Source organism: Salvelinus alpinus, chromosome 7, assembly GCF_045679555.1.
Source record: "Salvelinus alpinus chromosome 7, SLU_Salpinus.1, whole genome shotgun sequence".
NCBI lineage: Eukaryota > Metazoa > Chordata > Actinopteri > Salmoniformes > Salmonidae > Salvelinus > Salvelinus alpinus.
In genome coordinates, this window is record NC_092092.1 from 22,752,906 (window position 1) to 22,824,994 (window position 72,089).

The 72,089-nt window shown below is 40.7% G+C and overlaps 1 protein-coding gene across 2 annotated transcripts; it reads right to left on the bottom strand.

Moving 5' to 3' along the window:
- Positions 1-1,468: 1,468 nt before the first annotated feature.
- rgs17 (regulator of G protein signaling 17) lies at positions 1,469-53,616 on the bottom strand. 2 transcript variants are annotated; one of them, XM_071409452.1, is made up of 6 exons: positions 53,434-53,616; positions 42,895-43,029; positions 27,590-27,720; positions 7,797-7,868; positions 5,049-5,280; positions 1,469-4,725 (listed from the first exon to the last, which is right to left on the bottom strand). In XM_071409452.1, the coding sequence occupies exons 2-6, from the start codon at positions 42,895-42,897 to the stop codon at positions 4,537-4,539; spliced, it is 627 nt and encodes a 208-aa protein (XP_071265553.1). In that variant the 5' UTR covers positions 42,898-43,029; positions 53,434-53,616; the 3' UTR covers positions 1,469-4,536. The 2 variants fall into 2 exon arrangements, with proteins under 2 accessions (XP_071265553.1, XP_071265552.1); XM_071409451.1 differs by having other exon boundaries at positions 42,757-43,029; positions 53,434-53,615.
- Positions 53,617-72,089: the final 18,473 nt, after the last annotated feature.

Genomic DNA, 72,089 nt, shown 5'->3' on the forward strand with positions numbered 1-72,089 from the left:
CTGTGGTAACATAATTGCAAAAGGGTTTTCTAATGATCAATTAGCCTTTTCAAATGATCAACTTGGATTAGCTAACACAACGTGCCATTGGAACACAGGAGTGATGTTGCTGCTAATGGGCCTCTGTACTCCTATCTAGATATTCCATAAAAATAAAAAAAATCTGCCGTTTCCAGCTACAATAGTCATTTACAACATTAACAATGTCTACACAATATTTCTGATCAATTTGATGTCATTTTAAATGGACAAAAAAAGGAGCTTTTCTTTCAAAATCAAGAACATTTCTAAGTGACCCTAAACTTTTGAACGGTAGTATATATATATATATATATATATATATATATATATATATATATATATATATATATTATTTTCTCTGTAATACTACTAGCCACCTTGCAATTTTATGAAGTTGTCTTTAGCTTGCCCAGATTGGAAACATATCTCCCAACCTCATAACTAGCTACCAAGAAGCCATTTCAGGCTATCAATAGTAGCTAGCTTGTCTATCTATCTTAGCTGGCATGCCTGCTGGCAAGGTTGGTAGACTTTAGAAAAGCAAGCAATAACTAAATGTACTGATTAAGATTCTCATTCCTTTCAATCTTTTACCCAGATTTTAGCAGAGAAGCATATTTATTTTATTTTAAAAAGAGCCACCAGTCAGGAAGACACAGACAGCTCAAGGGGTATGATTAGATATACAGAAAAATACTTATGGGTCTAGTGACCATTATACCCCGCTTGGACATAATAATGTAGTACCACATTAAATCTTAAAAGGGAACATTGACATCACATTTCAGTTGTCTTGTTATTAGCGAACGTACTTATTGAAAATGTTAATTCAGCCAGTCAGTAGTAGTATTAGTTATTAGCTCAATGTATTGTTATTAATGAGTTATTGTGTTATTCATGGATTTTAATGTGTTGTGTGCAGTCGAAGAAAAACTGCACCCTTATATCTACAGAATTTTACCACGACATCCTGGCTCTTGTACAGCTATTTCAGTCTTATTACATTCCGGTGGTCTGACAAAAAAGGCCAAGTACCGAAGTAGCCTACAGGTTTGGAGGATTGGGAAAGCAACCAAGAGGTAGATGTTTCTGTTCTTGTGGATTTAACATCTTTGTTTAAGTGACTAAAATAGCCCTTCAAACTTTGTGAATGTGACTACGAAGCACCCTTGGAAACAACAAGAAACGAGACTGTCCCTTGATTGTACAGTAGAAATGTTTTGAAATTCGAAATGGTAGGATTGCAAATGACAATATGGGTTACGTACAGCAATAATGACATTGAATAGCTCCTTGGATAAAGAGATGGTCATTGGCCTGAAAGAAAACACTGTGAATGGATAATAAAGCCTCTATGGATGAAGGAGTCTCGGACTAGTCGATCAGTCAACAGGTGTATTTTGCAGTGAACTGTCATCTCACCAAGATGTCATAACACAGCCACAGGTCAGACAACACACATATTTATTTGTATTTATCAAGTGTTGTTTTTTTTCATCACGAAGGCATATACTATTTTCTCTGTATATTACTTGTTATATATTTATATAGAAACAAACCTAAGGGTACATTTTTGCTGAATAAGATATGAATATCAGCAAAGGGCAATGTAAACCATGTTCCATCAAACTTAACCTATCCTTTCCCATATTTCAACAGTAACATATTTGCATAGGCAAAATGAGATTAGCCCTTTAAACAGTGTATTTCCTGAATTATTTATATATCTAAAAATCTTTTTCCAGTTGAACACAATTAAACAAACAAAAAAAGTTAACTAGGCTAATCGTCCTTTAACGCTTAATACATATATTTTCTGTGCACATTTTGTTTACAGTGTTAGGCTTCAAGTAGATCTAAAAACAAAGTGTACATTGACAACTAGATGTGAAATAAATTAACCAATATGAGAGGTAGTGAAATCCCTAATGAAAGTTAAAGGAGAAACACAGTAGATAAGGCCAATGCTTCTCTAATCACATCAATTCTGACACTTTAGATAAAAATCTTATTCTGCCAACAAACCTCTGCCACCTTTCAAAGCCATTCATTCTGAATTGAAAGTCAACATTTGAACATGACACTATGCCTATGATACCACCTCATGTCATTAATTGCTAAATCCTTGTTGAAATCTCAGTAAAATGAACAACCATTTCTTTCCATGGAGTGAAAATAATCAATTACTCCGAGATACCAGAGAACACGTCGTACAAACCTGCAATACACCTCTTCACCCAGTGTAAAATGCTAATTGTAAATCATTCAGAACCATTTTCCTACCTACATTTTTTTTGCAATTGGCTTCTCTTGCGTTTCCAGGATGATTGCTCACCGCATGAATGTAAACTTGGTTTGATTGAACCATAATTTCACTGTCTGGTTGGTCAAACATTCAGAAGTTACAGCTGAAATAATATCTAAAATGAGCAAGTCATTAATTCAATGCGAGTTGACATTAATAGAGCTACATAAAAAGGTATCCTCTACCTAACCACTGTGGTGCATGCATACTGTATCGCTTTTACTGTATCACGCTTCATTTAAAAAAGAGTATGCAAACACTATTGCGACTGAAACTATCTATAAAAGTGGCTGAATGTGAACGAAATATAAGGAACGTTAGAATATTGTTGGATGTTCAAAATGGCTGATGTCATTAGGCTATGCTATATGTTCATTTTTTGTGAATGAATACAAACGGAAAGACTACATCTGATCCAATTGCACTTCAATAACCTACAGTATATGGGCTTTATTAAAACCCTTAATTGAATTAAATAATCACTGGCCTTGGCACATGAACTTCAGGTAGTATGTTCAAACAGAAGAGTGGCACTGCTTCAATGACACTTGAATATCATTACCCACCAGTGGTGATAATACACACAACTCTCCCTCTCACAATATACTTTACTCATGCACTGACCTCTACACATCAACAGGTGACGAAGGCCTGCAATAATTTCTCCATGTTTAAATGTCACACTTGCAACAACAACAAAAAATCATTGAACATATATTTTAGGCCTATATGTTCATGGGACGTTAACTCTTTAAAATGTTTTGATGAGTATGTATCTGGACGGCAGGTACACACAATAATGCGTGCTGGCAATTTTAGGGAAAAAAACAACGACCCGTCTCCAAAATATCTATTCACCTCCCCTGCCCAACTCTGTAAAGCAGAGAGACTGTTAAAGGCATGGGGCTCACCGGAGATCCAAGAACCTTACTGGAGCCTCACTAACCAGTCTTAAAGACAGACGCACATCTGGTGAACAGGACTGCAAACCTCCAAACAACCAATATATAAATACGTCTGATTCCACCTGGCCTCTTCTGCCCCCGACTGGGCTGTTACTGACCCCCTTCAGTCACGGACTAGCTACAGCTTTAAAACCAGAAGCCATAAAGGACTACTTCATAATTCCATGTGTCAGCAATGCATACCACTCTTAGACCTCATGGTGATGCATTAGACATACCACTATCTTATAATTGACCTTCCAAACCAAGGCATCGTGATTACTACTATTTATATTATAGGCAGTAGAAAAACTAAAAAGTAAATGGTTCTCTTTCATTCTCGAGAGCTGTAAAGTGTTCATGATTTATTTTATGAAACGACTGAATTGAATGTTTGACTTCTTATTTTCTCCAACAATGATTCCAACCTCTGACATAACCTGTGCTTCTCTCAGGGTGGGATGGTGTGGGAAGGATAGAAAGGACTCTGTGTTTACTAAACTGTGGTTGTTGCCATAACAAGCAGCTCTTGTGCTGCCTTTTTCACATAAAGGCATTGTGATTTCCCGTGGAAAGTAATGTTCATAAGACATTTAGCTGCCCAACCACAATTCTAGCCCTTCTCCCAGTTTTAGAGTTGTAAAGAAGGCAAGTGCTTGGATATTAACACTGCTGTAAAACTTTCAACCTTCTCAAAATCAACAACTGCAAGCTAATTGGCAAATATCAATATTCCCTTCACATAACACATCAAGAGCTTGACAGGGTATATCCCTAGAACAGAAGAAAATACATCTCATATTCAAGAACCTTTGCAGTCCACTGCTAAAATACCAAGCTACTGTAGAGCAAATTCCATTACCTTGTTACATGCCGAGTCTGATTTGCCTGCTCACCACGGTCAAGCTCTACAGCCATCGTAAAAAATACATTGTTTTTGGACTGTAAAAATGGCTGAGGCATGGGACAGAATTTGAGAGAGAAAAATACAGAGCAAGAGAGAAAGAGGGAGCGAAAGGAGGAGAACTCTCAAAAGTACAGAAACAATGGGTCTGTCCTTCCTTTTGTTTCGCTTTGTCACAGTAGCCCGAGGAGCTCTTATCTGCAGTTAAACCAGGAACTAAACCTCAGGGCTGCCTGCGAGCAGACACTTGAAATTGCTTAAACTATTCATTATTTTCTTGATTCTTTTTCAAAAAAGGAAAATATCAAACCCAGTTCTGGCACCTTATTGTCTTCTTGTTTTTTGGGGGGGTGGGGGTTACTTTAGGTGTCTAGGCAGGAGCTTCTCTTGCTGTCCAGAAGGTCTCTGTAAACGGAGGAGTTGAGGAAACGGGGGTAGGAGTCTCTGTGCATCAGGGTGTAGATCTGCAGCTGGGCCTCCTCGTACATCACGTTGCTGGGCTCCGTCAGGCTCAGGTTGATGCCTTCCCTCACCCGCGAATCCAGGCTCACCTGGAGGCAGAGGAGCGGGAGAGAACAGTGACATTGCTATCACACAGAGCCACAGCGGAAATGGAGGGAGGTCATGTTATCAATGGAGATAAGGTCACCTCCCACCTCCTCCTCTTCAACCACTTTGAGATTGGGGTTTCAATATGTCTTGGAATCAGACCTGGGTCAAATACATGTATTCCAAACATTGTCAAATACTTCAGCTGTACGTGCTTTAATTTTCCACAATGGAACCAATGGAATAGTCCTGAAAGCAAAGTAAATATCAGCCGAGTGATACTAGGTGCCAGTCAAACTCCTGCTTCCAACGTGATGCCTCCTACCTCTTTCGGCGATAGAATGGAGACATAGTCCTCGTAGATGATCCTGGCTTTCTCATCGATCGCAGTCGGGTCCGTCTCCTTCTTCAGCTCCTCACAGGCCAGCCAGAACAACAGGTTCTCTTCGCTGTACTCAGAGCGCAGAAATTCTCGGAAAATCTCCCTGCCTTCTGAGGAGCGCATCACCAGCTCGAAGCTACGGGCCCAGGCAACCACCTCGTCTAGAGTGGGTTGCCTAAACACAGGATACCAGGAACCCAGTGTTAGCAGTCTGGACTCTCACAATACACAAGACAAACAGATTCATTATTTTTTCTCTAGAGATGCAATAACATGGTTTCCACAGGCTGTTTCAATTAGCAATAGAAATAGTAGCGGTCATATGTCATACACACATCCTTGAAAAACATAGGTCCTGGGCTAATGATAAACATGAAAAGAACAAAGGCCTGCACACTGTATGCCAGCGTTCCCTAAGCCTCACGGTTCCATTTATGATTCATATTACCGGAGATATGTTTTTTTAAATCGTAGGACACATTTGATAGGCGCTGGGGCGCTAACTAGCCTAGTAATTACTAGGTGGTAACAACCTGGTAACTTGACAGGCACACATTTGGTTGAAGATGGCACAATAAGAAAGGGAAAAGGGTACGCAGGTAATTAATGTGCTTGTCAGAACACTACTATTATTCCCCATACTTATTTTATTATTTAACTTCTTCACAATTTTGTCAGTGTAATTACTTACTTGAAATCTGATTTACCTACTTGTGTCTTTGAAAATAAATTAAATGAGGCTATGCATTTTTGTAGGCATTCATATAGATACTATGTCAAGGACAGTGTTGATTATAAGTCATAAAAACGAGAATAGGTTATATTGAAATGCCCCTTACCTCAAATATCCTGTTTTGTCATTTTAGAGAGATGTCATTTCAGTATTGTGCAGAAGCTGCTATAGGCAGATATGGTAGGGGGACTCAACGACAAAGATCTTGCCTATATACTGTTATATGATGACACATTTGTGCAAGTAGTCAGCCTCAACCACCTGAAGATTTATAGCCAGGTAGTGATTTGGAGAAAGTAATTGTTATAGCATGAACATTTTCAAACAGCTAGCACTTGGGAAACATAGATCAGGGGTGTGGCCCTTATGGAAAACTATTTTATTCAAGCCTTATTTTTAAAGCGATAGTTGACCCACATTATAATGTAGACTGCTTACCCCGAAGCAGTCTAAGCAGACATGAAGAGACTGCAATCCATACCTTGGTTAGCCACTGTAACCAACCAACCATTCCATTTGGCTGACTTGTGCATATACTAGTGGAACACTTTGGTATGATCCTAATCACCACATTCAATGACAACATTTTGAACCAGAGCATCTCCCTAAGAGGCTTTTTGACCTAAAGGTTTGCACACATCGCACCGAATGTGGATCTAGCGTTCATCTGCCGATCATTCAGCGCGCTGTGTTTAGGAACCACCCACTGTAAACGTCTGACTGCCAACATTTTCCACTTGATTCGTTCACAGGTGCTAAGTAATCTCGGCCAGTAAACGCTATTGGTGTGTCTGAGGCCTAAGAGTCATGGCTACAGGGACTGATTGAAATGTTGTCATTAAAAGGTGATAATTAGGAGCATTCAGTGTGCGGGCCTTCCTGCTATTTTCATGTCTCAATCGACAAAACATGCTAAGCATGTCACATGCTAAAGTGTTACCATTATTACAATTAGGACTGGGTGATAAGGAGAAAAATCCATCTCACTTATTACAACAACAACATGAAGAATGAGTGTTCCAAGGTAGAGCCTCAGGTTGAACCCAGTGTCATGGCCACAGCCATGTGAGAACAGTATTGGGCTCACAATTGTTTGGGCAGCCAGACAGGCTACATCATGTAAATGCAGCTGAATGCTGAAATCTGACAATATTACATATCATGCAAATAATAAGCACACAATATACCGTAGAGCTGAGCCCTATACTCTATAATGGACCTGCTCCTTTGGGGTGGATGAAAATTATGTCCTTGTGTGTCCTCAGTTAAGATATGTTTCAGTCAAATAACTGAAATTGTGAGAGAGGTGGAGAGAAAATAAAACTCATGCTCTAATTGGCTAATACAGCAAATGAGTGAGCAACACACAGGAATAGATATTGACACAGCAGCAATGTAAGGAGAGAAAATGAATGGGACAAAGCAGTAAAACAAAACAGGCAAAACAATTAAGACTGCAAAGTTTCTGGCATGCATTCTGGCTAATTTCTTGCATGCAATAATTACATTTTCTGGCATATTTTCTGGCATCCTTTCTTGAGGTAGACAGTCCTAATGTATAATGTCTATGTACTGTATAATGTCTATGTACTGTATAATGTCTATGTACTGTATAATGTTTATGTACTGTATAATGCCTTCAAAAGACAGGGATGAACAGACATGACCAAAGGCCATCAGCTTATCTGACAACATGAAAACAAAAATAACACCTCACTGTTGTACTTCCCTTTCTTGCACTAACACTTGCACTTGTCTTTTCTTACTAAGACTGATTTCGCTAATAGCTGCTTTGTTGAGGAATGTTTTACTATGACTGTCATATGTGGTTATCTTATCTACTGTAAGTTGCTCTGGATAAGAGCATCTGCTAAATTACCAAAATGTGACATGATATCAAAACAGTTTGGTATTTTCTCAGAGAAAACCTATGGAAAAAGGCATAGCTGGCAACTTACTGCTCCTCTGTGGCTTCAATACTATCCATTTTAGTGCATGCCCGTTCGGAACGCTCCATGCGGTCCTCATTCCTGGAAAAGGAGAAGCAGAGGGAGATCAAACATTATTATTGTTTTCAAACATATTCCATATTCAAACATACTTATTCATATGGCAGTCTCAAGGTTGGATGTTCATGTAGTATCTTTGTTGAACTACTGCCTGAGAACAGGTATTCTTCTGAAAACCAGTGAAAACTAAAAGTGGAAACAACCTGTGAGTGGAGAGAGACTCCCTGCTATTTACAGTACACAAAACCTTTACAAAATCGCTATACCGGAAATGTACATGTTAAACACGTGTTGTATACACAATAATTACACAATAACAAATTATATTGTAACACAAATTGAATTGTAACACCTTAACAATACAACATTCCAACATTGTGTCCTTTCACAAACACCTGAAAAGCTAGTTTGAGGTGCATGTTTTGTTCCTAAATACATTACAAATGTATTGGAAAGAGGTTATCAAGAAATTTCAACTGCCATGCAAACGGAATGTGTTAATTCTGTGTGAAATTTCAAGTAGGGATGTATTGGAGAAACGGCACGTTTATATGCCACTGTGTAAATACTGCTATGCAGATTTGACTGAATTGCGCTTGGATGTAGCCTAGTTTAGGCCTATTGGTTCAGCCTGTGTCATACGATCATTACTTTCACACTAAACACCTACATATACAATCATGTCCAAATCACCCGAAAGTATCTCAAATTGATTGTGAAGCTCAACAAAGTCCAATATAGATGATTTGAACGCGATGTGCGAAAAATGCTAATATCGGTCCCATGACTTGAATGTGATTTGTGCCGCAAATGCTAAAACGTTAGCATGTGCAAACAGTGCCACGGAAACTAAACCAAAGCATGTCATACCTGTCCTAGAGCTGGGACGATAAACCAAAAACTAGACACCGACATTGCCTTCCTCTTATCGAAGCATTTTGCTTGTCAGTAATTCTAGGTGATTTTGCTACATAACGTACCTGTAGATTTTTCTAAAACAATTCTTTGGTCAACAGTAATATATGAATTATGTTTATTCCTGCTACGAAAGTATTTGCCTGTCCCTGTTTCACTGTCAGCTGCTGACTCTTACTCCCTCTCCCCACTGTTTGCACAGAGGAGGGAGAGATGCATTCTGAGAAGCACAAGCATATGACTATTGCTCAAAATGCTACTGGGGAAAAATACAGTTTTCAAAGCAACTACTGTTGTTCTAGATTCACAGCTTTCTGTGAGTATATAATATATTTCTTACCTCTTAATATTGAGTTCATGGCACCAATTTACAACCAGAGTAATCTGTGTAGTATGGTTTTGATGTGCCTGAGGATTTGAGCCGGAGCGCGCCATTTGCAGTGAATAGGTCTACATCAAGTAGTCTAGGCCTAGCACGGGATTTTCTTTTAGGACATTAGCCTAGATTTACTGATTGATTAATCAATTAGCCAACATAGCATTATAGCAACAATATCAGAGTTAGCAATCTAGCTAAGTGTTTTGAGTTCCCACTTCCTAATAACAATAATATAGCCTTTAGGCCAATATGCACAAAGCTGTGAGAAAATTCTCTGAGGATCAAAATATAAATCTGATCATTCTGGATCCTATTAAAATATCAATAATGCATTTCCTGGATATGTTAGATGAAACAGCTTACTTTTTGAATCATAGGCTACCATTTTAATTGTCTTACTTGGCACTGGGAAAATGTGTCTAGAGCCCTGCAGCTAATGTAAAGTAACTGTTCAAAAAAACAAAATATGTAGCGTTCTAATTGTTTTAACGAGAAAAAAAAAGTAAAATTTATTGCAATATTACTTTTTGTTCATAACGCCCAGCTCTAGCACCTCCCCCTAAAAATGTTTTTATCATCATTTGTTATCGTTATATGGATTTTTGTTTATATCGCCCAGCTCTACCTTGTCCATAGACTGCTTACAGGGTAATGAAACCAATATGTCATTTTGTAATTTGAGTGAACTATGGAGTGTCCGTTATATAGAAAAAATGAATAGGTTTAGGCTATAAGGCCCATGCATCCGAGAGAGAGAAACAATATTTTCTGACTGGACTGCTTTGGTGGAATTCTCCACTCTGTCTAGCCTACATTCCTCTCTTGCGTTCTGTATATATATATTGAAATAGGCTAAAGCAAAAAGGAATAGGCAAATCACTCTGAATGTCATTTGTGTGTTCTTTACTGCGCAGAGCCAGTTAAGTTCAAATAGGCTAAACCACCATTTGTCACATCACAATGTCATCACCATCGATAATGGTTGTCAATCATCATCGACAGTCAATACTAATGTAGCCTAAAAATCTAAACATTCAGTGTTTAGCCTCATTTAGCCATCACAACACTCAGTTGGTTTCATACCAACTAGGATTTAGCTTTCCCCCAACAAAGCTGTTGGGGGATGTACAATGCATTCGGAAAGTATTCAGACCCCTTCCCTTTGTCTATATAAGGTCCCACAGTTGACAGTGCATGTCAGAGAAAAAAACCAAGCCATGAGGTCGAAGGAATTGTCCGTAGAGCTCACAGACAGGATTGTGTCATGGCACAGATCTGGGGAAGGGTACCAAAAAATGTCTGCAGCATTGAAGGTCCCCGAGAACAGTGTCCTCCATCATTCTTAAATGGAAGAAGTTTGGAACCACAAAGACTCTTCCTAGAGCTGGCCACCCGGGCAAACTGAGCAATCGGTGGAGAAGTGCCTTGGTCAGGGAGTTGACTAAGAACACGATGGTCACTCTGACAGAGGTCCACAGTTTTTCTGTAGACATGGGAGAACCTTCCAGAAATACAACCATCTCTGCAGCACTCCAACAATCAGGCCTTTATGATAGAGTGGCCAGATGGAAGCCACTCCTCAGTAAAAGGTACATGACAGCCCGCTTGGGGTTTCCCCAAAAGGCACCTAAAGGACTCTCAAACCATGAGAAACAAGAATCTCTGGTCTGAAGAAACCAAGATTGAACTCTTTGGCATGAATGCCAAGCATCACGTCTGGAGGAAACCTGGCACCATCCCAACGGTGAAGCATGTGGTGGCAGCATCATGCTGTGGGGATGTTTTTCAGCAGCAGGGACTGGGAGACTAGTCAGGATCAAGGGAAAGATGAACGGCGCAAAGTACAGAGAGATAAGTACAGAGAGATCCTTGATGAAAACCTGCACTAGAGCACTCTAGAGCGTTCTGGACAACGATCCTAAGCATACAGCCAAGCCAAGCATACAGCCAAGAGAAGTCTTCAAATGTCCTTGAGCCAGAGCCCGAACTTGAACTCGATCGAACATCTCTGGAGAGGCCTGAAAATAGCTGTGCAGCGACGCTCCCCATCCAACCTGACAGAGCTTGAGAGGATCTGCAGAGAAGGATGGGAGAAACTCCCCAAATACAGGTGTGCCAAGCTTGTAACTTTCATTTGGATGATGATGGTCACATGATGATCGGTGCTTGATCGGTGCATGGCTGCCAATTAAAACATTTTATGCATATCTCATTTTATAATCTACACTGTCCAATTCATCAGCGAACTGTTGTCAATAGAGCATGAGGCAAAACCAAATTGGGCAAGTATGCTATTTATGGCAACAGTTTTTGTGACAAAACCATCCGTAGAGTTGAAATTGCAATGGAAACACAAACTTCTGTTTTATTATTCAGTACTTGAAAACTAAAACAAATGTGCTTTTATGTGCACTACGTCATCACGCACAGCATTCTATCTGCTAAAAAGAAAAGCTGGGAAAAAAACACTTCTAGTGGGAAAATTCACATAAGCAGACTTTAGAATATATGACCGACCGGCTCGATTCGGTCTTATGTAGCAAAATTTGAAATTGTAATTTTTGGGAAAAAGTAGAGACTCCGAGCTAGAAAATTGTATATCATACACTACAGTTGAGGAACAATGGGAAAGTAATTCTGCTTCGAAATATGATAAACTTGGAACCTCACTTTTGAGAAAATGGCCTTTGAATGTTTTGGTACACCTACTGCAGAGCTCTTCTTTGTCTACACCCATTCAGCATCGTTCACACCCTCATAAGCTTTAGCCCCACCCATCTCTTTAAGGTTGATCTGAGCATTCTGTCCTAACAGCAGCAGTCAAGCACCCAAGCTAACTGGCTAACGTTGGCTAGCTTGCTAGCTACATCCAAACACAAATGAGAGAACAGCTCACTGACAATTTTACACGCCCTAGCAGAGCTGGTCAGTCTGTTATCCAGAGCGTTGGCGACTGCAACTGTGATGCTGGCAACAATTTACGCTTTTTTGCCAACGTTTACTGACGGGTGTTGAGCGTTCGTAAATTCGTCAGTTATTCTGCGCTCTGGCAAACTCAGAAGAGAGTGCTCTGAAATCAGAGTAGATAGCCAGATCAAATTTACCAGCTACGTCTATCAACAGTTGTCACAGTGACACCATTAACATTCTATTGAAAAGCTTACTTGCATAGTGGAGTCTTTTGTTAAGACATGTAGCTAGCTAGCTAAACAATGAACCATAATCCCAACTCATGACGTTACTACCCTGCATGAATTTGCAGGTAGCTAACCAACCAGATTCAATGTTAGCTAGCTAACATTAGGCTATAACTAGTAAAGCAAATGGCTCTGAGATACAAAGAATATTACTACACAGAGCATAAACGTAACGTTAGCTAGCGAGCCTGCCATGAAATTAAAATGACTGACTAAATTAGAAATGTGTAATATCTGAAAATGTAGCTAGCTAGACTATTTTACCCGTATACATGCATTGACGCTTCTCCCTCTCTGTCACACAGATGCCATGGTTGCCCTTAGTTTGAAGATGTAATCCAGAGACAAGAGTTTTCTACATCTCGTTAGCTATCATATTCTAATTCCACTGATTTCAAATCTCAGTCCTCCAGAAAGAGGAGATCAGCACTTATGCAGTTCTACTACGCAATATATATTTTTTAAAGCAGCATTAAAACAGGATTACCTACACATACTGACCAGCTAAAATAGACAGAAGCCTGCTACATGGCAGACCAATCCGAACTCATCTCTCGGCATGTACAGTGCAATCATTATCTCAGCCAATCATGTCTAGCGGGAAGGTTGCAGGCTTTTTCTGTGGCTAAACCAACTAGACTCATAATTTAACAATTGTATTTGTATTTACTGATGGCATACAAGTTTGTTATTAAGGCACATGAAAGTTCACACGTTCCAGAAGGCATTTCTGCCAACAAAATAAAATTATTTTGATTTAAAAACGAGTCACATATGGAAATCTGTCGCCAATTGGAAGGAAAACCTAGCTACAGACACAGAGCACCGCCACAACCAGATTGGATTTACTTGTGCATCTCTGACAGCAGATTCCTAGTGTTGTGCTAGTAAGTGCTGCTATAATGTGCTTCTGCCTAGGGGCACAGCCTCTTGACACAGCAGCGTCTCTCGAAGAGCTTGAGATGATAAGGTCCTCTTTATCTCAAAGCTCTATTTGTCTTTGGGTTATAAAAGCACTTGAGGGAGTGTTCTTAAGCCATGGGGCTACCGTATCCAATCAAACCTAATAAAATTAGGCTATATGTAGTATCTTTGTTTACAAACTACCGCCTGTGTACCTTGTGGACCTATATTTTTCTGAAAGCAGGAAGCATCTACCTGTGACGGAGTTTACGACAGGAATCCCGCTCCCCTTTTATTTATTTTTGCTAACGCACAAAAAAGTACTCCAATTGAATTGAGCCCTTCATGCCGCTAGCTTCCAGAATGAGCGCTAAGGATTCAGAAAACCCCTCCTAATCTTCATCTGTACCCATACATGGCATGTCTCTTCCTACATATATTATATGTCATATACTGGGAGTCGCACAGTGGTGAATATTAGCTTCCTCTTAGTATCTTCATCAAAGTATCCTTTGTGCTGACATAATTGAGCTGGCTCGCCACAGGCTCTACACCTCCTGAGATGACTCTAAATATAAAACATGTTCTTCACAGCTATTTTGCATGTGATGTGAAGATGGAAATAGGCTGGCTGTTTATAGAGAAGATAAGGTCACTATATAATTGAGAAGGGTTGTGGAGGCCGTATTTTAGAAACGGGTCTTACAATTATGCTTTCTTCAATGTTTTCATTATTTCAAGCCATTGTTTTGTAGGCCTATATTGTGGGTTCACTGTCCAAGACAGACTTGGCTGTGGTGCTAAAACTATTTACTTACATGGTAGTTTTAGAGACCGATACCATGTACAGTGCCTTCAGAAAGAATTCATAGCCCTAGACTTTTACCTAATTTTGTTGTGTTACAAAGTGGGATTAAAATGGATTTTACAAATTGTCAACAATTTACACAAAATACTCTAATGTCAAAGTGGAAGAAAAATTCTAACATTGGTTAAAAAAAACCCACAAAAACCACAAATTTATCTTGATTAGATACGTATTTAACCCCCTGAATCAAAACATGTTAGACTCACCTTTGGCAGCGATTACGGCTGTGAGTCTTTCTGGGTAAGTCTCTAAGAGTTTTCCACACCTGGATTGTGCAACATTTGCCCATTATTCTTTTAGAAATTCTAAAAGCTATGTCAAATTGGTTGTTGATCATTGCCATAGATTTTCAAGTAGATTTAAGTCAAAACTGTAACTCGGCCACTCAGGAACATTCACTGTCTCCTTGGTAACCAACTCCAGTGTAAAATTGGCCTTGTGTTTTAGGTTATTGTCCTGCTGAAAGGTGAATTAATCTCCCAATGTCTGGTGGAAAGCAGACTGAACCAGGTTTTCCTTTAGGATTTTGCCTGTGCTTAGCTCCATACGTTTTTTTGTTTTGTTTGTTAATGATTACAAGCATACCCATAACATGATGCAGCCACCACTATTCTTGAAAAGATGGAGAGTGGTACTCAGCAATGTTTTCTATTGTATTTGCACCAAACATAACACTTTGTACTCAGTACAAAAGGTGAATTGCTTTGACACATTTTTTTGCAGTATTACTTTAGTGCCTTGTTGCAAAAAGGATATGTGTTTTGGAATATTTTTATTTATACAAGCTTCCTTTTTTTCACTCTGTCAATTAGGTTAGTATTGTGGAGTAATATGGTAGAAAACTTACAAGATGAAATTATAATACTGTTTATGCATCGAATAACATTTCTTAGTACTCTCACATCTGTGTCTGTGGGACTGAGTTGGGCCTCTGGGGCTTGGCGCTGGCAATTGAATTATGATGGCTTGGTGATAGAACCTCATTCCATAGAATGAGTTGGTGTTTGTGTATTATTAGGTACAAGGGAGGAGATGTCTCTAGTGTGGACGACTGATGGGAGGAACCTTGTCTTAGGTGCCAAACGCTGATTTCTATACAATTGGAACAGTCTTCACAGCAAATGCTATCTGACTGGGGGTTACTCCTTTCTCACATACACATCCTAACCTTTTCACCCATTCCAGGCATCTGTTGTTTGTCATGAACATTCAGGAGGATGTACTTTGCTATAAAGAGATGTAACCCAAATCTGCTCAATGGGCTCTCAACGATTTTTATTTTACCTTTATCTAACTAGGCAAGTCAGTTAAGAACAAATTCTTATTTTCAATGACGGACTAGGAACAGTGGGTTAACTGCCTGTTCAGGGGCAGAACGACAGATTTGTACCTTGTCAGCTCTGGGATTCCAGATGGGTGGTTGTTGACCAGCTTCATTATTGCAATTCTTACTCAATAATAAAGATTGATTGTTTGAAGAAATAACAAAGTCTCTCTCACTTGGTTAGAATTTCCACCACAATATTTGGCGGCAAGGAAGGGATGATAAATCATCATTTTGCTGATTGTTCCTGGGAAATCCAGGTTAACCGTGCACGGGAGTTGCATTAGACACAGCCGGGGAAGCCATACTCCACTAGACGGAGCAGATCGGATCCCCGCCTGGCTGGGAGCGTTAGTGGAATGGATGTCATTTCGAACAGAGACAGATAAATAGGATGAGACTGACATTTCTTGGAAACAATGTTTTTTTTGTTATGAAAATGGAGTTAACATCCAAACCTGAGTGGACCGGATGGAAACTAGAACCTATGTGGACTAGTTAAGAATTTAAAGCAAAAACCCTGTGTGGGCTAGAGACCTGTGTGGACTCAAAAGCGCTATTGAAGTTTAGAGAATGCATTACAATGATATGGGAGTTGTTTGAGTGTGGAAATAAGTGTTAATCTGAAATAAGAGATTGGAAGTCCTGATGGTACTGCATTTTAAGGTTATGAGATCCTGATGGTATTGTCATAATAAATAGGAAGTCGTGCTCAAACATGCACCAATATACAATTTTGGCCGATACCGATATTTTCCTTGCCAAAAAAAACGACTGAAAAACAATATTGAAATTCTTTACGGCCATTTAAGCATTCCAGTACAGTTAAATAGTTAACCTTTTGTCAATAGGGGGAGCTGTTAGCATTATTTATTTTTTTACATTTCCAAATTAAACTGCCTCGTACTCAATTCTTGCTCGTACAATATGCATATTATTATTACTATTGGATAGAAAACAATCTCTAGTTTCTAAAACCGTTTGAATTATGTCTGTGGGTGAACCAGAACTCTTTCTACAGCGAAACTCATGACAGGACATGCGAAGCTCTGAAAAATAGTCTGATCTCGGATCAGTTTAAAACTCTGTGTGTGCCCTATGGCTTGACATGAACTGCACCCGCCTTCCCCTGGATGTCAGTAACCAATGAGAAGTGGAATGGTGTCTCTAGGTGTTTCTCAGAGTTTATAAAAGGGAATGGAGTGAGATGTCCCTTCTTTTCGACGCTCGCCAGGACGCAAGGGAGGACATCAGAATCGCATGCTCAAAAGCTCTCGTTATTGATCAAAGATATATCCGTCTGTGATTTAATTCGATATAGGTGTTAGAAACATCATAACGAAGTTATTTGAAACCGATTTATATCAGTTTATGCGAGTATATTGCTATTTTTCTGAATTTCCTTAGTATTGCGTTTGAGGATTTGGGCATGTGTGTGCCGTGTAGCTATCGTTAGCTGCTAGTTCCGAAGTTGAGGAGGTCGTTTTACAACAAAGCAACGATTCTTTTGGACAAAGGACACATTGCCCAAGATACTGATGGAAGCTCGTCCAAAAGTAAGAGTTATTTATGATTTTATTCCGTATTTATGTGGAAAAATGTAAACGCAGTTGTCAGCCATTTTTTGCGGCACTAGTCTGGCTGTAACTCATAATGTATGTCTAGTAACGTAAATTGTAAAAATCTAAATCAGCGGTTGCATTAATAACCAATGCATCTTTCATTAGCTGTCCAACCTGTATTTTTTTTGTCAATCTAATCGATAAATAATCGTAAACTTAGGTGCCTTTCCAAGATGGCGCCGGCCAGAATGCATGCCATGTTTTGACAGATTACATTGCATAACCACGATTTGTGTTGCTAAATATGCACATTTTCGAACAAACTCTATATGCATTGTGTAATATGATGTTACAGGACTGTCATCTGAAGAATTCTGAGAAGGTTAGTGAAAAAATTAATATATTTTGGTGGTGATAACGTTATCTCCCCTTTTGCCTTGATTCAATGCTGGTGTGATGTTAGCTCATGTGGTATGCTAATATAACGATATATTGTGTTTTCGCTGTAAAACACTTAGAAAATCTGAAATATTGTCTGGATTCACAAGATCTGTGTCTTTCGATTGCTGTAGGCTGTGTATTTTTCAGAAATGTTTTAGGATGAGTATTTTGGTAATTGACGTCGGTCTCTGTAATTATTCCGGCTGCTTCCAACGCTATTTCAGATTGCAGCTGCAATGTAGAACTGTGATTTATACCTGAAATATGCACATTTTTCTAAAAAAACATATCCTATACCATAAATATGTTATCAGACTGTCATCTTATGAAGTTGTTTCTTGGTTAGTGGCTATATATATCTTTATTTAGTCGAATTAGTGATAGCTACTGATGCAGGAAAAAAATGGTGGAGAAAAAAAGTTGTGTCTTTTGCTATCGTGGTTAGCTAATAGATTTACATATTGTGTCTTCCCTGTAAAACACTTAGAAAATCTGAAATATTGTCTGGATTCACAAGATCTTTGTCTTTCAATTGCTGTAGGCTGTGTATTTTTCAGAAATGTTTTAGGATGAGTATTTTGGTAATTGACGTCGGTCTCTGTAATTATTCCGGCTGCTTCCAACGCTATTTCAGATTGCAGCTGCAATGTAGAACTGTGATTTATACCTGAAAAATGCACATTTTTCTAAAAAAACATATCCTATACCATAAATATGTTATCAGACTGTCATCTTATGAAGTTGTTTCTTGGTTAGTGGCTATATATATCTTTATTTAGTCGAATTAGTGATAGCTACTGATGGAGTAAAAAACGTGTGGAGTAAAAAAAGTGGTGTCTTTTGCTAACGTGGTTAGCTAATAGATTTACATATTGTGTCTTCCCTGTAAAACATTTTAAAAATCAGAAATGATGGCTGAATTCACAAGATCTGTATCTTTCATCTGGTGTCTTGGACTTGTGATTTAATGATATTTAGATGCTTGTATTTACTTGTGACGCTATGCTAGGCTATGCTAGTCAGCTTTTTTACTGTGGGGGGTGCTCACGGATCCGGGATGAGTACCAAGTAAAAGTTAACTGACTTGCCTAGTTAAAAAGGTTACACACACACACACACCAAACAAGTATTTTGTTGGCATCTACGTATGTCCCCACTACCAGTAAAACATAATCAAAACCTATTTCTTTCACTTACTTGCTGTGCTGTTTCGTTGTTCATTTCTTCAGTCGTTTCATTCTCAACCCGGATTTCTATGAATTCCACTATTGTGCCTAATCCTTATTGTGGCTAGCTTCACAACACATAACCCGGTCCGGTCGAGCCTCACTAGCCAGATGAAGCTAGCTGTCTGCTTATAACATTAGATATTAAATATTAAATATTAGAGTTAATATTTTTAGAAGTAGAAGCTCGAATTGTTTTGGTACAGACCTGGATAGTAAGATAGAACTCTGCAGGCTATCTCTGCAGTAGATTGCAACACCGCCCCCTTTAACAGTTCTATCTTGGCGGAAAATGTTATAGTTAGGGATGGAAATTTCAGGGTTTTTGGTGGTTTTCCTAAGCCAGGATTCAGACACGGCTAAGACATCCGGGATGGCAGAATGTGCTAAAGCAGTGAATAAAGCAAACTTAGGGAGTAGGCTTCTAATGTTAACATGCATGAAACCAAGGCTTTTACGGTTACAGAAGTCAACAAATGAGAGCACCTAGGGAGTAGGAGTGGAGCTAGGCACTGCAGGTCCTGGATTAACCTCTATATCACCAGAGGAACAGAGGAGAAGTAGAATAAGGGTATGGCTAAAGGCTATAAGAACTGGCCGTCTAGCATGTTCTGAACAGAGAGTAAAGGGAGCAGGTTTCTGGGCACGATAGCATAGATTCAAGGCATAATGTACAGACAAAGGTATGGTAGGAAGAGAGTACTTTGGAGGTAAACCTAGGCATTGAGTAATGATGAGACAGATATAGTCTCTAGAGACGTTTAAACCAGGTTATGTCATCGCATATGCGGGTGGTGGAACAACATGGTTGGTTAAGGCATATTGAGCAGGGCTAGAGGCTCTACAGTGAAATAAGACAGTAATCACTAACCAGGACAGTAATGGACAAGGCATATTGATATTAGGGAGAGGCATGCGTAGCCAAGTGATCGTATGGGTCCAGTGAGTGGTTGGGCTGACTGGGGACACGGCAATTCAGACAGTTAGCAGGCCAGGCTAGCAAGCTAGCAGTTAGCAGGCCGGGGCTAGCAAGCTAGCATAAGGGCCTTAGATGGACGTCGCGATGGGGGAAAGTTTGTTTTTGCCTCCTCGTGCGGTGAAGTCGATAGACCAGTCGTGGAATTAGTAGGGTTCCAAGTAGCAGAGGGGTCCAAGTCCAATTGGCAAAATTGAAACTGGCCAATGGATCAGCTAACAGTCCAATATGCTCTAGATAGCTAGCAGGCCGCGGTTAGCAGAATGGGTGTTCAGGGGAAGTCGCGCCTGAGGGGCCTGTTGGGATCCTTGGGCAGATTATGTCAGTATTCCAGTCGTGAAGGATCAGCGGGGTTCCGTGCCCCGTACCGGCAGTAGAAGGGGTCCGGATATTGTAGCCGAGGAGTGGTCTTCAGGAGTAGCCCAGGAGCCCTAGACAGGAGATGGGTCTAGCATGGGCTAGCTCCAGGCTAGTTGGTGCTAGATCCGGGACGGAAACGTTAGCCAGGAGTAGTCAACCTTGGTTGCGGTTAGCTAGCTGTGATGATCCAGATGAAAAGGTTCAGAGTTTGCGGTAGGAATCTGGGGTTATGGAGAGAAAAATAGGTCCGGTATGCTCTGGTTTGAAACTCGTTGTACGAACTGGCGAGAGCTTTCCGAGCTAAAGGTTAGCTGATGACCGCTAGCAGTGGTTAGCTGATTGATAGCTGATAACTGAAGCTAACTAGGTAACTAGCTGAGGTATTTCAGTTCGGAGGTAAATAGAAATACTTTAGGAAAAAAAACAGATCCACACCACATTGGGTGAGGCGGGTTGCAGGAGAGTATTTTGAAGTTGAGGTTTAGGAAAAATATTAAAAAGAATGCGAAGAAAAAGATATAAAAAGATATATACATGGGACGAGACAAGACAAAGACGTCTGACTACTACGCCATCTTGGATTTTATATAGTGTGAAGCAGAAAGAGAATATCCAATAGAGATTGGTATTAAAAATACCAACCTCTATTGTAATATTGTTTGGGTAGACTAAAATGAAAACAATGCCTTTAATAATGTGAATGGAAATATGTTATTAGTGGTTTTTGGATAGACTCTAATAATGCCGTGTTATTGTCTGCGGGTGAAACCGAGTCGTGCTCGCTGGGCTATATCAGGCTGTAAGGGATGTATGTGGGAAATTTGGAGTAGAAGTATGAATAGTTGACTGGGAGATGTTCTTTGACAATTTATAATTATTATTACTCAATTTTATAGTTTGGGTAACACCAGTGAATTTCAGCAAGAAGGTGATACCATTTAAAACGATAATCTGTTTCCATTCTGTGGAACAGTGACAGGTGTTTATAGTGGATTGCAGTGAATGCATTAGTAGTGAATATTAGGACCTCTAGGACCTTCAACTTTTTTGAAGGTCCTAGATTTGTTAAACAACAGGTTAAAATGATAAGATTACCGGAAAGGGGCTCTGGGATTGTTTACTTTAGAAGTTGTCCATTCCACTTAATGGGACACTGTATTATCTGATGTGTCTTAAGTAAGATTCTTTCTTCCAGGACTGATGGAAGTCCACTAAAGTATGTTAAGGGAGCTTCCAAATTAAATAAGGCCTGGCCAATTTTGTTTGTTTTTACCCTACATTATGAATGTTTGTTAGTGGTGTTAATACCGTATTTGATTTTTATGACATATTTACTCTACATCAAGGACATGAGAGTTTCTCAAAGCTCCACAGTCATCACTTATCACAATGCAGATGTAGGGTTTTAATTGTATCACTCTGTTGCAGGATAACCTTCCTGCAGTGCAGGACATTTAAAACGTGTAGTGTATTTGAAGTTTTTAAAAAACTTCTGAAGTTTGTAATTTCCACTTACAAAAAATGTATCAACCACTGCAAAAATGTCCATTAAATATAAATCCACATAAAAATTCACATTTCCGGTTTCTGCAGGATTATTTGTTTGCTGTAGCAAACTGGCTCAAATGATCATCCTACATCTGTAGATCATGGAACTGTATGGATGTACCATTCCATGCTAACACTTATGAGAACAGACATATTCTGAGCTCTAAAAGATTACATGTTATTATATGTGACCTGATTCAGGAAACTAGGCGTATGTCGCAAGTCACAACTTCACAGGAGAGCCTTTTGAACGTAAAAATGTTTTTTTATCTAAATGCGTTTTTTGGAAGAAATACCTTCTCGAACATGTGAACTTTCATGTGCCTTAATATCAAACTTGTATGTCATCTGTAAATACGAATAAAACTGTTCAATTACATACCTAGTTGGTTTAGCCACAGAGAAAGCCAGCAACCTTCCCGCTAGCCATGATTCGCTGAGATAATGAGTGGGCTGGACATGCCGAGAGATGAGTTTGGATTGGTCTGCGGTGTTGCATCTTGTGTCTATAAAATGAGCTGCTTGTAATGTGTAGATAGTCCTGTCTACTGCAGTTTTTTCCGAAATATATAACTTTAGCCATGGAGAACTGCAAATATGTTGCTACTGCTCTCAATAACATTGCTGCCCTGAATTTATCAGGCGCTATCAACAAAGGTCAGTGGGGAAAAGTTGTCAGACTACTTTCTGGACGACGATCGTGCCATGCAATGCTGACTCTCTCACTCTGAAAATAACCCGTTTTGAAATCAGTGGAACACAACGGGCCAAACAGGCTGTGCAAACTAAACTGAAACAACACAGAATGTCTGATAAAAGGGGTTGCAGTCTGCCGTGAAGCTTTCATCCATGTATACAGGTAAGAATCTAGCTACAGATTCAGATATTATACGTTTCTAATTTTATCAGAAAGTTGTTTTCATTGCAAGCTAAAGCTTGCTGTTAGCTAGCCAGCTGGAGTTTGGTGGCTGGCTTGCTAACTAACAATGAACCTAATGTTATTTGGTTAACTTTAGCTTGCTATGACAATTGGTTTGTATTGCTAGTAACGTTACTCTATGGATTGGGATTATATTTCATATGCTAGCTAGCTAGCTAACGTTAACGTAATATGTCTAAACAAAAGACCCCAAGTTAAAGCTTGCTGTCAGCTGAGGTTAGGTGGCTGGATGAAGCTAACATGAACTTGTGTATGAAGTGCGTGTAACGTTAGTGTATTTTCTCAGAATGCCATTTCGCATTGCTAGTTTAGCCTAATGTTAACTAGCTAACATTGAACCTATTGTTTAACTTTAGCTATCTATGACAATCGGTTTATATTGCTAGTTAAAGCTTGCTGTTAGCTAGCCAGCTGATGTTAGATGGCTGGCTAGCTACAGTAGCTAACATTCCCTGTATGAACGGTGTGTAGTGATATCTCAGAATGCCACTTTGCATCTATTGTATAATAATGCTAAAATATTTGTATCTGGAATTTGTCTCTCAGCATCAATCAGTAGAACACGCCTGACTCTAATCCACCAGTCATACAGTCATCAAAAAGAGAGCTGGCCCAAGCAAGCAAAGGCAGCAGCGCAGTCATCAACTACTTGCACCCTTTCTTCACCAACTACAGAGTTGGGAAAACACGTGTGGACCTGAATTGTGATAACTGTAGTGGCCAAAACAAGAACAAGTTTGTGCTCTGGTATTGTGCCTGGTGGACCATGCATAAGCTCCACCACAATCTGGACCTTCACTTCCTGATCACAGGCCACAACAAGTTTGCCCAAGACTGGTGCTTCAGCCTCATCAAGCAGTGCTTCAGAAAGACCAGAGTGAACACTTTGTCTGAGATTGCTGGTGTTGTGAAGAACAGAACTGTGACGGGTCAACATCCCACAGCTGGTTGGACTGGAGGATGGTACGGTGCTGATGGAAAGCTATGGCTGGCAACAACACCTGACTCCGTACTTCAGGCCGCTGCCACAGATCAAGCAGTACCAGCACTTGAGGTAAAAAAAACTATTTTCATTGTATGTGGTTATTCTTATCTAAACTTGGGAGGTGAATTGATGTTTTCTTCAGGGTTGTAATGTCTTCAGATTTTTTGTTATTCCCTGTTTTACAGCTTCGATGCTCTGGAGCCTGGTGTTGTCGCCAAGGAGCGTTCGGTCTGTCGGGATCAGGTTTCAGCTGCTGAGCAACGCTGACATCCTTCCTCCCATAGATGGTCTGCCTGTAAAAGCACCACCTGGACTGGACACAGCTAGACAAACATATATTTTTGAGAAGATCAGGGAGTTTTGTGACGAAGAGGCTATGGACATCACAAGCCATGCACTAAAGTCAAGGGCATGACAGAAAAGGGGTCTCCGAATATAGATTCCCTTGTTCGTGCGGGGTTTGGACGGACCAGTCATCAGCACTATCTGCAGTGCCTCTATTCACATGACTCTCTCCTAACACACACGCCATACGTTGCTGCTACTATAATTTTTTTATCCTGCTGCTCAGCCACTTTACCCCTGATTGTATGCATATAACTACCTCGTCTATCACTGATATCGTTATTAATATTGTTCTTGTACATACTGTATACTATTTTGACACTATTACTGATTGCTACTATGCAAGTAACCATTTGGCTGTACCGTTTACACCTTCTGTAGAGACCATCCACATAGCAAAATATTGATTTATATAATGAATATTGATATGTGGTCGTAACATGATTTCGTGACATACCACAACAATACCATGTGACCATATCAAGTGTCCACCACATGAATATATGGCGCATGCATCTGTTTATGTACTGTACATGTGCACCTCACTCTGGTTTCAACTCAGATTGCATGGCCTTAACTTATGTATGGAATACTATGTGATATGTGCATGTGTAACAGTATAGAAAGTATGCTAATGTACTGGTGTGAAGACATTTGGTCAGTGGTCAAAAGTACTTATGTAAAAATACTTTAAAGTACTACCTAACTATTTTTTACTTTCTCTGGTATAGTTTCTCTCTGGTAGCAAGTTAAAATGTAAGCAAAAAAAATATCTTACTAAATATTAGGAAATGTAGCAGGGTACATTCTTTCTATGACAACCATGACAAATCTCACTGGGCAAAAACTGGTTGAATCAACATTGTTTCCACGTAAACTCAGCAAAAAAAGAAACGTCCTCACTGTCAACTGCGTTTATTTTCAGCAAACTTAACGTGTAAATATTTGTATGAACATAACAATATTCAACAACTGAGACATAAACTGAACAAGTTCCACAGACATGTGACTAACAGAAATTGAATAATGTGTCCCTGAACAAAGGGGGGGGGGGGGGGGGGGGGGGGTCAAAATCAAAAGTAACAGCCAGTATCTGGTGTGACCACCAGCTGCATTAAGTACTGCAATACATCTCCTCCTCATGGACTGCACCAGATTTGCCAGTTCTTGCTGTGAGATGTTACCCCACTCTTCCACCAAGGTACCTGCAAGTTCCCGGACATTTCTAGGGGGAATGGCCGTAGCCCTCACCCTCCGATCCAACAGCTCCAGCCCTCCAAAACCACAGCTCGTCAGTGAAGAGCACTTTTTGCCAGTCCTGTCTGGGCCAGTGACGGTGGGTTTGTGCCCATAGGCGACGTTGTTGCCGGTGATGTCTGGTGAGGACCTACGTTACAACAGGCCTACAAGCCCTCAGTCCAGCCTCTCTCAGCATATTGCGGACAGTCTGAGCATTGATGGAGGGATTGTGCATTCCAGGTGTAACTTGGGCAGTTGTTGTTGCCATCCTGTACCTGTCCCGCAGGTGTGATGTTCGGATGTACCGATCCTGTGCAGGTGTTGTTACACGTGTTCTGCCACTGCGAGAATGATCAGCTGTCCGTCCTGTCTCCCTGTAGCGCCGTCTTAGGCGTCTCACAGTACGGACATTGCAATTTATTGCCCTGGCTACATCTGCAGTCCTCATGCCTCCTTGCAGCATGCCTAAGGCACGTTCACGCAGATGAGCAGGGACCCTGGGCATCTTTCTTTTGGTGTTTTTCAGAGTCAGTAGAAAGGCCTCTTCAATGTCCTAAGTTTTCATAACTGTGACCTTAATTGCCTAAGCTGTTAGTGTCTTAACGACCATTCCACAAGTGCATGTTCATTAATTGTTTATGGTTCATTGAACAAGCATGGGAAAAGTGTTTAAAATCATTACAATGAAGTTATTTGGAGTTTAAGGAATTATCTTTAAAAGACAGGGTCCTGAAAAAGGGACGTTTCTTTTTTTGCTGAGTTTAGATTCAACATCCTCACAATGAAATGTGGAAACATCATTGATTCAACCAGTTTTTGTCCAGGGGGCATCAGATTTCTCATGTTTATCATAGAAATAATGTAGCCAGCTACATTTCCTAATGGTTTACTTCAAGTTCATATTGCATTTTAACTTGCTCCCGGAGAAAAACTACACGGAAGAAAGTACATCAGAGCACTGGTGGACTGATTGGATTTGCAAAAAGTCCTCAATGTAACATGCGGACCAGACCGCGCATGTTGATTTTGTCCACCCACACCAGACGCGATCAGAACACGCAGGTTGAAATATCAAAACAAACTCTGAACCAACTATATTAACTTGGGAACAGGTCGAAAAGCATAACAAATGTATGGCAATTTAGCTAGCTAGCTTGCTGTTGCTAGCTAATTTGTCCTGGGATATAAACATTGGGTTGTTATTTTACCTGAAATGTACAAGGTCCTCTACTCCAAAAATTAATCCACAGATAAAAGTTTGTTTCTAGTAATCTCTCCTCCTTCAGGCTTCTTCTTCTTTGGACTTTACATGGCGATTGGCAACCAACTTTAAGCTGCATTACCACTACCAACTGGACTGGAGTGTGGACCTCATCTTTCAATCACCCACGTGGGTATATGCTCCTTAAAACCAATGAGGAGATGGGAGAGACGGGACTGGCAGCGCATCAAGCATCACACATAGAACCAAGTTCTATTTTAGTGCCTGGTTACACAGACTCTCGTTGACACACCATCAGTGTGGGTGAAATGATTGAATAACATGCGCCTGCGACGCACGCGAGTGGTGTGGTCAACATGTAAGGGCATTTCGCCTTTATTTACCAACTTTTAACCAAAATCCAATGACATGCTGCATTTCTTTCTTGATTTCACATTGGATTGATGTTAGTTGACAACTCAACGAAATATAAATCAAAACTAGACGTTGAACTGCAAAAAATACCATACTTTTTCATTGTAAGCTAATTTACTTATGTGTGGCTGCTAGCCAAATAGTGTTGCACTTTTATAGTCATCTGATGAAAACCATGCTATTTTCTACCAAATGTGTTGCATTAATTTAATTAGTGTGAAGAAAAACTATAGTTGCACGCCCCTGATGACTCTATTGAAGCAAACAAGCACAAACACTGACTTTCAATATAAAATGCCGGTGAAATGGTTAAAATGCAGATTTTTTTGATGGTCAGAATTGTGAAAATGCTGATTATTAAAAGCTAATGCGCCCCTGCCGTTTTCTCCACGGAAACGTGAAAAGTAGTAATCATATAGTTGTATATGGGAGTCTCTTTTCCTAAACTCACCCTTTTCCCAGGCATCAGATAATTGGTCTGATAAACAATGTTTATGCACCCATAGAACTGAAAACTATGAGGGGAAAAAGACTTCAAGCATCGAGTCATGTTTTACCTGCAGACCTACAGTCTTTCAGCATTCATTACTTTAATCTCTAAACAATGTGATCGGCCTAAACATTGGGTGAATAACGACAATAATTACAAATGTACGAGTATTGGTTATTTTGGCCTAAAGTGCTGATAACTACAGTCTATAATACTTTCCCCCACTAATATAAAAACATTGAAAGGGATGTGGTCTTGAAGGTAATACGACCAGGTGCTTTTTTCTGTCTGTATTTCAGGAAAATCTAAACATAATGTCTCATAATTTTAAAGGGCATTTAGACAGCCATAGCCCTTTGAATATGGGGAGACATGGGGTAAGTAAACAGAAAGCGAGGATTGACGTACCAGAGGCATTTACAACAACCACACCAGCACATGCAGCAGTTGTTGGGTCTTGGATGGCCAGGCGCCTGGGGAGGTCCTTCAATGTGTGGCTGCTGCCGTTTTCTCATATCAACTCCGCTTAAACTTCGGGGCTGTGGACGAAATCCAAACACATTGGTTAAGAACTATGCCATCTTCCTCATAGATGTATGAATATCACAACATTGAGAGAACATGAACCAGGTGAATTTCATACAGAAATCAATAGAGATGTGAAAAGGTATTTCTTTTACTGGTTGTTTTCTAAATTTGCCCCATTTATCTTTGCCACTCATTCTTGCGGTCAACTTTTTATAACTTCAACAAAATAACATTTTAAAACAAGGTATTGTGTGTGTGGCAATCACAGTCAAACCATGTCAACAACCATCAAGGACCACTTTGGAAACAATACATTTAATTAATACTTTCAAGTGATATCCTCTGGGTCCACATTGTACATTTTGTTGTATATGTCTGTTACCCAAAATGAATTAAATTCAACAATATTGATATTCATACTCAGAGGCTAACATAGAACATTTTCAGTTGCACAAGCCCAAAGAGAAAGATAGAGGACGAGGATGGAGAGAGAAAAATAGATAGAATGATAGAAAGAGGTGGTGAAAGAATGAGACAGAGGATTCCCTCCTGGAGCTGGCCTTGCTTGGCACCTTGACAAATCTGCTCTGCTGTGTGAGCAAGAGATTGGTACACACACACACACACACACACACACACACACACACACACACACACACACACACACACACACACACACACACACACACACACACACACACACACACACACACACACACACACACACACAGTACACACACACAGTACACACAGACCGTACACATACAGTAAACACTGAGGGAGGAAGATGTGTGAGGTCTCACATGTCCTTACACATGAGCAGAAGATGCTCAGTCTGTGCTACATTAAGGGTCTGCTGTGAGTGCCACACACTTTTTCAGTTCTGCCCACAAATTGTCTATAGGATTGAGGTCAGGGCTTTGTGATGGCCACTCCAATACCTTGACTTTGTTGTCCTTAAGCCATTTTGCGACAACTTTGGAAGTATGCTTGGGGTCATTGTCCATTTGGAAGACCCATTTGTGACCAAGCTTTAACTTCCTGACTGATGTCTTGAGATGTTGCTTCAATATATCCACATAATTTTCCTCCTCATGATGCCATCTATTTTGTGAAGTGCACCAGTCCCTCCTGCAGCAAAGCACCCCCACATAATGATACTGCCACCCCGTGCTTCACGGTTGGGATGGTGTCCTTCGGCTTGCAAGCCTCCATCTTTTTCCTCCAAACATAACAATGGTCATTATGGCCAAACAATTCTATTTTTGTTTAATCAGACCAGAGGACATTTCTCCAAAAAGTACGATCTTTGTCCCCATGTGCAGTTGCAAACCGTAGTCTGGCTTTTTTATGGCGGTTTTGGAGCAGTGGCTTCTTCCTTGCTGAGCGGCCTTTCAGGTTATGTCGATATAGGACTCGTTTTACTGTGGAAACTTTAATAACCGTTTCCTCCAGCATCTTCACAAGGCCCTTTGCTGTTATTCTGGGATTGATTTGCACTTTTCGCATCAAAGTACGTTCATCTCTAGGAGACAGAACGCGTCTCCTTCCTGAGCGGTATGACGGCTGCGTGGTCCCATGGTGTTTATACTTGCGTACTATTCTTTGCACAGATGAACGTGGTACCTTCAGGTGTTTGGAAATTGCTCCCAATGATGAACCAGACTTGTGGAGGTCTACAATTCTTTTTCTGAGGTCTTGGCTGATTTCTTTTCATTTTCCCATGATGTCAAGTAAAGAGGCAATGAGTTTGAAGGTAAGCCTTGAAATACATCAACAGGTACACCTCCGATTGACTCAAATGATGTCAATTAGCCTATCAGAAGCTTCTAAAGCCATGACATCATTTTCTGGACTTTTCCAAGCTGTTTAAAGGCACAGTCAACTTAGCGTACGTAAACTTCTGACCCACTGGAATTGTGATATAGGATTGAGGTCAGGGCTTTGTGATGGCCACTCCAATACCTTGACTTTGTTGTCCTTAAGCCATTTTGCTACAACTTTGGAAGTTAAATAATCTGTCTGAAAAAAATTGTTGGAAAAATTACTTGTGTCATGCACAAAGTAGATGTCCTAATCGACTTGCCAAAACTATAGTTTGTTAACATGACATTTGTGTAGTGGTTGAAAAACGAGTTTTAATGACTTCAACTGAATATCATTGTAACTACATCCAGGTGCAAAGGCATGTGACCGAGCAAAGAAACATATTATGTTGGTCCCCTATGACAAGGAGCACAAACCAAGGGCCTGTCTATAGCCTACTAGGCCTATATGTGTGAAGGGGAGTAAACAAGTGGACATAAGCTAGCCTAAAGGTTGCAGTGCAATAGCTGTGTGCAATACCACCATTGTGAAACCCAATAAATGTAGAGTACAAAGGCATTAACCTACTTTAGGCAGTGGACACTGACATATGGCAAAACTTTATTGAGTGAATGAACACTCCAGTACAATCAAGCCTTAGACAATCAAGCACATTCAATCAATCAATAAAAATATGATAGCCAGTTAAAATTGTAATGGCTTAGCAGATAATGAGAAAAGACGATCAGCATTTACCTGGCTAAAAGAGAAGGAATACAATATCTATTGTTTACAGGAAACTCATTCAACAATTTTAGATGAAGTTGTGTGGAAAAAGGACTGGGGGGGGGCAAAATATATTTCTCCTATGTGCAAAGAAATTCAAAAAGGGGTGAGGATATTAATTAACAGTAATTTTTATCAGAATGTGCAAATTGTCCAAACAAGGTAGATTTTAAATATGTTATTGGACCATAAACAGATATGGCTCATTAACCTTTACGGTTCAAATAATGATGATCCACGCTTCTTTGAAAATATATATAATATATATATATATTTTTTACCTTTATTTAACTAGGCAAGTCAGTTAAGAACAAATTCTTATTTTCAATGACGGCCTAGGAACAGTGGGTTAACTGCCTGTTCAGGGGCAGAATGGCAGATTTGTACCTTGTCAGTTCGGGGATTTGAACTTGCAACCTTTCGGTTACTAGTCCAACTAGTCCAACGCTCTAACCACTAGGCTACCCTGCCGCCCCAATTGATCAACCCTACAAGCAATACAAAACTATTATTATGGTGGGAGATTATAATACAGTTTTAAATACCTCTATGGACCGTAAAGGATATCACCTTCATCCACTTAAGGAAATCCCGAATGTCATGGATATATTGGAACTAGTGGACATATGAAGGCTTAAATATCCTGACCTAGTGAGATATACATGGTGGAGGCTCAATCAAACTAGTCGTCTTGACTACTTTCTTATGTCATTCTCTCTGGCACCAAAAGTTTAAAAAGTGTTGATAAGGGACAGAATGCGGTCGGACAATCAGATAATTGGCATATACATTACTCTTACAGCATTTCCACGTGGGCGAGGATATTGGAAATTTAATCAAAGCCTTTTGGATGATAACTGTTTTTAACTAGGACAGAATAATTTATAACTGACTTTTTCCAACATAACATAGGTACAGCAGATCCCCTTCCTGTACGGGACACTTTTAAATGTGCCTTTAGAGGCCATGCAATTCAGGACTCATCTCTAAAACAAAAGCAATTTAGGTCAAAAGAGTCCATTTTAACAAAGGAAACAGTACAGATGCTGGGATGCTGGCATCCGGGATGCTGGCATCCGAGATGCTGGCCTTCTAGGCAGAGTTCCTCTGTCCAGTGTCTGTGTTCTTTTGCCCATCTTAATCTTTTCTTTTTATTGGCCAGTCTGAGATATGGGTTTTTCTTTGCAACTCTGCGAAGAAGGCCAGCATCCCGGAGTCGCCTCTTCACTGTTGACGTTGAGACTGGTATTTTGCGGGTACTATTTAATGAAGCTGCCAGTTGAGGACTTGTAAGGTGTACGTTTCTCAAACTAGACACTCTAATGTACTTGTTCTCTTGCTCAGTTGTGCACCGGGGACTCCCACTCCTCTTTCTATTCTGGTTAGAGACAGTTTGCACTGTTCTGTGAAGGAAGTAGTACCCAGCATTGTACCAGATCTTCACGTTCTTGGCTATTTCTCAGAACAAGAATAGACTGACGAGTTTCAGAAGAAAGTTCCTTGTTTCTGGCAATTTTGAGCCTGTAATCGAACCCACAAATGCTGATGCTCCAGATACTCAACTAGTCCAAAGAAGGCCAGTTTTATTACTTCTTTAATCAGAACAACAGTTTTCAGCTGTGCTAACATAATTGCAAAAGGGTTTTCTAATGATCAATTAGCCTTTTAAAACAATAAACTTGGATTAGCTAACACAACGTGCCATTGGAACAAAGGAGTGATGGTTGCTGATAATGGGCCTCTGTACGCCTATGTAGATATTCAATTATAAATAAAATCAGCCGTTTCCAGCTAATAGTCATTTACAACATTAACAATGTCTATACTGTATTTCTGACCAATTTTATGTTATTTTAATGGACAAAAAATGTGCTTTTCTTTCAAAAGCTAGGAAATTTCTAAGTGACCCCAAACTTTTGAACAGTAGTGTATATATAATATACGTATGTATATGTATGTACAGTAGCAGTCAAAAGTTTGGACACTCATTCAAGGGTTTTTCTTTATTTTTTACTATTTTCTACATTGTAGAATAATAGTGAAGACATCAAAACTATGAAATAACACATATGGAATCATCGGGGCGGCAGGTAGCTTAGTGGTTAGAGCGTTGGACTAGTATCCGAAAGGTTTTTTTGTTTTGTTTTTAATTACCGTTTATATTTTTAGTTTTTCCATCGCAACTTTCTTCCCTCATTCAACTTTTTCACTCCGGACGCTTTATCTGGACATGGTTCGTCAACACCTTCAACAGCCGAAGCTAAGTACTAACATTAACATGATGTCTTTTAATTGCAGTCGCTGTACTCATAATATACAGGAGAACGATCGCCTTACGGCGAGGATAGCTGTGCTACAAGCCCAGCTTCAGACGCAATCGTTAGGCAAGGGTAATTTCAGTGTAGGAAAGGAAGAAACAGCGTCTGTGCCACCAGTAAGTACAGATAGTAACGTTAGTATAAATCCCCCCGCACAGTCCCCGCAGCCGGACAACTTTCTCATGGCTTCTGGAGGGAAATGCTGTTGGAATGCTCAACCGGTGTCGCTCATTCAGCCGACAGAAACTTTCAACCGGTTCTCCCCATTATGTAGCGAGTCGGAGTCTGAGTCTGAGTTTTCTCTTGTCTCTACTCCTCCCGTTACGGGGTCTGAGACGCCGAAGGCTCCCACCATTAGCTCTGACAAATTGAAAACCCTAGTCATTGGCGACTCCATTACCCGCAGTATTAGACTTAAAGCGAATCACCCAGCGATCATACACTGTTTACCAGGGGGCAGGGCTACCGACGTTAAGGCTAATCTAAAGATGGTGCTGGCTAAAGCTAAATCTGGCGAGTGTAGAGAGTATAGAGATATTGTTATCCACGTCGGCACCAACGATGTTAGGATGAAACAGTCAGAGGTCACCAAGTGCAACATAGCTTCAGCGTGTAAATCAGCTAGAAAGATGTGTCGGCATCGAGTAATTGTCTCTGGCCCCCTCCCAGTTAGGGGGAGTGACGAGCTCTACAGCAGAGTCTCAGCACTCAATCGCTGGTTGAAAACTGTTTTCTGCCCCTCCCAAAAGATAGAATTTGTAGATAATTGGCCCTCTTTCTGGGACTCACCCACAAACAGGACCAAGCCTGACCTGCTGAGGAGTGACGGACTCCATCCTAGCTGGAGGGGTGCTCTCATCTTATCTACCAACATAGATAGGGCTCTAACTCCTCTAGCCCCACAATGAAATAGGGTGCAGGCCAGGCAGCAGGCTGTTAGCCAACCTGCCAGCTTAGTGGAGTCTGCCAATAGCACAGTCAGTGTAGTCAGCTCAGCCATACCCATTGAGACTGTGTCTGTGCCTCGACCTAGGTTGGGCAAAACTAAACATGGCGGTGTTCGCCTTAGCAATCTTATTAGGATAAAGACCTCCTCCATTCCTGCCATTATTGAAAGAGATCGTGATACCTCACATCTCAAAATAGGGTTACTTAATGTTAGATCCCTCACTTCAAAGGCAGTCATAGTCAATGAACTAATCACTGATCATAATCTTGATGTGATTGGCCTGACTGAAACATGGCTTAAGCCTGATGAATTTACTGTGTTAAATGAGGCCTCACCTCCTGGTTACACTAGTGACCATATCCCCCGTGCATCCCGCAAAGGCGGAGGTGTTGCTAACATTTACGATAGCAAATTTCAATTTACAAAAAAAAAAATGGCGTTTTCGTCTTTTGAGCTTCTAGTCATGAAATCTATGCAGCCTACTCAATCACTTTTTATAGCTACTGTTTACAGGCCTCCTGGGCCATATACAGCGTTCCTCTCTGAGTTTCCTGAATTCCTATCAGACCTTGTAGTCATAGCAGATCATATTCTAATTTTTGGTGATTTTAATATTCACATGGAGAAGTCCACAGACCCACTCCAAAAGTCTTTCGGAGCCATCATCGACTCAGTGGGTTTTGTCCAACATGTCTCTGGACCTACTCACTGCCACAGTCATACTCTGGACCTAGTTTTGTCCCATGGAATAAATGTTGTAGATCTTAATGTTTTTCCACATAATCCTGGACTATCGGACCACCATTTTATTACGTTTGCAATCGCAACAAATAATCTGCTCAGACCCCAACCAAGGAGCATCAAAAGTCGTGCTATAAATTCTCAGACAACACAAAAATTCCTTGATGCCCTTCCAGACTCCTTCTGCCTACCCAAGGACATCAGAGGACAAAAATCAGTTAACCACCTAACTGAGGAACTCAATTTAACCTTGCGCAATACCCTAGATGCAGTTGCACCCCTAAAAACGAAAAACATTTGTCATAAGAAACTAGCTCCCTGGTATACAGAAAATACCCGAGCTTTGAAGCAAGCTTCCAGGAAATTGGAACGGAAATGGCGCCACACCAAACTGGAAGTCTTCCGACTAGCTTGGAAAGACAGTACCGTGCAGTACCGAAGAGCCCTCACTGCTGCTCGATCATCCTACTTTTCCAACTTAATCGAGGAAAATAAGAACAATCCAAAATTTCTTTTTGATACTGTTGCGAAACTAACTAAAAAGCAGCATTCCCCAAGAGAGGATGGCTTTCACTTCAGCAGTAATAAATTCATGAACTTCTTTGAGGAAAAGATCATGACCATTAGAAAGCAAATTACGGACTCCTCTTTGAATCTGCGTATTCCTCCAGGGCTTAGCTGTCCTGGATCCGCACAGCTCTGCGAGGGCCTGGGATCGGGAGAGACACTTAAGTGTTTTAGTACTATATCTCTTGACACAATGATGAAAATAATCATGGCCTCTAAACCTTCAAGCTGCATACTGGATCCTATTCCTACTAAACTGCTGAAGGAGCTGCTTCCTGTGCTTGGCCCTCCTATGTTGAACATAATAAACAGCTCTCTATCCACCGGATGTGTACCAGACTCACTAAAAGTGGCAGTGATAAAGCCTCTCTTGAAAAAGCCAAACCTTGACCCGGAAAATATAAAAAACTATCGGCCTATATCGAATCTTCCATTCCTCTCAAAAATGTTTGAAAAAGCTGTTGCGCAGCAACTCACTGCCTTTCTGAAGACAAACAATGTATACGAAATGCTTCAGTCTGGTTTTAGACCCCATCATAGCACTGAGACTGCACTTGTGAAGGTGGTAAATGACCTTTTAATGGCGTCAGACCGAGGCTCTGCATCTGTCCTCGTGCTACTAGACCTTAGTGCTGCCTTTGACACCATCGATCACCATATTCTTTTGGAGAGACTGGAAACCCAAATTGGTCTACACGGACAAGTTCTGGCCTGGTTTAGATCTTACCTGTCGGAAAGATATCAGTTTGTCTCTGTGAATGGTCTGTCCTCTGACAAATCAACTGTACATTTCGGTGTTCCTCAAGGTTCCGTTTTAGGACCACTATTGTTTTCACTATATATTTTACCTCTTGGGGATGTTATTCGAAAACATAATGTTAACTTTCACTGCTATGCGGATGACACACAGCTGTACATTTCAATGAAACATGGTGAAGCCCCAAAATTGCCCTCGCTAGAAGCCTGTGTTTCAGACATAAGGAAGTGGATGGCTGACAACTTTCTACTTTTAAACTCGGACAAAACAGAGATGCTTGTTCTAGGTCCCAAGAAACAAAGAGATCTTCTGTTAAATCTGACAATTCATCTTGATGGTTGTAAAGTCGTCTCAAATAAAACTGTGAAGGACCTCGGCGTTACTCTTGACCCTGATCTCTCTTTTGACGAACACATCAAGACTGTTTCAAGGACAGCTTTTTTCCATCTACGTAACATTGCAAAAATCAGAAATTTTCTGTCCAAAAATGATGCAAAAAAATTAATCCATGCATTTGTTACTTCTAGGTTAGACTACTGCAATGCTCTACTTTCCGGCTACCGGGATAAAGCACTAAATAAACTTCAGTTAGTGCTAAATACGGCTGCTAGAATCCTGACTAGAACCAAGAAATTTGATCATATTACTCCAGTGCTAGCTTCCCTACACTGGCTTCCTGTTAAGGCAAGGGCTGATTTCAAGGTTTTACTGTTAACCTATAAAGCGTTACATGGGCTTGCTCCTACCTATCTTTCCGAGTTGGTCCTGCCGTACATACCAATACGTACGCTACGGTCACAAGACGCAGGCCTCCTAATTGTCCCTAGAATTTCTAAGCAAACAGCGGGAGGCAGGGCTTTCTCCTATAGATCTCCATTTTTATGGAACAGTCTGCCTACCCATGTGAGAGACGCAGACTCGGTCTCAACCTTTAAGTCTTTACTGAAGACTTATCTCTTCAGTAGGTCATATGGTTGAGTGTAGTCTGGCCCAGGAGTGTGAAGGTGAACGGAAAGGCTCTGGAGCAACGAACCGCCCTTGCTGTCTCTGCCAGGCCGGTTCCCCTCTCTCCACTGGGATTCTCTGCCTCTAACCCTGTTACAGGGGCTGAGTCACTGGCTTGCTGGTGCTCTTTCATGCCGTCCCTAGGAGGGGTGCGTCACTTGAGTGGGTTGAGTTACTGACGTGATCTTCCTGTCTGGGTTGGCGCCCCCCCTTGGTTTGTGCTGTGGTGGAGACCTTTGTGGGTTATACTCGGCCTTGTCTCCGGATTGTAATGTTGGTGGTTGAGGATTTCCCTCTAGTGGTGCGGGGGCTGTGCTTTGGCAAAGTGGGTGGGGTTATATCCTTCCTGTTTGGCCCTGTCCGGGGGTTTCTTCGGATGGGGCCACAGTGTCTCCTGACCGCTCCTGTCTCAGCCTCCAGTATTTATGCTGCAGTAGTTTATGTGTCGGGGGGCTAGGGTCAGTTGGTTACCTGGAGTACTTCTCCTGTCTTATCCAGTGTCCTGTGTGAATTTAAGTATGCTCTCTCTAATTCTTTCGTTCTCTCTTTCTCTCTGAGAACCTGAGCCCTAGGACCATATGTCAGGACTACCGGGCATGATGACACCTTGCTGTCCCCAGTCCGCCTGGCCTTGCTGCTATTCCAGTTTCAACTGTTCTGCCTGCGGTTACGGAACCCCTACCTGTCCCAGACCTGCTGTTTTCAACTCTTAATGATCGGCTATGAAAAGCCAACTGAGATTTATTCCTGATTATTATTTGACCATGCTTGTCATTTATGAACATTTTGAAAATCTTGGCGCTCTCTAATTTTCTCCTTCTCTCTTTCTTTCTCTCGGAGGACCTGAGCCCTAGGACCATACGTCGGGACTACCGGCCGTGGTGACTCCTTGCTGTCCCCAGTCCGCCTGGCCTTGCTGCTATTCCAGTTTCAACTGTTCTGCCTGCGGTTATGGAACCCCTACCTGTCCCAGACCTGCTGTTTTCAACTCTTAATGATCGGCTATGAAAAGCCAACTGAGATTTATTCCTGATTATTATTTGACCATGCTTGTCATTTATGAACATTTTGAAAATCTTGGCTCTCTCTAATTTTCTCCTTCTCTCTTTCTTTCTCTCGGAGGACCTGGGCCCTAGGACCATGCGTCGGGACTGCCGCCCGTGGTGACTCCTTGCTGTCCCCAGTCCGCCTGGCCTTGCTGCTATTCCAGTTTCAGCTGTTCTGCCTGCGGTTATGGAACCGCCACCTGTCCCAGACCTGTTGTTTTTCAACTCTTGATGATCGGCTATGAAAAGCCAACTGAAAATTATTCATGATTATTATTTGACCATGCTTGTCACTTATGAACATTTTTGAACATCTTGGCATAGTTCTGTTATAATCTCCACCCGGCACAGCCAGAAGAGGACTGGCCACCCCTCATAGCCTGGTTCCTCTCTAGGTTTCTTCCTAGGTTTTGGCCTTTCTAGGGAGTTTTTCCTAGCCACCGTGCTTCTACACCTGCATTACTAGCTGTTTGGGGTTTTAGGCTGGGTGTCTGTACAGCACTTCGAGATATTAGCTGATGTACGAAGGGCTATATAAAAAAAAATAAAAAAAAATTGAAAGATCAAATCCTCGAGCTGACAAGGTAAAAATCTGTCGTTCTGCCCCTGAACAAGGCAGTTAACCCACTGTTCCTAGGCCGTCAATGAAAATATGAATTTGTTCTTAACTGATTTGCCTAGTTAAATAAAGGTAAAATAAATACAAAAATAAAGATGTAGTAACCAAAAAAAGTGTTAAACAAAGCAAAATGTATTTTATATTTGAGATTCTTTAAAGTAACCACCCGTTGCCTTGATGACAGCTTTGCACTCTCTTAGCATTCTCTCAACCAGCTTAATGAGGTAGTCACCTGGAATGCATTTCAATTAACAGGTGTACCTTGTTAAAAATTTGTTTGTGAAATTTATTTCCTTCTTAACGTGTTTGAGCCAATCAGTTGTGTAGTGACAAGGTAGGGGTGGTATATAGAAGATAGCCCTATTTGGTAAAATACCAAGTCCATACTATGGCAAGAAAATATCAAATAAGCAAAAAAAACAGCAATCCATCGTTACTTTAAAGCATGAAGGTCAGTCAATGCGGAAAATTTCAAGAACTTTTAAAGTTTCTTCAAGTGCAGTCGCAAAAACCATCAAGCGCTATGATGAAACTGGCTCTCATGAGAACCGACACAGGAAAGGAAGACCCAGAGTTACCTTTGCTGCAGAGGATAAGTTCATTAGAGTTACCAGACTCATAAATTGCAGCCCAAATAAATGCTTCACAGAGTTCAAGTAACAGACACATCTCAACATCAACTGTTCAGAGACTGCGTCAATCAGGCCTTCATGCTCGAATTGCTGCAAAGAAACCACTACTAAAGGACACCAATAACAAGAAGAGACTTGCTTGGGCCAAGAAACACAAGCAATGGACATTAAACCGGTGGAAATCTGTTCTTTGGTCTGATGAGTCCGAATTTGAGATTTTTGGTTCCAACCGCCGTGTCTTTGTGAGACGCAGAGTAGGTGAACGGATGATCTCCACATGTGTGGTTCCCACCGTGAAGCATGGAGGAGGGTGTGTGATGGTGCTTTGCTGGTGACACCGTCAGTGATTTATTTAGAATTTAAGGCACACTTAACCAGCATGGCAACCACAGCATTCTGCAGCGATACGCCATACCACCTGGTTTGCGCTTAGTGGGACTATCATTTGTTTTTCAAAAGGACAATGATCCAAAACACACCTCCAGGCTGTGTAAGGGCTATTTGACCAAGAAGGACAGTGATGGAGTGCTGCATCAGATGACCTGGACTCTTCAATCACCTAACCTCAACCCAATTGAGATGGTTTGGGATGAGTTGGACTGGAGAGTGAGGAAAAGCAATCCAGGTGAAGCTGGTTGAGAGAATGCCAAGAGTGTGCAAAGCTGTCATCAAGGCAACGGGTGGCTACTTTGAAGAATCTAAAATATAAAATATATTTTGATTTGTTTAACATTTGGTTGGTTACTACAGGATTGCATTATTTCATCGTTTTGATGTGTTCACCATTACTCTACAATGTAGAAAATAGTAAAGATAAAGAAAAACCCTTGAATGAGTAGGTGTGTCCAAACTTTTGACTGGTACAGTATATATTTTTATTTTACCCAAAAATATTTGGGGGATTGGAAATGATGAGGACAATTACATTGATGTGAGCTACAATCTATCTACCCCCGAAAAAACAAAAAAAATTGCCTATTGGGAACATCCCTAGGAAATAAGAGGCGCAATTTTGAAAATATGTGCTAACATTGGATTCTTTCTGGTACTTATTTCAGAGAATGGTTACTATCACCACGATTATTAACATCCTGGTAATGAATGGTACAATAATGCTTGTTTCAATCAATCCCAAAGAACAGATAATTATTAATATAATTATAATAATTATGACAGGTTAATAAAGAACATTCTGCACAATCTGGGTGTGGAACACGGGCCCCAAGGACTGTAGATGGTACATGTTGGCTAACCTTAAAAAATAAATGTCTTCTCTGCTCTCATTTGATCTCTCCTGTGATTCTACTTCATTTCACTACTTTTAAACTTTGCTCTTGAATCCCAAAGCTATTAAATAAAGGATTGTCTTACCTGCAAAGTCATCATTCAACTTTTGCTCCGTATTTATGGACACTAACAATGAACAGTGAGAATGTTGTCTCTCTCTCTCTCTGTGGCCTTCACTTTGACATCCATGATAGGGATCATATATGGACCAATAAACCAAACATGCAAATCCTGAGTTGGCCACTTGAGCAGCCATCGGTTATTCACCTTCCACCGGTGGAAAACATGCACATTGATGCAAAATACAGTGACAAACACCTTTGTTCTAGCTGGGGACACGTCCAAGCCACTGAAAAGAAATGCAAATAAAGGATCCCTTCATGTGGAAAGACAAATATAGGCTTAGCCAAAGAACCTAATTTTCATTCTGCATCGCCATCATTTTGGCCAGGATTAATTTCTTATTTTAATTCTATTGTCGAACTACAGTGAGGAGAAATTCTATTATATTAGCCATTTGGGAAATGTACTGTCCTTTGATCTTGCTGTGGCACAAAATACAGCAGAGGCACACATAATTTTGTTCAATGGCAAATATGACTCTCTTTAAATGTAAGGCTAATTTATTCAATACTAACAGCTCATGGTCCTAGCCGTTCTAACGCAGCAGCCAGTGATGCAGAGCAAGGGTTACGGCCCACTGCACAAGAGGATCCTCATCCGCCTGCCACTCTCCAGTCTCCACCCAGAGAGAAAAGCCTTAAATTAGATCTACTACATTTATGCTGTGACTGTCAGAATAAATTAGTCTACGTCTGTCTGATGCGTACAGCTGAAGAGAATTCAGAGAATTCAAATACTGTAAAACTTCAATCAAATCAAAGTTTATTTGTCACGTGCGCCGAATACATCAGGTGCCTGACAGTGAAATGCTTACTTACAGGCTCTAACCAATAGTGCAAAAAAGGTATTAAACGCCTAGTCTGAAATTGCCGCCTGTCTCTATAAATAGCCTGGCAACGGTACACATTTCGGCAAATGAACGCACATTTCAAATAAACGCATGGTCTAAATGAATTGTTTACGAGGTTCACATGTATTACCATGAATTGTTTACAAGGTTTAATGTTTGATTTGTTACATTAAATAATTCAGTAACGACTAGACAGAATTATGGCAATCATCCGTTTTTAATCGCCAGTAAGAAACTGCTAGCCATTGGCTGCTAACAGCTGAGAAATGCTAGATGACTGTTTTTTTGCTTGCCAGTTAACAACTTTGGGAGTAGACCCCTAGAAACCTACCAATCGACCTCTAGTCAAAGTGGTGAATAATTATTCTGTCAAGGAAAAGTTGCTTATATTTTTTTATAGAGACATACTAAGACAAAAGAAACATGACACAGTGTGTAAATGATAACACATGAGTGCAGGAAATGAGGAAATGTATTAAAATGCTGGAAGTGAATGCTGGAATTAAACAATGAACTACGCAAATTAGAAACAATGAACTATGCAAATTAGCAAACGCTGTGTGCATTAAGGAAAGAGACACTTGGCTCAAATACAGTGCCTTCAGAAAGTATTCACACCCCTAGACGTTTTCCACATTTTGTTGTGTTACAGCCTGAATTTAAAATGGATTAAATGTAGATTTCTTTGTCACTGGCCTACACACAACACCCCATAATGTCAAAGTAGAATTATGTTTTTCGAAATTCTTACAAATTAATTAAAAAAATTTAAAGCTGAAATGTCTTGAGTCAAGTAAGTATTCAACTCCTTTGATATGGCAAGTCTAAATAAGTTCAGGAGTAAAAATGTGCTTAACAAGTCGCATAATAAATTGCATGGACTCACTCTGTGTGCAATAACAGTGTTTAACATGATTTTTGAATTAACTACCAGTTAATGTTCCTGAGCTGCCGAGTTACAGTTTTGTCTTAACTCTACTTGAAAATCTATGGCAAGACCTGAAAATGGTTGTCAAGCAATGATTTGACAGAGCTTGAAGAATTTTTAAAAGAATAATGGGCAAATGTTGCAAAATCCAGGTATGGAAAGCTCTTTGAGACTTACCCAGAAAGACTCACATCTGTAATCGCTGCTTCTACAAAGTATTGACTCAGGGGTGTGAATACTTATGTAAATGACATATTTCTGTTTTTGAAATTCAATACATTTGTTACAATTTCTAAAAACATATTTTCACTTTGTCATTATGGGGTATTGTGTATAGATGGGTAAGAAAAAAAAAATATTTCATCAATTTTGAATTCAGGCTGTAACACAACGAAATGTGGAGTAAGTCAAGGGGTATGAATACTTTCTGAAGGCACTGTAGAAGGCTGTCTCTAATAAGCAAGCGCCTGCTGTGTTAAGTGATTTAAGCAAATAAACGCCTGGGCTATTAATTTAAGTTTTACGGTCGTAACATACTGAATTTCTTTCAATGATGTACGGATAAAACTTTATGAAACTTAACAGTCACATTCACTACTATAAGGTATTGGAAATCTGTCCTAAGTAACCTACCATAAATATTAGTCAGTTGCTTCCACAGACAGACCAGGCAGGTGAATCATGGCGTTGAGGTAAGTGGTTGGTTGAACTTGGGTGGGTTCAGAAGTAAAGCACTAGGGTGTGTCTACAGGGTAGTATTGTTGTTCTCACCATCCCTGACGGAGGGCCAGGAAGTGAGGAGGGATAAGGAGGACAACGGTTTCCGCCTGGGTCTCAGCAGAGTTCAGGGACTCAGTGGGTGGATCATTTGCAGTGTTGACCGCAAGGGGAGCAACAATATACCATCTGAAAAACACAAAAGAGAAATACAGTGCATTGTAATATTGTACAGACAGACAGTGGGTTTATATTAACCTTTGATCTTGTGCCACTAAAGCATTAGGCCAGGGGTGTCAAAAAAACATCCTGGAGGACCGTGTGTCTACGGGTTTTCGCTCCTCCCCTGTACTTGAATAATTAAGGTCATTGATTAATTAGGAACTTCCCTCACCAGGTTGTTTAGGTCTTAATTGGAAACTAATTGAAAGGGAACAACAAAACAAGCAGACACACGGCCCTCCAGGAATGTAGTTTGACACCCCTAAATTAGGCTTACTTTTCACCTCTTTTTGGTGATTTGGAGTAGCCTATTATATAAAACAAAATAGTAAAGTCCACCAAAAATCTAAGTCTGTTTCTTACCACTGTGCATAATGTAGGATATATCCCAACAGTTTTCAAAAGTGACTGTTATGGACAGTATATCACGTGAGTTTGTGTTCTACAGTTTTAGGCTTTTAAACTAGCTATAGCATGGGCCTACAGTATGTACAACTGCAAAACTACTGCAAGCACATGACGGCAGAGGTCTAGATTGTCATCTCCTTGACAACTACAAACAGAGACACTTCCTCATCTGGTTTCTAACATGGCCTGGGGAGGGCCACTGTACACTACCCTGCCTAGCCGAGATCTGTGTCAGAGGCTCAGGAGGTCCACAATAAAGACATTATTACATATACTCACAAGTCAAAATTAGCTTGGTCAGGAAACAGGGCCTAGTGGCCTAGGGAAGTTTAGTGGTCTGGGCCGCTGCCTCCAGAATACATAGCCTATACCACAGCAGCATGGGTTTAAAATCAAATCAAATCTTACTTGTCACATACACATGGTTAGCAGATGTTAATGCGATTGTAGCGAAATGCTTGTGCTTCTAGTTCCGACAGTGCAGTAATATCTAACAAGTAATCTAACAATTCCCCAACAACTACCTAATACACACAAATCAAAAGGGGTGAATGAGAGTATGTACATGTACGTATATGGATGAGTGATGGCCGAGCGGCATAGCCAAGTTGCAGTACATGGTATAAAATACAGTATATACACGTGATATGAGTAATGTAAGACATGTAAACATTATTAAAGTGGCATTATTTAGAGTGCATTGTATGAAGTGACTAGTGATCCATTTATTAAAGTGGCCAGTGATTGGATCTCAAAGTAGGCAGCAGCCTTTCTGAGTTAGTGATTGCTGTTTAGCAGTCTGATGGCCTTGAGATAGAAGCTGTTTTTCAGTCTCTCGGTCCCAGCTTTGATGCACCTGTACTGACCTCGCCTTCTGGATGGTAGCGGTGTGAACAGGCTGTGGCTCAGGTGGTTGATGTCCTTGATGATCTTTTTTGTCATTCCTGTGACATCGGGTGCTGTAGGTGTCATGGAGGGCAAGTAGTTTGCCCCTGGTGATGCGTTGTGCAGACCGCACCACCCTCTGGAGAGACTTGCGGTTGAGTGCGATGCAGTTGCCGTACCAGGCTGTGATACAACCCAACAGGATGCTCTCGATTGTGCATCTGTAAAAGTTTGTCAGGGATTTGGGTGCCAAGCCAAATTTCTTCAGCCTCCTGCAGTTGAAGAGGCATCTTCACCACACGGTCTGTGTGAGTAGACCATTTCAGTTTGTCTGTGATGTGTACGCCGAGGAACTTAAAACTTTAGAATCTGGCTATTTCAGCAACCCTCTCCTCTATCCTTCCTCTCTAGTTCATTAATATTCAATAAACAAAAAATAGACCTACGTGAAGAGTGGGACTGCCCCACTCCTTTAAAAAAAAAAAGAAGGAAGAAAAAAAAGAAGGAAGATAAAACCTTAAATGGTAGCCGAAGTAAAGGCTCTGCTAACAATGACAATACAGAAACAAGCTGCTGCACATCCTCAGGACCTCTCCGCAGTCCCAACAGAGGATTCACATCCCCAGGACCTCTCCGCAGTCCCAACAGAGGATTCACATCCCCAGGACCTCTCCGCAGTCCCAACAGAGGATTCACATCCCCAGGACCTCTGAGAGCCGCAGTCCCAACAGAGGATTCACATCTCCACGACCTCTCCGCAGTCCAAACAGAGGATTCACATCCCCAGGACCTCTCCGCAGTCCCAACAGAGGATTCACATCCCCACGACCTCTCCGCAGTCCCAACAGACGATTCACATCCCCACGACCTCTCCGCAGTCCCAACAGAGGATTCATATCCCCAGGACCTCTCCGCAGTCCCAACAGAGGATTCACATCCCCAGGACCTCTCCCCAGTCCCAACAGAGGATTCACATCCCCAGGACCTCTCCGCAATCCCAACAGAGGATTCACATCCCCACGACCTCTCCGCAGTCCCAACAGAGGATTCACATCCCCAGGAACTCTCCGCAGTCCCAACAGACAATTCACATCCCCACGACCTCTCCGCAGTCCCAACAGAGGATTCACATCCCCACGACCTCTCCGCAGTCCCAACAGACGATTCACATCCCCAGGACTACTCCGCAGTCCCAACAGAGGATTCACATCCCCACGACCTCTCCGCAGTCCCAAAAGAGGATTCACGTCCCCACGACCTCTCCGCAGTCCCAACAGAGGATTCACATCCCCAGGACCTCTCCGCAGTCCCAACAGAGGATTCCCATCCCCAGGACCTCTCCGCAGTCCCAACAGAGGATTCACATCCCCACGACCTCTCCGCAGTCCCAACAGAGGATTCACATCCCCAGGAACTCTCCACAGCCCCAACAGAGGATTCACATCATTGCTTTCTATACAGCGAGTTGGTGGTGGTCTATCTATGGCTAGCTAAAAAAAGAAGGAAGATAAAACCTTAAATGGTAGCCGAAGTAAAGGCTCTGCTAACAATGACAATACAGAAACAAGCTGCTGCACATCCTCAGGACCTCTCCGCAGTCCCAACAGAGGATTCACATCCCCAGGACCTCTCCGCAGTCCCAACAGAGGATTCACATCCCCAGGACCTCTCCGCAGTCCCAACAGAGGATTCACATCCCCAGGACCTCTCCCCAGTCCCAACAGAGGATTCACATCCCCAGGAACTCTCCGCAGTCCCAACAGACAATTCACATCCCAACGACCTCTCCGCAGTCCCAACAGAGGATTCACATCCCCAGGAACTCTCCACAGCCCCAACAGAGGATTCACATCATTGCTTTCTATACAGCGAGTTGGTGGTGGTCTATCTATGGCTAGCGACAGCTTCCATCTTCCAATTTGTTATTGCGAAGTTTGAGCATTCAAACCAGTCGCCAATGGTCAAATCACTAAATGTCTCCTTACGTCTCCTTCTTCCATTGTAATTGAATGATTTACGGTAGCTTAGTCAGTCAGTGTTAAACAACGAGAATCTTCCATAAGTGAGATGTAGCAGCAACTTTTTAAAGTTGTGGTGGCTAGCCTAATTGAGTGTTCAACCACATTTCCAACCATTCATTGTGTGGGTCCGCTTAGTCAGCCAGTTCAACCATTTAGCTTAGCCAATGGTGAAGGTGTGCTCATTGCTTAAAGAGGGGCGACCCCTCACACCCTTAAGAACTCAATCTAGAAATATGGACAGACATTTTTTTTCACATCTGGTATGATTTACTAATGTCAATAATATGCTAACCCATAAATAATTCAAAGTTACTGTAAGTCAGTCTTTAGTTAGGCTACTATGAACATTGATTAAAATCTGGAAAATGGAGAGCACATCCCATAGAATGGCCAAATTAAAATATAGCCTACTAGGCCTAGCCTACAGGCTTAATGTTCAAATAGCTATTCCTGTACACATCCACCTAAAGGGATAGTTTGGGATTTTGACAATGAGGCCCTTTATCTACTTCCCCAGAGTTAGATGAACTTGTGGATTGTTATGTCTCTGCGTGCAGTTTGAAAGAAGTCGCTATCTAGCGTTAGCGCAACTTCCAGTCACTGCGCTAACGCTAGTTAGCATTGGCTCGTGAAACTACTTTTTAACTTCCTTCATACTGGAAGCAGATACATAAAAATGGTATCCACAATTTCATCTGACTCATTGCCAGAATCCCGAACTATCCCTTTAAGCCAAGAATTGATGAACGCTTCACCTTGAAACCGAGGCTCACCTAAATGGCCAAACAACCAAAGCGCATGCAACATGAAGTATGACTGACTGTAGGGCGTTTTCAGGGGTGACATAAGTAACAGGAATTGATTAGCTGGTTTTCAACTGGCTGATGCTACACTACCTCCTCAGGTACTCCTCAAGGGGTGTGGTCAAAAAGTGATTGAATTAATATAGAACGACCCACAAGTACATTTAATGCTTAAATTAAAGCACAGCCACATAGGCTACATACAGAACAGTTTTAAAGTTCCACCAATTAGGCCCTCAGTTATTAGCCTGGAGGGACACTGAGACTTTTGTGTTTTTTTAACACCTGTAATTGCATTTCCTGCAATCTAGAGCAGTTACAAAATACTAATTTGAGAAACCCATGGACGGTCTCTAGCTCTTGGCTAACATGGTGTCACCAATTTTCTTTCAAATAGGCTGTATTCAAGGGCGGGAATACGTTTCGGGGAGGACGTAGGAGTTTCAATGATCTAACATTTTCTGTATAACCTCAGAGTTAATGGTCACGCAACGCAACCCTAACGCTTTGTTCAGACAGACTCTGAAAATATGACAAAGAAGCACAATGTTTACATCTGCCCCATCCCGATTCAGCAATGTATTCTGAGTAGATCAAGAGCTGAGGTTTTGGGGTGCTCTGCAATTCTTTATTGAAACAAATGACTAGCAACATCTAAAAGTCAAAATCACAGTTTGAATTAGAGCTAACATTACAATATGAGTGATAGGCTGGCAGTTAGGCCTACTAGTCCAGGCGATGTGTGAAAAACATTTTTATAAAAGCATGAAACTTGGAATAATTGCAAAGTTTGGGGCCCAAACATTTTCAGCTATGGAGCCATCGCAAAAAACTTCTGCTGGACATTTTTCTATTCCACCATAAACAGACAATTCATTTTCCTTACTATCTGCTGAAACAAACATGATATCAACGGAAAAGGTGATGTCTACATCTAGGCTATGTTTTGATGGTCAATGATTACAACGGTATCATACAACATCATAAATCTAGAGATCTTTCATCATCACAGATCTCTAGACTTCGCCAACAACCTCTCATTGTCCATTTTCCAAACTTGTACGATCTGGAGCACTGAGCAGAACAGCCTCAAAACAAATAACATCAACAGTAATGTCAAATCTGACAATCCTATGTAAGGGGCATGTTTAAAAAATAAAAACGTTATGGATGTTACATTGCCTGTCCCAATAAGAATGGCTTAAGGGGATTCGCCATATCAGCGTCTCCTGTAAGTGAAATTTCCTTTTGTAGGATACACGGAGGCAGTCATTAATATCAGTTGGGTGATTTGTCACTCTGAGCCAGGGCATAAAATGAACATAAGCCACCCACCAAATGCAGGTAGATTTAGGTATTGGCAGGTAAGAATGTCTATTTCACCAGCCACGTAGGCGGGTGGTCAATTTGCAGGGTTCTACAGTGCAAGTATTACAGCCACATTTACAAATAAAAATAGAGTAAAAAGTCAAGTATGAGCACATTGTGCAAGTTGTGATTTATAGCAGAGCAATGCTGCACTAGCTGTTTTCAAAGTATTTCTGCTGTTTTGTTTCATAGCTGCTAATCGCACAAAGAAATTTGAATCTATAACCCACCCACCTTACACAGGAACAACTGCCTGGCTAGGGAGCTTTGTGCATTGTGCTGATAGTCATTTTTGGAGGTGCTGCGCACAGGCATAAAAGTTTGACTCATTTGTAACTGATTCGGTCTTTTGTAGCAAAATTTGAAATTGTGTTTTTTTACATTGGATAAAAGTAGAGATGGTTTATCATACACTACAGTTGACAAACAATGGGAAAGCAATTCTGCTTTGAAAGTTGATAAACTTGTAACCCCACTTATGAGAAAATGTCTCTTGAATATTTTTGGTACACCTACTGGAGAGCTCTTCTTTGTCTACACCCATTCAGCATCATTCACACCCTCTTAAGCCTTAGCCCCACCCATTTCTTCACATGTGAGGCCATGTGCTATACAGACTGAGTACAGGAGTGTCCTAAACAACAACAGATCTCAAGACTAAAGGCTGGTTTATAGTACGTCTACCGACATGTTTGTAGACAGCTGTTGCAGTGACATCATGAACATTCTATTGTTGTCCGACATCAAACTTGTCGTTGTCGTTATGAAAAAGTATAAACACAAAAACAATAGGTTTAAAATACTTGTTTACGTTCAAATGCCTCTTCTGTAAAGTAGTGACGCGCGACATACGCCTATTTTCCTGAAATTAGTCACATTTACTCAAAAGTCTACAAAGTGAGACTTTGTCCTCGTGTTTCTTGGTTTGTTTTGTTCACAAGGTCTGTTGTTCGTTTGAGTTTGCTGCTTCAAATGATAGCGAAGAGATGCTGTCTACTACTACTCAGATCCAAAATCTCACACACACAGACACACATGACAGGAATTGAGTAGCTCCGTTACCAGGGTAACTTCCCGTCCTTAAAGTGGCAGCTGTTTTTGGGCTCCCGAGTAGCACAGCGGTCTAAGGCGCTTCATCTCAGTGCTAGAGGCGCCACTACAGACCCTGGTTCGATACCAGGCTGTATAACAACCGGCCGTGATTGAGAGTCCCATAGGGCGGCACACAATTGGCCCAGTGTCATCCGGGTTAGGGTTTGACCGGGTTTTTATTTTTATATATAACCTTTATTTAACTAGTCAAGTCAGTTAAGAACAAGTTCTTATTTAAAATGACGGCCTACCCCGTCCCCGCAGGAGGTATTTTGCCTTCTGGTAGGCCGTCATTGTAAATAAGAATTTGTTCTTAACTGGCTTGCCTATTTAAAGAAAGGTTAAATAAAAAATTATTATTATTATTCTGTGGGGTTTATCGGAGGTTGGCACCCAACATTATGGTGCATTACTGCCACCCACTGTACTGGAGTGTCCCTGCCTCCCGCCTGTGTACTGGAGTCTTAGCTTAAAAATTGACCAATAGAATTATAAAGAAGGGTTCCTGCAGATGCAGGAATGCCCACATGCAGGAACGCCCTGAATTGTGGGCCGCAATTACACCCTTCTCCAATTTCTTGAGTCTCGAGATATAACCCATTGGGTGATTGGTTGAGCCCTCTTGAGTGTGTGACATCACAAAGATGCTTTACAGAGCCGTCGGTTTAGCTAGCTCGTGCCCCGGCATGAGCAGTTAGCACTGACCGAACGACTTGGGAAACCCAGCTTCAGCTTGATCACCAGATTAATTGGGAAATAAATGAAAGCCTCACCAGCTAGCTACCAATCTATTTTAGTTTCATTGTCTGAAAAACGAGCCCACTAATTATTATTTTTTACCTTACCACAAATGGTCTGGTATGTGTCGCTTGATATGAGCAAGTTTAACTATTCTTTGATACATTTGGGTTATGCGTATACGATTAGTTAGTGGCTATTGCCTGGATCAAATCCCCAAGCAGACTAGGTGAAAAATCTTTCTTTGCCCATGAGCAAGGAACTTAACCCTAATTGCTCTTGGAAGTCTAGTAACTTACAAAAAATGTAAATGTAAAAATCTAGCAAGCTACATTTCAGTAATTAGCTATCCTCCTAAATGCGGTGGTCTTTGGATAAACTATGTTGGAAGAGTTGAAAATATTTATCTGAAAACAAACCAGTCGCCAGTTATTGTTGCCCGTGGTGTAATCATGTCTAACCAGTTGGCTAATGTAGCCTGTGTGCCCATGAGCTCCCAAGGCTAGATATCTGTGTCTTTTGGCATCTACGATTAGCTAGCTATTTGGCTACTGCATGGCCAGTGTAAGCCAGCATGCTAGCTAGCCAGCTACATTTCAGTCTGTAGCTATCCTTCTAAATGCGGTGGCTACTGGATAAACTAGCTAGGAGTTGAACATTTGGCTGAAAACTAGTAGCCAGTTGTTGTTGCCCATGGTGGAATCATATATAACCCACTGGCTCCTGAAGCCTATGTCTATGGCCCCATGAGCTCCCGAGTCTAGCTAACAATAGCTAGCTAGCGTTGCGAATTTGTAGTTCGCTAGCTGAGCTGTTTTATAAGAAAACGGCTGATATGAATCAAACCGAAGCGACTGTAGCTAGCTAGCAAGCCCTCCTCTGCGCCAATGTCATATTCATATTTTTGTTTTATGTTAACTGTCATTGAAGTTGGGGGTTACTATTGGTTTCAGATCCGAGGCAAGAGAAATTGTCCGCCATGTTTTGTATTTTGGTAAGGGCTCAGAGCAGGGCCTAAAATTAACTTTTTGGTCCTACCTGTGGTAGGTAGATGACAAAAATCTACCAGCAGACAAAATATTTTTGCCATAATTACTTAAAATGTATTAGTAAGATGTAATGTGATATATTGCTAAATTTCATTTCATTTTTTTACCTGAGTCTTTTAACTAAAATATCAGATGAGACAAAATGTTGATTTTATTTATTTTTATTTAACCTTTATTTAACTAGGCAAGTCAGTTATGAACAAATTATTGTATACAACGATGACCTACCCCAGACAAACCCGGACAACGCTGGGCCAATTGTGCGCCAATTGGACTCCCAATCATTGCCGGATGTGATACAGCCTGGAGTAGGGGGCGACAACGGTAGCTAGCTAAGCTAGGCCACCGGTAGACAAGAGTACTTCGCCCCCACCTGTCAGGCACTGTTTTCCCACAGTTCTGTGAACGACGGCAAGGGCAGGTAGGACTCCAGTACACAGCAGGCGGGATAGGTAGCTAGCTAGCTAGCTAGACCAACGGTAGACAGTGTCCTTTGCCCTTGCCTGTCAGGCACTGCTTTCCCGCAGTTCTGTTAACGATGGCGAGGGCAGGTGTTTGGAAGGTGGGAGCGTAGGACAGTGTGCAACTTGTTTGCTAGCTAGCTAGGAGGACTCCAGTACACAGTAGGTGGGAGGCAGGATAGGTAGCTAGCTAGCACACCGGTAGACAATGTACTTCGCCCACCGCCTGTCTGGCACTTTTCCCCCGCAGTTCTGTTAACGACTGTGAGGGCAGGTAGCTAGTTAGCTAGCTAGGACTCCGGTACACACCAGGCGGGAGGCGGGGGCGACACAGGTAGGTAGCTAGCTAGGACACCGGTAGACAATGTCTTTCGCCTATGAAAAGCACAGAAAATATTTATATTTCCCTTTTGACCACATTTGAATTGCAGAGACAATCAGTGGAAATCCATAATATCAAGTGTAACACAAGCATGAAGATCACGTGCACCAATGGGATGTTCCTGCAGATACAGGAACGCCCCGAACTACGGCTGCAATCACACACCATTGTGAAATTGCCCCCACTTCCTATGGAACGAAATTTCGCCTCCTGTAAGTACAGATTCTGGTTCAACCCTAACCAATGATGCACTTACCTACCTCCCTAGTGAGAAGAACTTGTGGATACCATTTTTATGTCTCTGCATGCGATTTGAATGAAGCTGCTAACTAGTACTAGCGCAATTGCTAACAAGAATCAGCGCATGATGAAATCTATGGCTATCTGCTAGCATAACGACCTCTTAACTTCCTTCATACTGGACACAGACAAATTGTATCCACGATTTCATCTGACTCTGGGGAAGTAGACAAGGGCATCATTGCCAAAATACCGAAGTATCCCTTTAACCTTAACCACACTTCTAACCTTATCCCTAACCTTAAATTAAGACAAAAATAAAATATTTGTTTCAATTAATTGTTACGATAAACCAGGAGCAAATGTGGACTTTGTGGCTATGGTAACTTGTGACAACCCCATGTTCGTTAATAACAAATAAACTGACTCGCTGCTTAATTAAATGCATGAAGAAATAATAGTTAGCTAATGAACTGTAGTACAATCGTACATTTTAGAACTAAATACATGTTAAAGCATATGCATGCTTGTCATAACTTCCTAAAGCATTCGCAACATAGCGGTCGTTGCCTGCTGCTCATCCTTGGGTGTTTTGCATGGTCTCTCACTGTATTGCAGCTGTGATTCGAAGAATCTGAACTAGCTAGCTAGCTAAATCATTGCAGGTAACGTCAGCTGCAAAGACAACCTGATTCCGCATGGCAAAACACCAAATGATAATGCAAAACCACTACAAAGATACGATAGTGCCTTATTGTCGCATCAACAAAACTACGAATAACACCCACTTTCTGTATAACTAGCTAACCACGGTCAGACCGTTCTCATGTTCTGTGCTGCGAAGAGGCGGCAGCTAGCTACTGAGACTAGCATGGCTAGTGCTAGCTCGTGGGACATTTAACATAAGAATATCCATCATCTTACCCTTTTAATTCTGGTTGTCAGTCGTCTATAGTGGTTACTTTATATGTGTTTTATGTTGATGCTTGTTAGATCGCACAGTAAAGATACATCCTGCCGTATAATCTCCATCAGCGGTGTTTTTCTTCCATCCGCCCAACTTCAGCACCGACACCGAAACAGTTGATATACTGCGCATGCGTGCTGCTGTCACTGTCAGCTCAACGCTGGCCAGGCAGGGTGCGGGAAAGTGAGTTGCTTACATTGATTTTTCAAAGATGGAGAAGTAATATTGAAACATTTACTGTAAGTTTCCCAGTGTCTTTGTAAACGCTGCATAGGCTTTAATTCTAATGTCACATATTTGCTGTAATTTGTTGGTTATTACATTTTTGGGGATTCTCCTTGGCACACCTTAATGTAGTCTGAAATACAATTGCTAATTTCATTCTTACCCAAGTTTTTACAATTCCTGCTTACACCATTGGTTTGATACTTATGTCAATCTAAGCACCAGCTAGTTGTTGCTCAAGCATCTGAAACTAAAACATGTTTGCATATGGAATGTATACAATATTTCTCTGAACCGAAATTAACAATTGTTTGGCTCTAACAAAATATGAAGTATTCCCATCTTTAACAGAATGTTTTTTTTTTTAATGTTTTTTTTAAATATTTTGTTTGTAATCATTTGGATATTAAATTGCAATAGGAATAGGCATTTTGTATCACCAGCTAATTATTATAGAACATATTAAAGCTCCAACATTACCTTAAACAATCTTATCATAAAATGGATGCAGACTTTTAACACAAATTAAATAATATGAGTGATATTTTTATAGAAAAAGTAATGATATTTTCTCATATTTAGGTCAACAAGAAAAATAGCATTGCACCATAAAAGTACCCTGACAAATATCCAACATAAATGGGAATGAGAGTTTGTTCTCACCGGAGATATAAAAGAGCCCTGTGTGCTTTCAAGCCCCTCCATCACACTTTACTAATTGTGGTTGCTGTTGTAGTCTACTATCTTGGTATGAGGGCTTCAGTGCCAGTGGACAGGTCATGTCTAGATGGGATACAGCTTTTGTCAAATTGATGGTAAAAATTGCCTTTTTTAATTTTATTTTCGCTAACCCTAACCCTTTTCCTAACCATAACCTAATTTTCCTAACCTGTTAAGTTAATTATCCTAACCTGCTGCGTAAGTTCTCCTAACCTGCTACAAAACATATTTTGACAAAAGCTGTATCCCTTCTAGACAAAATCCAGTGGACATTGCAGTTTCACCTTGTGAGAGATGGGAAGTGCAACAAATGTTTGCTCTAATCCTCCACTGGGAGGCATCAAAACCATGTTGCCTTCTAATTCCCGATGACTACAATGGGTAAATAAATCATGCCTATTGTTAAATGGAGGGCAATATAAATTATATTCTGAAAATTCATGGTGTTACTGTATAATGTGATAGTAGTGACTCATTAAAAGTATAGCCTATTTATTTTGTACAACTCGAAGAGTAAATTATAGAGGCATTACCATATTATAGAATACATTTATAAGGCCTAATGTAGGCTAATCAATACAGGGGTTAAGTAACAGTGAATGTCTTTTCATTATGCCCAGTGGCATAAGAACATCAAAGAATTAGCCAACCTCTCCCAAACTGAGGCAACCTTCCACAAAGAGGGTCTTAGACCAGACGATAGACATGGTACAGCAAATGAAATGATCAAAGCACTATCAAAAGTAGCACAGTCCCTACCACCCAGCTCTGCTGCCCTCCTTTTTACCAGCATGCCCTGCTCCAACAGTCCAAGCCTGGGAAGTCTACAGAAAGCTACAGAAGGTGAAAACCCATAAGGCAGCGGGCCCAGATGAAATCCCAGGCAGACTAATAAGGAGTTTGCATATGAGCTGAGCACAGACCACTGGCTGACATTCTTAATTTACCACTACAAGAGGACATCGTTCCTGCTGGATGGAAAGAAACTATAGTGGTCCACTTACCTAAAACCAAGTCACCCTCCATCAGTGAAGGCCTATCTCACTAACCTCTCTTCTGAGCAAAGCAGCTGAGCGCTTTATCACTGAATGGACTCTTACTGATATCCTACCCCAGATTGACACCCAGCAGTGAGGATGTCTTGGGTAGTTCAATCTGTGCCACTGACTTAGTCTGGCTTTAATTCCAGTTTGTCTACAAATTACTAATTGATATGTTGGATTCACATCTCCATCTCAACCAAAAATCTAAGTTAGAGAATAGGACTAAATAAAAACACTTTACTTAGAGTGCTATTAAAGTTTGATTTGATTTAGTCATATTCTTTATTAACTTAGATTTCAATTATTAATTTGTAGCAAAACTGGAATTAAAGCCAGACTAAGTCAGTAGCACAGGTGGAACCATCCAAGCTTAAACTAAATCCCCCTCTACATGTTGATATTTGGTTGTGTTGACAACCAAACACAATTCATTATCATTTTTGAAATACAATAAATAGCCTATTAACTTATTGGCAAGTTAACAAATTACAGTGGCAAGAAAAAGTATGTGAACCCTTTGGAAATACCTGTATTTCTACATAAATTTGTCATAGAATTTGATCTGATCTTCATCTAGGTCACAACAATAGACAAACACAGTCGGCTTAAACTAATAACACACAAACAATTATATGTTTTCATGTCTTTATTGAACACACCATGTAAACATTCACAGTGCAGGGTGGGAAAAGTATGTGAACCCTTGGATTTAATAACTGGTTGACCCTCCTTTGGCAGCAATAACCTCAACCAAACGTTTTCTGTAGTTGCGGATCAGACCTGCACAATGGTCAGGAGGAATTCTGGACCATTCCTCTTTACAAAACTATTTCAGGTCAGCAATATTCTTGGGATGTCTGGTGTGAACTGCTCTCTTGAGGTCATGCCACAGCATCTCAATCGGGTTGAGGTCAGGACTCTGACTGGGCCACTCCAGAAGGCGTATTTTCTTCTGTTGAAGCCATTCTGTTGTTGATTTACTTATGTGTTTTGGGTCATTGTCCTGTTGCATCAACCAACTTCTGTTGAGCTTCAATTAGTGGACAGATAGCCTAACATTATCCTGCAAAATGTCTTGATAAACTTGGGAGTTCATTTTTCCGTTGATGATAGCAAGCTGTCCAGGCCCTGAGGTAGCAAAGCAGCCCCAAACCATGATGCTCCCTCCACCATACTTTACAGTTGGGATGAGGTTTTGATGTTGGTGTGCTGTGCCTTTTTTTCTCCATACATAGTGTTGTGTGTTCCTTCCAAACAACTCAACTGTAGTTTAATCTGTCCATCGAATATTTTTGCCAGTAGTGCTGTGGAACATCCAGGTGCACTTTTGTAAATTTCAGACATGCAGCAATGTTTTTTTTTGGACAGCAGTGGCTTCTCCGTGGTGTCCTCAAATGAACACCATTCTTGTTTAGTGTTTTACGTATCATAGACTCATCAACAGAGATGTTAGCATGTTCCAGAGATTTCTGTAAGTCTTTAGCTGACACTAGGATTCTTCTTAACCTCATCAGTGCTCTTGCAGTCATCTTTGCAGGACGGCCACTCCTAGGGAGAGTAGCAACAGTGCTGAACTTTCTCCATTTATAGACAATTTGTCTTACCGTGAACTGATGAACATCAAGGCTTTTAGAGATACTTTTGTAACCCTTTCCAGCTTTATGCAAGTCAACAATTCTTAATCTTAGGTCTTCTGAGATGTATTTTGTTCGAGGCATTTTTCACATCAGGTAATGCTTCTTGTGAATAGCAAACCCACATTTTGTGAGTGTTTTTTATAGGGCAAGGCAGCTCTAACCAACATCTCCAATCTCATCTCATTGATTGGACTCCAGGTTAGCTGACTCCAATTAGCTTTTGGAGACGTCATTAGCCTAGGGGTTCACATACTTTTTCCAACCTACACTGTCAATGTTTAAATTATGTATTCAATATAGACAATAAAAATACAATAATTTGTGTGTTATTAGTTTAAGCACACTATGTTTGTCTGTTGTTGTGATTTAGATGAAGATCAGATAAAATTTGCTGACCAATTTATGCAGAAATCATTGTAATTCCAAAGGGTTCACATACTTTTTAATGCCACTGTATATGTTGGATTCATGTCTCCAACTCTAAATTAAAGAATGGGAATCTAAATTAAAGAATGGGATTAAGCCAGTGGCTGAGATGGAACTATACAAGCAGTAGATACATCTCCTTTAAATGTTGATATTTGGTTATGCTGTCAACCAAACACAATTCAACATGACCTTTGTAATACAGTAAATAGGTTACTGTAACTATACATTTCTTCTTATGTAATCATATAAAGCGTGCATAGGTTGTTGCAGTTCTGTTGAGATCTTCACAATTGCAGAATCTTGAACGGCGTTGATCACTTGCACCATGTACTTTTAATGTTATCTCAACTGCAAACCAGGTCATTTGGTTCTGCTGTTAGATGAAGCACAGTGATAACATATTAATCTGTGGTATAAATAAACAAAATATCTGACTGTTTGTATTCCTGTTTGAACTTGTCTGTGCTTTTAAATAGTTGAGTGCGCAGTGATAGACATTTACGTTAGGTGACAACAACCAAACAACAGACATTGTTTTTCCATTGGAATTTGGTTGTGCTTTTAGATGGTTGAAAGCATAGTGATGACACATTATAAATTCAAATAACTTTTGGCTGTCTTTTTGAGTGGGTGACAATAGGTTGTAATCTCATTGATCAACGTCACGACCAAATATTAACAAATTACCCACATTGAAATGACGAGATGTGCCCAGTGGGTAGTGCTCTTACAGACACTCCACTTTGAAACCCTTCTATATTTTTCACAGCATGTTGCTGACTTGTGCAATGTTAAAACAACAGTAAAAAAACATTCTATCTCTCTCTTTTTATTATATGATCACTTGACCTACATGATGTGTTTACTTGGGTGTAGACACAATATGATCCAAGGCCCAACATGACCCAGCAATAATGTGCATCGTTACCTTCAAAATATGTCTAAGCTCTGAATGCTTTCTTGTCTTGTCATCTACTGTATTTGACATAATCAGATCATAGAAAGTAATATGTTTAAGACTGATTCAGCATGAAAATTAATAAACTACAACAATATAAGGTTTAGTCGGCTTTGATATTTACTGTAAAGGTTGGGACATTAATATTAAAGACCGACAGACATCTGCTTCTCGACAATAACAATGTAATTTTTAACATCCGTATAATAATATAATATTCCAGTCCAAAACACTACTTCACACCAACACACCTCCCAGTGTTGGCACTAGCTACACCTGATCAACCTTGGGCACTACCGGAACAACCAGCAGTAGGCCACCATGCTGGGGCTGTAGCCGCAGCCTTCCATCTATCAATGACCTCTGCCTCTGCCACCTCATTCCTCCAATCTAGTTTCCTCCAATCCAGCCTCTGCCCCAGGCTCCTCCTCCAGCCTATCCTCAGCCTGTAGTGCCCCCAGCATGTGGTGTATCCAATCCAACCACCCTACTAGGCAGAAGACCATACAGAACAACAGAGGGTCCAACATTCCCACAGCTAACCAGAGAGGACGAATTTTGAGTACTTGTATTCAATTATTAGCAATGGAACCTTGAATCGAGTACTCGTGTACTCATGCCAATCCCTACCTTCAAGGAGATCAAGGCAATGGACCTTCCACCTATCAGGTCAGGATATAGCCACGCATTTGATGACTTCGTCTTCCGTGTTCAAACACTGGTTGGGCTCCTGAAAATCATGGGCTATCAAGGTTAAACTGAACTCCTGTGTGGCTCCCATGATGAGCTTGTATTGTTCAGCTAAATCAAACATTTCATCTGTAGATCCAGCACAAGTGCTATATCCTATAACCTGCCAGACTTTTCCGCCCGGCTCTTTTTTTCAAATACAATACATTTTCCACGTTGATTCAACGTCATCACTAGGGCTGGGAATTGTTAGGGACATCATGATATGATATTATTACGATACTATGATATGTATTGCGATGATCATGATTCTACAGTAAGTGTATTGCGATTCGATACTGTAATTTTATTGCAATTCCATGCTGCAGAGGGACGGAAATAAAAGTAAAAATAACAAATTGGCTCTATTTAAAAAGAAGATGGAGAAAAAGCTATGAAGGAAAAATACTGGAGTTTTGGTGCAGGTACAGCCAACTAGTGCAAAAATAATTTTGCGATATTGTCAAAACTATTCGACATGTCTTCCTAAATAATATCCCGATATGTAACTGTATCAATTTTTACCCCATCACTAGTCATCTCATTTAATAATTGGGTTGAAATGGCGTGGAAACAACGTTGATTCAAACAGATTTTGCCCAGAGGGAAGTCAAACTCATTCTAGACCATTCTAGATCAGCCAAGACCCCCAAGTCAATGACCCTTTCAAAAAGGTGGCTGTTGTGTCATCACCCCTAACCTTTGGCCACATATTCTCCAACAAATAAAGGTATTCACTTTGTCAGTAACGCACAACATGGAAAGGAAAAACAGAATAGCCGCCCCATGCATTCACCAACAGGATAAGGAATGCTGGAGGGAAAACTGCTGCTTATGAGCAGAGTGGGAACTGGTCTGGTGAGTGGCAAGAGAGGGATGTTGCCAGAGGTTGGGGTGAAGACATAAACCTTCACAACAAAAACATTGTCTAGTGTAACCAGAGAATGAAGAGGAAGTGAGTCCCCACTCCCTGTTTTTTCCGATTCAATGAAAGTCAATGAACTAAGAAGACCAGACCCAGCTGCTATTGCATTGGTGTCTATGGGAAACCCACCCCGTGAAATAGACCGGAACTGACAATTTTATTTCAATGGTAAATGCCTGAGTGAAATATCTTCATTTATCCACCATCTTTGGTGTAACTCATAGACAGTGGGGTAAAGTACTTAAGTAAAAATACTTTAAAGTACTACTTACAATTGAAGTCGGAAGATTACATACACCTTAGCCAAATACATTTAAACTCAGTTTTTCACAATTCCTGACATTTAATCCTTGTAAAAATCCCAGTATTAGGTCGGTTAGGATCATCACTTCATTTTAAGAATGTGAAATGTCAGAATAATAGTAGAGAGAATGATTTATTTCAGCTTTTATTTCTTTCATCATATTCCCAGTGGGTCAGAAGTTTACATACACTCAATTAGTATTTGGTAACATTGCCTTTAAATTGTTTAACTTGGGTCAAACGTTCCGAGTAGCCTTCCACACGCTTCCCACAATAAGTTGGGTGAATTTTGGACCATTCCTCCTGACAGAGCTGGTGTAACTGAGTCAGGTTTGTAGGCCTCCTTGCTCGCACACGCTTTTTCAGTTCTGCCCACAAATGTTCTATAGGATTGAGGTCAAGGCTTTGTGATGGCCTCTCCAATACCTTGACTTTGTTGTCCTTTAGCCATTTTGCCACAACTTTGGAAGTTTGCTTGGGGTCATTGTCCATTTGGAAGACCCATTTGCGACCAAGCTTTAACTTCCTGACTGATGTCTTGAGATGTTGCTTCAATATATCCTCATAATTTTCCTTCTCATGAAGCCATCTATTTTGTGAAGTGCACCAGTCTTTCCTGCAGCAAAGTACCCCCACATAATGATACTGCCACCCCGTGCTTCACGGTTGGGATGGTGTTCTTTGGCTTGCAAGCCTCCCCCTTTTTCCTTCAAATGTAACGATGGTCATTATGGCCAAACAATTCTATTTTTGTTTCATCAGACCAGAGGACATTTCTCCAAAAGTATGAACTTTGTCCCCATGTGCAGTTGCAAACCGTAGTCTGGCTTTTTTATGGCAGTTTAGGAGCAGTGGCTTCTTCCTTGCTGAGTGGCCTTTCAGTTTACGTCTATATATGACTCATTTTACTGTGGATATAGATACCTTTGTACCTGTTTCCTCCAGCATCTTCACAAGGTCCTTTGCTGTTGTTCTGGGATTGATCTGCACTATTCGCACCAAAGTATGTTCATCTCTAGGAGACAGAACGTGTCTCCTTCCTGAGCGGTATGACGGCTGCGTGGTCCCATGGTGTTTATGCTTGCGTACTATTGTTTGTACAGATGAACGTGGTACCTTCAGGCATTGGAAATTGCTCCCAAGGATGAACCAGACTTGTGGAGGTCAAATATATTTTTTCATGATTTCTTTTGATTTTCTCATGATGTCAAGCAGAGACACTGAGATTGAAGGTAGGCCTTGAAATACATCCACAGGTACACCTCCATTTGACTCAAATTATGTCAATTAGCCTATCAGAAGTTTCTAAAGCCATGACATCATTTTCTGGAATTTTCCAAGCTGTTTAAAGGCACAGTCAAACTTCTGACCCACTGGAATTGTGATACAGTGAATTATAAGTGAAATAATCTATCTGTAAACAATTGTTGGAAAAATGACTTGTGTCATGCACAAAGTAGATGTCCTAACCAACTTGCCAAAACTATAGTTTGTTAACAAGAAATTTGTGGAGTGGCTGAAAAACGAGTTTTAATGACTCCAACCTAAGTGTATGTAAACTTCCGACTTCAACTGTAAGTCGATTTTTGGGGTATCTGTACTTTACTCTTTATATTTTTGACTACTTTTACTTTTACTTCACTACATTCCTAAAGAAAATAATGTACTTTTTACTCCATACATTTTCCCTGACACCCAAAAGTACTCGTTACATTTTGAATGCTTAGTATGACAGAAAATGGTCCAATTCACACACTTATCAAGAGAACAACCCTGGTCATCGCTACTGACTCTGATCTGGCAGACTCACTAAACACAAACGCTTCATTTGTAAATTATGTCTGAGTGTTTGCAGTGTGCCCCTGGCTATCCGTAAATATAAAAAAACATTAAAATTGTGCCGTCTGGTTTGCTTAATATAAGGAATGTTTTATTATTCATACTTTTACTTTTAATACTTAAGTATATTTAAGCAATTACATTTATTTTGATTACTTAAGTATATTTAAAACCAAATACTTTTAGACTTTTTCTCACTTCTACTTGAGTTATTTTCTATTAAGGTTTCTTTACTTTTACTCAAGTATGACAATTGGGTACTTTTTCCACCACTGCTCATACAGATCCTATTAAATTAATAGTATTATAATTCCTAATTCTATTTTGTAACTAACTAATAAATCGATACCCTAGGAACGATGCATGATGTTTCTGATTGTCATAATTAAATGGATTTGATTGATTGGACTGGCCTGAAATGACCTTTGATGGACTAGCCTGAAATGACCTTTTAATGAGACAAGAACCATAAGCCACGAAGGTGGTTTGGAACAACGCCTGCGTGATAAGTAACCTTGCTTCATCACACGAGCAGGTGCTCAGGAGACCGGGGTTCAACCTGGCTTTAAAAAAGGTTTGTGCCGTGACTGGAATGGGTCAAATGACCACAAGGTCAAAGGAGAGTGAAGTGTAACGAAGTCGGATTGGAATCACGCTTGCATGATGAGTAACCTTGTCTGAGAACTGAAGACCTACATTATTAGCTCCACAAGCTAGGCTTTATCTCCTAACACAGTTTTGTGGTGCAGAGGAGATACAGGTTTAAATGACTGGTCGGTTTCCATTTGGCATATCTGACTATAACTCTATCCTCCTGATTCCTGCTTACAAGCAAAAACTCAAACAGGAAGTACCCGTGATGCGCTGAATACGGAAGTGGTCCGATGAAGCGGATGCTAAGCTACAGGACTGTTTCGCTAGAACAGAATGGAATATGTTCCGGGATTCATCGGATGACATTGACGAGTTTACCACATCAGTCACCGGCTTCATTAATAAGTGCATCAACGATATCGTCCCCACAGTGACTGTACGTACCTATCCCAACCAGAAGCCATGGATTACAGGCAACATTGTCACTGAGTTAAAGGCTGGAGCTGCCGCTTTCAAGGAGTGGGACACTAATCAGGACGCTTATAAGAAATCCCGCTATCCACAACGAACCATCAAACAGGCAAAGCATCAATACAGGACTAAGATAGAATCCTACTACACTGGCTCTGATGCTCGTCAGATGTGTCAGGGCTTGCAAACTATCACAGATTACAAAGGAAAACCCAGCTGCGAGCTGCCCAGTAACGCAAGCCTACCAGAAGAGCTAAATGCCTTCTATGCTCGCTTCGAGGCTAACAACACTGAACCATACATGAGAGTTCCCGCTCAGCCCAGTCAAAACTGTTCGCTGCTCTGGCACCCCAATGGTGGAACAAACTCCCTCACGACGCCAGGACAGCGGAGTCAATCACCACCTTCCGGAGACACCTGAAACCCCACCTCTTCAAGGAATACCTAGGATAGGATAAAGTAATCCTTCTGACCCCCCCCCCCCCCTTAAAAGATTTAGATGCACTATTGTAAAGTGGCTGTTCCACTGGATGTCATAAGGTGAATGCACCAATTTGTAAGTCGCTCTGGATAAGAGCGTCTGCTAAATGACTTAAATGTAAAATGTAAATGAGAGCACCAGGTGTTCTGGACAACTGTGTGATCCCGCTCTCCGTAGAAGATGTGAGTAAGACCTTTAAACAGGTTAACATTCTCAAGGCCGCAGGGCCATATGGATTACCAGGATGCATACTCAGAGCATGTGCTGACCAGCTGGTACTTGTTTTCACTGACATTTTCAACCTCTCCCTGACCCAGTCTGTAATACCTACATTTTTCAAGCAGACCACCATAGTCCCTGTGCTCAAGAATGTCTAAATGACTATCGCCCCGTAGCACTCACATCTGTAGCCATGAAATGCTTTGAAAGGCTGGTCATGGCTCACATCAACACCATCATTCCAGACACCCTGGACCAACTCCAATTTGTATACCGCCCCAACAGATCCACAGACGACGCAATCTCTATTGCACTCCACACTGCCCTTTCCCCCTGGACAAAAGGAACACCTACTTGAGAATGCTGTTTATTGACTACAGCTCAGCGTTCAACACCATAGTGCCCTCCAAGCTCATCACTAAGCTAAGGACCCTGGGGCTGAACACCTCCCTCTGCAACTGGATCCTGGACTTCCTGACGGGCCGCCCCCAGGTGTTGAGGGTAGGCAACAACACATCCGACATGCTGATCCTCAACACGGGAGTCCCTCAGGGGTGCATTCTTAGTTCCCTTCAGTACTCCATGTTCACCCACGACTGTGTGGCCGTGCACGACTCCAACACCATTATTAAGTTTGCCAACGACACGACGGTGGCAAACAGCCTATAGGGAAGAGGTCAGAGACCTGGCAGTGTGGTGCTAGGACAACAACCTTTCCCTCAACGTCAATAAGACAAAGGAACTGATTGTGGACCATAGAAAACGGAGGGCAGAGCACACCCCATTCACATTGATAGGGCTGTAATGGAGCGGGTCAAGAGCTTTAAGTTCTTCGGTTCCCACATCACTAAGGACCTATCATGGTTCAAACACACCAACACAGTTGGGAAGAGGGCACGACAACTCCCCTTCCCACTCAGGAGACTGAAAAGATTTGTCAGAGGCCCTCAGATCTTCAAAAAGTTCTACAGCTACACCATTGAGAGCATCTTTACCGGCTGCATCACCGCTTGGTATGGCAGCTGCTTAGCATCCAACCGTAAGGGGCTAGAGAGGTTAGTGCGTAGGCCACGCCCCAGCACATCACTGGGGCTGGGCTCCCTGCCATCCAGGATCTCTATACCAGGCAGTGTAAGAGGAAGGCCCTAAAAATTGTTAAAGCAGGCAGTCATGTGCCTTTTACTGAGGAATGGCTTCCGCCTGGCCACTCTACCATAAAGGCCTGATTGGTGGAGTGCTGCAGAGATGGTTGTCCTTCTGGAAGGTTCTCCCATCACCACAGAGGAACTCTAGAGCTCTGTCAGAGTAACCATCGAGTTCTTGGTCACCTCCCTGACCAAGGCCCTTCTCCCCCGATTTCTCAGTTTAGCCAGGCGGCCTGCTCTAGGAAGAGTCTTAGTGGTTCCAAACTTCTTCCATTTAAAAATGATGGAGGCCACTGTGTTCTTGGTGACCTTCAATGCTGCAGACATTTTTTGGTACAGTTCCCCAGATCTGTGCCTCGAGACAATCCTGTCTCGGAGCTCTACGGACAATTCCTTCGACCTCATGGCTTGGTTTTGCTCTGACATGCACTGTCAGCTGTTGGACCTTATATAGACAGGTGTGTGCCTTTCCAAATCATGTCCAAACAATTGAATATACCTCAGGTGGACTCCAATCAAGTTGTAAAAACATCTCAAGGATGATCAATGGAAACAGGATGCATCTGAGCTCAATTTCGAGACTCATATCAAAAGGTCTGAATACTAATGTAAATAAGGTAAGAAATTAAGAAATGCTAGCAGCTATGAGTAAATTCAAATGTGAGTTGGTTTCAGGGTGTGGTTTGATGTGGGTGTCTTGTGTGTGTGTTAATAGGTGGGAAGAGTTAGCCAAATTATTTAGCCAATTAGCTTCAGCTGGCTGGTGTGCGACCTGACTTTGACTTTAGATTGCCTATCTCTGGGGCTAGTTAGGGACCGTTAATAAATACATGTAAATGAGACAATATTTTCATGTTGCACACCTTTAAGTTTTCTCATTAAATGCTTTCAATATATGAATTTCTACAAGTCATAGTTGGTTTGAGGTTTTTAAGTAATTTAAATTTAGAGCTATTGGAATTTTAACATATTGTCCCATGTACATTGTGTAATTTGCCTATGGTCCCTAACTAGCCCCAAAGGGATATTCAAAGTCAACCCAAATTTACCACAGGCATTACAATTGTGTTGCATGTAGCTGCACTCTGAATTGATATTTACTTGCATGTTGCCAGCTGTGGGCATGTGGGCAGGATTGAAACACACCCAACCTTCATTTATGTTGTGATGCAGTCACAACCACAAGTCTCACACAACTCAGTTTTGGAGAAGACTGACTGCATGACTGAAATTGTACTATTTACACTTTGTAGTCAATTTTGATACTAGAATAAATGTTTCTGACTCATATCGATGCCACATTGACATCTAACCGGTGCTGTAGGGGTGGGTGAGGGGTCAAGGGATGGGAGCGGTCCACTGTGTTGTGAAATCTCAACTAATCACAGCAGACACCTCGTCACTCCAGGGGCTTCTTGCAATGCCAGCTACTGCCTAGCGCAGTATATTGTAGTGTTTATTTTTGTCATAAAAATGTGTCAGTAAAACGTAAGTGATTTTTGGTTATTTAATCTCATATCAGACTGAAATGTAAAAAAACATTTGATCAAAAGGTTCGGGACGAATGACGCCACTGGTTAAGGCACAAAGGAGCAAATGGGAGGTTGCAAAATGTGTTTCACTACATTGTCATGGTGTCATGTAGTGAACTTGTTTGCTACACAATAATAAATAAATATGAAAAACAAAGTGCTGGTGCCCTCGAATTAGAAAAAACTATAAGGTTATGATGACTTGTTATAGATGCTATTCGAAAAAGGTAATCTATGGACTGGCTGGCATTAAAACACAGGCCACCACTCAGTAAACAAAAAATGTAGAAAGATTAATAATGGAGCTTACTTTTCTTCTTTAGTCAAAACAGAAACTTGTAATTAAAGAGAATAAAAATTCAGAATAGTTTTTTAGTTATGCAATATTCAGCATTTACTTAGTTTGCAAGCAGCTATTTTTCCTTTTTAATCATTGTATTCAGAAAAAATGTATTACTCTCCCCAATGCTGCGGAATTATTATGCTGCTCTAAGAGAAAGAATCGCTGAAAGAAAGTATTGAAATTACACAAGTAAATTCAAAGAACAAAACTTTCCTTCAGTGAGTCTGAGTCATTGAAAAATTGTTAAAGATGATGGACTGAGGGTATGATGTCACAAGTGACTTTGAATGTCCTTGAATGTCCTTGTCAGGATGCTCTCATGCAGAATCACAAAAAAGTGTTCAGATCAGGGAGGGACCATCGTTAATGTCAGGCAATCTGAAGTTCACACATTAACAGAGCGTACATCTCGCCACTGTTTTAGTAAACAGCTGAGGGTTGGGGCTGGAGAAATGTAACCACTCTCAAATTCATAGGCAGAGGTATGATTCATAGGCAGAGCCATTTATGATACTGTATCAAAATTATAGTTTTAACCATGTTTGAGGCTGTACAGTGTTGGTTTAAAATTACATTGTTTGCAAACAAGCTTGTTTTAACAAGTTTTGGGTTCTGACAGTTGAACTAAGCTCATGAGGCATTTATAAGTTATATTCTTCAAGAATAAATAGGTGTATATCATAAATTAAAAAGTAAAAAAATTGTAGCAATCTCAGATTGCCATTTGTGCAATGCATAATCCATAATGTGCTGTCACTTTAATCTACATGAAGCAGCAAGTAAGACAATATGACATTTTTTGGGGGAAAACCATTATTATTTTAATTTCTTTCTTTGAACACATTATCCTATTTCCTCAAGGTGAAAAATAATCCCTGGGGACATTTGCTGTGCTGCATTGTACATTTGTGAAAGTATTGCAAAGTACAGGGATGTTGGTGTGTACAGTGGAGTGCATTTGGATATTCCAAGTGAAGCTTTAGGGAAATAAAAGTTTGATTTCAATAAAATCCATTTAGTGCTATAATGGATCAACAATTAGGTTTTCAGTTTTGTGGAGCTGTTTATATGGTAATGAGTGGGCCTTAGGTGCCAGCGTCGTCAAGGTGACAGCTTCATCAGACTGAAATTAATGTGAGATGTTCATGAAGGAATAGCCACAGCAAAATGCATTAATTTTCTTACTTAGAAATCAGAGGTATCTTATATTTCTTTAGAGAGTTGAAAGATAATTAAAATGCTGCTTGCTAATTGCATTGTTAAAGGCAATGAAGGTGACTTATGTTTTCGTTTACTAAGCTTACTTAATATTCTTTGTTTATAGACTTCAAACATATTCATACTTTATTCCTCTTTAATTGAGAGTACTTACCAGTTATGTGATCTATTTGGAGCATCAATTATATTGTACAATATTTGCACATTATTCTTTTTAGAATTCTTCAAGCTCTGTCAAGTGGGTTGATGATCATTTCTAGACAACCATTTTCAAGTCTTGCCATAGATTTTGATGTCAAAACTGGAGCTTTGCCAATCAGGAACATTCAATGTTGTCTTGGTAAGCAACACCAGTATATATTTGGCCTTGTGTTTTATGTTATTATCCTGCTGAAAGGTGAATTGGTCTCCAAGTGTCTGTTGGAAAGCAGACTGAAACAGGTTTTCCTCTAGGATTTTGCCTGTGCTTAGCTCGATTCAGTTTTTTTTCATGATCAAATATTACATTATTATGTAATGTATTGTGGATGCAACAAAGTGAGTAAATGTTTAACAGCTTGACATGAACTATCACATCTTTAGTCTAAGTTTCACACACTACAGAGCCTGTCTTGAATAGGATTCATACCCTTGTAACTGAATGGAATGTTTGATCCAGGGCAAATTGAATAGTTACCAATAGGCTATACCTTTGATTTGATTTCCACCTCTAAATATGCTGTAGTCAATTCACACAGCAAGGGAGCAGGCTTAGCTGATTTATAGAGGGTAGCGATTAAAATGAAGGCCTAGAATCTTGTTCAGTGTCCAAGGATAACAAGGTTTGCTTGCAGTTTCATGCTTTCAAACATAATGATAGGCTCAGAATCCCCCAGATGAAATCATCCCTCTCTCTTATCCACTTGACATTTCATACGGAATACAGATATCGCCGAAAAACAGGGGCAAAATATTATGTTTAATGGCTCCTCAGGAAATGCCAATGCTAAGATAAATTGACTCAATAAAAATATAAAGTATCGGGGTGTGAGCAAAATGCTGATGAGATGTCTGTCACACACTATGGTACTGAATCTATTTTGACATCCACAGCCTATGGACAAAGATACGGCATGAAAGGTATTAATGACATGAAAGATGAACTGCAATATGACATCTTGAACCAAAGCAGGGCAGCTTCCTACTTACAGAAATTGGCATAAAGTAGTTCAATCTGCCTAATCTGACACTATTGGCCCTTCCCAAATGTGAACAGAGATGTTAAAAAAATCTATTTGTTTTAAGGTTACAACAAAACCAAAGCAATCAAATGCATTGCCTTTATAATATACTGTCCCTCTATGGCAACTCAATTAACTCACTTTTAAATGTCCTTGTGTAAACAAAAGATTTGTCCTTAGGCATTGATCCTCATCATTTGCTTGTGGATATCAGGTCTGGGCAGTCATTCTCTTCCTCATTCAAGCAAATAAATTAAAACCATACAGATGCATTCCAAAGCCATTGTTCTTAGCAATCAGGGGAAATGCAGAATAAGCTTCAAATTAGAAAAGAAAATCCCCCAACAAAAACAAAACCTCACTTCTCACCTCAAGGCACCCATGCTTTCACAAAAACTAGAAAACAATCTGGCATTTGGAATCCCTTTCGGAAGAGAGAGAGAAAGGGCATAAAGCCATGTACTATTGAAAAGCCATGCACTATTAGAAAAAAGGGTTATTTGGGGTATATAGAACCTTATGATTCTTTGGATGAGATTAAAGAACCCTTTACTGAAAAATTTTATATATACAGTACCTTCAGAAAGTATTCATACCCCTTGACTTATTCCACATTTTGTTGTGTTACAGCCTGAATTTATAAAAAAAATTAAATACAGATATATCTCATTTACATAAGTATTCACACCCTTGTGTCAATACTTTGTAGAAGCACATTTGGCTGTGATTACAGCTGTGAGTCTTTTGGGGTAAGCCTCTAAGAGCTTTGCACACCTGGATTGTACAATACTTGCCCATTATTCTTGAGAAAAAAAATCTTCAAGCTCTGTCAAGTTGATTAATGATCATTGCTAGACAGCCATTTTCAAGTCTTGCCAGTGACTGGTGTATTGATACACTATCCAAAGCCTAATTAATAACTTCACCATGCTCAAAAGGGATATTCAGCATCTACCAATCGGTGCCCTTCTTTGCGAGGCATTGAAAAACCTCCCTGGACTTTGTGTTTGAATCTGGACTTGAAATTCACTATTTGATTAAGATACCTTACAGATAATTGTATGTGATGTATAGAGATGGGGTAGTCATTCAAAAATCCTGTTACTGAACACAGAATGAGTCAATGCAAGTTATTATGCGATTTGTTAAGCACATTTGTGCTCCTGAACTTTAGGCTTGCCATAACAAAGGAGTTGAATACAGACAAACAAAATTCCACTTTGACATTATGGGGTATTGTATGTAGATCAGTGTGACACAAAATCTAAATGTAATACATATTAAATTCATGCTGTAACACAACAACATGTGGATAAAGTAAAGGTGTATGCTGTATACCCAGTGAAGGCAAACAACCTTGAGGATGATGTCCCTACCCCCGAGTGTAAAGGGGATTTTAGACAACAGATAACAAAAGCTAAGCCGTTCACATCAAATTCTGAAATGACAGCTGAATAGCTCTGTTTTCATTTGTTTTAGCTGTTTTGCATTTACATTTATATTCATATTAACGATTCTGCTGTATTATTTCGCTTGGTCAGAAAAATGGCTAGCTGATGTCTGATACCATTAGCTCTGGCAGAGGGGGAGATGGAATTCATAGTTTGCAACATTGTTGCCGAGGTCTGAGTGGCAAAAGCAAGGTTCATAGAAACATGTGATGTTGCAAACTAAATGCCAGCTAGAAGCAAGAGGAAATCATTTGTTTAATAAAAGCATAGACTCTTAGGGTGTGTTCAAAGAACCCTATGAAATGGTTCTGTATAGAACTTTTAGGGGTTCCATATATGAAGCAAGCGATATAACCTTTTTGGTTCTTTAAGGAACCTTTTTTTCTAAGTTTGTGAGAAACCTGTTGAAATTAGCTGTCAGTGGACTGACATGGTGTATGCTCCCAGGAGGCCAGACCCACTCTGGTTTGGCCATAATCATAGCCACTTGCTAAATAATTTTATCAGGAAAAGACTTGTTTTGGGAATTTTCTAAATACTTTCAATATTGTGTATTTCCATTTCGGCTCTATGCTTAGAAATGCCCGTCTGGAGTAAAAGATCCCAATTTCAAATGCTCCAAAACAGTGTATAAAATTCTAAAAACAGGAAATTATGGATAACTGGAAATGTATCTTTAATGTGACTAGGGGGGGCATTCTAGCTTCTTTATTTCTATGTTTTGTATTTCTATGTTTTGGCCGGGTATGGTTCTCAATCAGGGACAGCTGTCTATCGTTGTCTCTGATTGGGAATCATAGTTAGGCAGCCTTTTTCCCTTTGGTGTTTGTGGGTAGTTGACTTTGTTAGTGGCACTATAGCCCTAGTAAGCTTCACGGTCGTTTCTTTGTTTCTTGTTTTGTTGGCGACATTCTAAATAAAATAAAATGGTCCGGTCATTTCCACCTAGACGACGGCCGTGACATTTAATGAAAATGTATCTCAAAACAGTGATTTCTAAAAGATGTCCGGAAAGTTGGTCAACTCCGTCGGATTTGTCTAAAATCCTAAATTAATCAGGAATGAGTAGGGTCAGTTATACCATAAGGACCTGTAACGGGTGTCGTCGGAAGGAAGAGACCAAGGCGCAGC

Bases quoted from the DNA above. Each gene is read 5' to 3' on its own strand.
- rgs17 (XM_071409452.1), bottom strand. The intron at 7,869-27,589 runs GTACGTCAATCC...CTCCTTTTCCAG, and splicing joins GGTTGTTGTAAATGCCTCTG to GAATGAGGACCGCATGGAGC. The intron at 5,281-7,796 runs GTAAGTTGCCAG...TCCTGTGTTTAG, and splicing joins ATTGAAGCCACAGAGGAGCA to GCAACCCACTCTAGACGAGG.